The following is a 72,089-nucleotide window of genomic DNA, read 5'->3' on the forward strand; positions in this document are numbered from 1 at the left end:
AAGAACTGCAGATGCTGTAAATCAAAAATGAAAACAGAAATTGCTTGAAAAGCTCAGAGGAAGGGTCACTGCACCTGAAATGTTAACTCTGATTTCTCTCCACAGATGCTGCCAGACCTGCTAAGGTTTTCCAGCAATTTCTGACCTAATGTAATGTTTCATAATCTTTATTCTGTATATAATAAAAATATTAATTCATATGTTTCAGGTTCCTGTTCAAACCAGTCTTATATGAGCAATTCTTGACATTGAATAACTTGTACATATATATATGCACTTCACAATATATCATCATTGATATATTGGCATGTACTTTTTAAGAGTGCCCCCTGTTTCACTAATTATAAAATTCCAGCAATGAGATACAAAACTTCAAGGATTTGCAACTCGGAATAATCACAACAGGCTTTGCTTCCAACTGCATCTACAAATCAAATTTTGTAATTTGTTTATGAAGCCTTCTGATCTCCTTCCAGGTTTTGGTGTAGAATCAGGTTTGGTTTCAGTATTCACATAACATCCTCCTTACATGTCAGAAATTGGTACTTCAGACACAAAAATCTGAACCGAATCTCTGGCGTGAAGCCATGGTCAAATTGATACTGCTCATGTTTTGACTCGTCAATTGCAGAGATTATGTGATTTACACATACACTTCTCACCCTTTCAACAATTTCAAATAAGTAATAGTTTTGGTTTGACTCACCAACTCGACTTGTCACATTCCACTTGTGTGACTTGTGAGGGAGCCTCAGAACACCAATGCTCCAAGCCACACATCATCCTAACTTGGAATGTATCACTGTTCCTTCACTGTCACTGGGCCTAAATCCTGGAACTTCGTTCGTTACAGCTCACTGGGGAGTACACTGCAAGTCACACCTGACTATTCCCAGAGCCATCACAAAAATTGAAAATTTTAAAAAGTATATAGAATTCACCTAACAAGTCAACAGAAAGCAATGACCTATGTGTCTGTATATAAGAATTGCTTTATATGACGAGTACTCTATTCACAGATAAACATTTATGAACTGTCGATATATAACTCTACTAGTTACAACTCTAACCACCTTATAATCTCCACCTGTGCACACAAATACAGACAGATTCAAATAGGAATGAAATGCATATGTGAAGAGAAAGACTAGGAAGATAGGTCAGTGACCCTTGACCAATGGGATTTGCTGAGATAATTCTTGTGCTGATCAGAATGTTGCTTCCTGATCTTCCTTCTCTGGATGTTTTCAGGATGCACAGGATGACTGGTCCATACTTATAAACTCCTTTGACTATTTAATTAAAAATCGCGATTTATAGAAAAAGTCTGATTATCTTGAAGCTTAAAGGGGACAGAGGTAGCTCTTGAGCTTGCAGAGATCTGATGGCCTCTGCCAAAACATTCACACCTCGAAGCTGTTCATCTACCAATCACATAGTTGTTGGTAGGCAGAAGGCCTTTCTCATTGATAACTGGTTACTTGTCCACAGACCAAACAGCTATTTGTCGCTGGCTGAAACAACATTTGTAGTACCCCACCTCCTACTTTACTGCATTTAACCTGTAAACCTTCTCCAACTGTTGCTTGAATAGACAACTGTGTAAACAGAACTTGCTATGAGTGTTCAGTCGATTGTTTTTTCATAAGTGCAGTACTCCTTTAACAATCGTTGGTTCCTTTTCCCATGTCAGTCCATAAACAAAAATTTAGAAAAAATTGTTTTAAAGATTTTACACCTGCCTAACAGCACTATTGGAGTAACTACACCACATGGACTGCAATGGTTCAGAAAAGCATTTCACCAGAACCATCTCAAGGGTATTTACAAATGAGCAATAAATGTTAATCTGGCCAGTAACCCCACATCGCTTCAAAGAATGCATAAAAATGTTCATTCATTTTACCTGAAAAAGCATTCCTTTTGTTTATGCCATTACAACTTTTCTGACAAAACTGTGTTTAACTTTTAACAGGCAGCTTTGGTTGTTCCTGACTACACCATCATCCAAAGCTCAGCACCTCTTTATCCTATAGTGGATTAGAGAGTTATGTGGACTTCTAATAAGCCTAATAAATCAGCTGCTTCATTAGAAGGTCAGAATGAGTGATCGTGCATTTGATGTTGTTTTGCTTAATGAACAGATCAGAGTGAAATTGAGGGTAGTTATTTGAACCAAACTTTCCCAGCAAACTCTGATTTTAAAAAATGGCTATAGCTCTTGGGTTGCTCATTCAGAAATGCACAAGCTTTAATTCAATCCACTTTGAGAGACTGAATGATTATCAGGAAATTGTCATTTCCCTTTTCATAAAACTCTACTTGGACTTGGTTGTGTTGTCCTTGAAAATATCTACCAAGGAACTTAAGTTGCCCCATTTCAACAATTTTGGCAGTGAGAATATTTGCTAATCAATAATTCTAGGACATTCAGTCAACCAGACAATCAATCAGTATGCTCATTGTGAAGTTCTTCTAGAATCCTCTCTCTCAAAGAAGTAAATACTACCACTCTATGATCACATTTTATGCAGCTTGGCTCACAAGTCAACATAGAATCATAAAATCCTTACAACGTGGACACAGGCCATTTGGCCCAACAACCCTCTGAAAATATCTCACCCAGACCCAGTCCCCTATCCTATTACTCTACATTTTCCATGACTAGTGCACCTAAGCTACACATCCCTGACCACTATGAGCAATTTAGCATGGCCAATGCACCTAACTTGCACATTTTTGGACTGTGGGAGGATACTAGAGCACCTGGAGGAAACCCATGCAGACACAGTGAGAATGTGCAAACTCCACACAGAGAGTTGCCTGAGGCTGGAATTGGATGTGGCTGCCTGGCGCCATGAGGCAGCAGTGCTAACCACTGAGCCACCATGCAACCCTCCACTGAGCCATCATGCCACCCTACGAGATGCAAGAATTCTTGAAGGTATCTGTTCCTTTTCAGTACACACATCAAATTCTGTTCATCCAATCAATGTTTGTAGATTGTTTTCAATACTGGGTTATTTTGGTTTTCATCTACAATTACAGTTTCTGCAATTATAGAGTTATCATCTCCAATCTCTATGAAGACTACACCTTCACAGCCAATATCCAAGTCCCCATGCACCGATGACAACATTCTCTTTGAAACTGTAATACTCAACATTGCATCCATATACTGTGAGAGAAGTCTAGATCACTGCAGTATTTTTGATGCTGCCAACATTTTATTGCGGATTTTAGACCGAGGATATCTACAAAGGATTTGGCATCTGTTAATTAGACTGATGTTTCTACTATACTGTAGTTGGTTAAATGAAAATAGGTCAGACTTCAGACATTTTCCATTGTGCAACAAGGCAACACCAGTAGATGGATAACTTAACACTCATGCACTTATTGTCACTGTCACCAACAATAGAAATTCCTATCTTTCAACAACCCAGTGGATCAGGTTACATTGATCTGACTGACCTGGTTTTGGTCCAGGTTTGATTCCTAACTAATAGATGTTGAATTTGGCCAAAAATAAAATACAATGGATGTTGGAAATCTGAAATAGAAATAAATATTATTGAAACACTCAGGCCAGACAGCACCTGGGGAGGGGGGAAATGAGTTAATGTTTCGTGGCCCTGTGGTAGGCCAAATTGAAGGTTATTAATGAAGTGGAATCTCAACTGAATAGGCAAAAGTGAGGACTGCAGATGTTGGAGATTAGAGCCGAGAGTGCGGTGCCGGGAAAGCACAGAAGGTCAGACAGCATCCGAGGAGCAGGAGAGTCGACGTTTAGGCAAAGGCCCTTCATCAAGGCCTTTGTCTGAAATGTCGACTATCCTGCTCCTCGGATGCTGCCTGACCTGTTGTGCTTTTCCAGCACCACTCTCTTGGTCTCAATTGAATTGCCCTGTGCACGGTGAAATGAGAGGGTGGGGGAGTGGTGAGAGGGGAGTGTTTTGGAACTGCCCCATGAGTGAATTCAGCCTCACCACAAATATAGTTTAGCATTGCGCTTCCAGATTTCTCAACGATTCAGACTGAGTATAATGACAACCTGGAGATTCTGCACGTGTTCAGAGTATAATAGGAAAGCTTGCTTCAGAAGGGTGCTGGAGGCTAAAACACAGAAGGGAGACCCAGGAAGGCTACCTCTCAGTTTTCCAGTTCTCCGGTGGAGATATGATAGAGTGGGTAAGGGCCAAAAAGGAAGTCCTCTTCAAGAAGTGAGATACCAGGAGGGGAATTGAAACAAGTATGGCTACTGCAAGGGGTGAAAACTGTGAGCAGTATGTTTGTGGAAACCAGGAGCTGGATTTGGTGTTGGAAAATACTTCATGATCTCATTAGATCAGGAAACGTGAATGCTATTTTCGGGCGGCATCCCTAACATTCTCCTGTACAGCACTCCACTGACCAACACGCCCATTCCTTTCCCTTTAGACAGCTTTTCAATTATTCATCTGAACAAGCAACACTCACCTTGCATAGCCTATTGCCATCTCACACCGGTCCCTCACAGTCACCCTGTCAGATAATCCCAGTTCATCCTTAAAGCACATTTCACTCCTTGTACTTCTAACACACTCTGAGTTGTTGCAGGAGAAAGTGAGGACTACAGATGCTAGAGATCATAGTCGAAGAGTGTGGCACTGGATAGGCACAGCAGTTCAGGCAGCACATGAGGAGCAGGAGAGTCAACGTTTCGGGCATAAGCCCTCCTCGGATGTTGCCTGACCTGCTGTGATTTTCCAGTGCCACACATTTTGACTCTGAGTTGTTGCACTGGAGAAGAGAGCAAATACTTGCAGAAGAAGGCAGAGAACTGGAGTGGGTCTGCCACCTTTAACATTGACAAGACTGGCAGTGACACACACACTTTGAGAATTGGCTGAAATGCTGGCTGATCACACCTAGTGATAGCATTTGATAAGACTCTGCCAGTCAGCAATTAACTCTCACTACTGCGTCCTTCACATCTCTGCATGAAATGTCATAATGTACATTGCACTGGGATTGTAACCTTTCTCCATATTAGCATTAAGTCATGTATTTGATTTTGTGATGGAGATGCATGGGCTGGAGAAATCAGAAGGATCCTCAGGGAAAGCTCAGCACTCAGAGGATTCACTATTATGTGGCTTGTGTGCATCTCCCATCAGTTGGGGAACACATGTCTCAGTGGATAGTGCAGTGGAGAGAGCTAGGCTGTAATATGGTAAGGAGCACATCACAAGTCACCTGAAGCAAGTGCTGAAAACAGCTGTGGAGAGGACCCATCAGAGGTAGAAGAATACTTGAAGCTGGGCTCCGATGACTGTAGAAGCTGAGTGTCTGGGGTCATTCTTGTAGACATAACTCATGGACCAGTGATAGGGAATCAATGAGGCCTTCTGAGCATTTTCTAAGATACCAGCCTTTATTCACACAGGATAAAGAGGTGTCAAACGTTTACAGATCCTGTCATTGATACTTTTTGCTGAGAGTTGATCGATATTTGTTTAGGTTGTGAGAACGGCAGTAACTGTTTTCAGAAAAGATACTTTAAAAGAATTTCCATACACCCCATTATCATTCCAGGGTTAGTTCTGTACATTTTTACTGGATGCTGGCTGTCAACAAGTGAGGGAGTGCTTATCTCCCTAGCAAGTGAGAAAAAGGTGGAGGGGTAGCTCTGTTAATCAATGACAATATTAATACAATGGAGTAGGATAGCCAAAGCTCAAGAAACCAGGATATGGTGCTAGTTTTGGTAATGAAATGATAAATGCAAGAATTAATTTGCAGGAGTGACATAACGTCCATCGACAGCAGCTACATGATAGCATTGTGGGTCATGGAAGAAATAGCAATATTCATAGGCTATTTTAATCTCCACACAAATGAGTAACATCAGTTGGGAAAGGTAGCCTCCATGAGGGATTCAGGGCTTGTTTATGGATAGATTCTTAGGAATACATATTCTGGAGCTAATCAGAAACTATACTGGGCCCAATATTATGCAATCCAATAGGGATAATTAATGATATCACAATGAAGCTATGACATTCCTCACAATCAATGTCCAGAAGCCCATCATAGCGACCATAATATGATGGAATTTTACATGTAGTTTGAAGCAGAGTAGAATCAGTCCAAGACTAGTATTTTAAACTTAAATAAGGATAGCTAGGATATGAGGACATAAAAGTAGAGCTAGCTGAAGTGAATTCAGAAACTGCACTAAGATGTAGGTCAATAAAGGTGAAATGGTAGACATTTAAGGGATAATTCTGAATACACAGACAGATACATTCCAACAAGAAAGAAAATCTAAGGGGAATACCTCCCAACTGTTGTTAACTAAAAATGTTAAAAGATAGTGTCAATCATAATCAGAAAGCCTATATTTGTACAAAGATAGATAATAGATCTGAAGATTGGATGGAATATAAATAACTGAAAAATGTGTTGCTGGAAAAGCACAGCAGGTCAGGCAGTATCCAAGGAGCAGGAGAATCGACGTTTCGGGCATAAGTCCTTCTTCAGAGATTATGCCCGAAACGTCGAATCTCCTGTTCCTTGGATGCTGCCTGACCTGCTGCGCTTTTCCAGCAACACATTTTTCAGCTCTGATCTCCAGCATCTGCAGTCCTCACTTTCTCCCTGGAATATAAATAACACCAAACAGTGACTAGAGATTAGTAAGGAGGGAAAAAATAGAGTATGCAAGAAAGCTAGTAATACCACTGCAAGAATTTCTACAAATATTTTAAAATGCAATTAGTTAACACAGCAAGCTTTGATCCTATAGAAAATGAGCATTGGGAATAACTAATGGTATATCTGGAGATGGCAGACAAATTGAACAGGTATTTTATATGCATCTTCATTTCAGGGGATGCAAGTAACATCTCAGTAATAGCTGTAAATCAGGAAATGGAAGAGAGGGAGTAACTCTGGAATGTAATGGAAACAATAGGTATTTGTCTACCTGGCAAGAAACCCATGTTGGCTTTTTTCTAACTTGCCATATTAAGTGCATTAACTGGCCTGTAATGATTATTCCATGGGACCAGTGTCAATGAGGACAGAAGTGGGCGGCACGGTGGCACAGTGGTTAGCACTGCTGCCTCACAGCGCCTGAGACCCAGGTTCATTTCCCGACTCAGGCGACTGACTGTGTGGAGCTTGCACGTTCTCCCCGTGTCAGCGTGGGTTTCCTCCGGGTGCTCCGGTTTCCTCCCACAGTCCAAAGATGTGCGGGTCAGGTGAATTGGCCATGCTAAATTGCCCATAGTGTTAGGTAAGTGGTAAATGTAGGGGTATGGGTGGGTTTCGCTTCGGCGGGTCGGTGTGGACTTGTTGGGCCGAAGGGCCTGTTTCCACACTGTAAGTCTAATCTAAAAATCTAAATCTAAAGTCTTGTCTGATAAGAGCTTGTCTGTGCATTGCTCAGCAGCACCACTGGGGACATGGTGGCCATTGTAGGTAATACATGCACCCAAGGCCCAGGATTACTCATGGATGCAGGTCACAGGAGAGTATTGAATTGTGGGAAGATGGCAGAAAGGGGTGGGTAGCCTGGTTTTCAGTGAGGCTTTAATCTGAGTGCCTTTGAGCAAAGAGCACATTCCTCCCCATCAATGTCCAGAAGCCCACGTTGGACAGGATTAAGACATCTCATATGGTGAATCCCCTACCTGCTGCGTCCTTAATACCAGATGCAGCACGTTAAAGACCTTAACTGGGTGTAAACTGCCACTTAGAATCTCAATAGTGGTGGAGCTGAAAGTCTGAAAATGAATAACCACCATCGGGCAGAGATGGAAGGGCAGCAGGATCTAACTGCCAACCCCAGCCAACTAAGTGCAGCCTCTCACCACCACGTTCATAACAGGGAGGCTAGAAAATGGCACCCAGTAGATAAGTTCACATTTTTACATTAAATTCAGTGGGAGGGAGTGGCAAATTGTCAAATATCAGTTGCCTCCTCACACTGATGGTTCTTAATCAGAAAAAACCTTCTGGCAGAATTCTTCCACATTAATTCATTTCAAAGACAGACAGCAGAATTGATGGAATGCAAATTTCTCCACCTCCACATGCTGTGTTGACTGTGATTGCAAATATAAATGAACAGTACAATGATGATCTCTCATATAATAAGCAGTAAAATCAGCAGAGACTTAATGTGACCTGACATTGGGCAAAACAGTATCGCTTCTGTCTCTTTGTAAGGGAGAAGAGGAAGAAACAATTATAGTTAATGAAGAGAGAAAATACTAAGTGGATGTAAAGCCAATCAAAGTGAGAAAGCCAAGAGAATGAATCATTGTGGGGAAATGTGAGGAATAGCGCTGAGACAGAACAAGAAAGATGAAAACAATCATATACAAGGAAAGGGAAGGGCAAGGAGAGATAGGAAGAGCATATATTTAAAGGCAGAAGGAGAGAGAATGGAATGGAAGCTCTATGAGTCTCACATACCAAGGAATATAACAATCAGAGGGCAGGAAGTCAAGTGTGTTTGCTTAACTCTTTTTCTTGTGAAATGTGCTGTATTATTTCAGTTAGTTGGAGCTTGTTTCATATTTGTTGAGCTGAGTTTTCTTTGCAGATTAGCTTCCATCCATTCTATTTCCTGATGTACAAAAACAATCTTTGCCTCAATCAAACAACTGAATGTTAGCTGAAGAAAACCTAAATTTTTCTGTTATTTGTTTGTTTGGTTTATTGTTATTCTTAATCTGCTGGGAGATCACTTGTGGCATTGCTCATGGTGAATTAGGTGTTTTGCAACATTAGAACTGCTGCGTCAGTAAACATTATAAGGGATTCTTACATGTCATCAACGGAGAGCCATCATGGGGAGGCAACAGCCTAGTGGTGTTATCATTAGACTTCTAATCTCGAAACTCAGCTAAGGTTCTGGGGATCTGGATTCAAATCCTGCCACTGTAGGGTTTGGAATTTGAATTCAATTTTAAAAATCTGGAATGAAGAATAAGGACCATGAATCCATTGTCAGGGGGGAAAAAAAACCCTCTGGCTTATTAATGGAAGGAAACTGCCATCCTTACATGGTCTTGCCTACATCTGACTCCAGACCCACAGCAACATGGTTGAGTCTTAACTTCCCCCTGGGCATACAGGGATGAACAATAAATTCTGGCCCTGCCAATGACACCCATATCCCATGAATGGGTGAATAAATAAAAGAGAAGTTTTAAGACTTGGGAGCATTGAAAGAAATGCTTGGGTTCTGATAGGGTCTCAGAGTCCACTTGAGCTTTTATAATGTATTAACACTGGGAAAGATATTTTGTTCCCTCGCACCTTAGAGCTTTACCTCAAGTGGCGTTTCCGTGGAACTGCCTTTTCCCCTTTAAGCATCCATCTTCCTTTTCTTTCTGCTTCTACAGGTCTATATCCACAATTCAGGGTTCTGTCACAGCACATGCTGTTACCAAACTTCCAATGGCTCCTCACAGCCCTGCAAGTGAGTGAATGCCAATCCTGGAGGTGCCTTATAAAAGTAGCAGGCCTTCATAAAATTCACTCAGAAGGCCCATTACAGGTAGGTATGGGTTTCTGATCTGGACATATCCTGTCAATTTGTCAGAAGATTGCAGCAATAATCCCATTAGTACCAGCAGGGCAGGAGGAGATAGGAGATATTCGAAATAAAATGCTTTGACAGGACAACACTGTTTCAAATGTAAAACACTGTTGAGTACATTTTGAATATAATGCGTTGATTAACTTACTATTATGTTATGGAATATTCCATTGGATATCATCCTGAATAAATGTGGAGTAGTAGGTTTGCAGCTTTGTAGCAACGGTGGGCAAAACAAGTATCAGTACCAAAAACAGAAACTCGAATCAGTTCCAATGAAGATTCATTGGACTCGAAGCGTTAATCTCTTTCCTCCCACAGATGCTGCCAGATCTGGCAAATTCTGTTTTGGTTTCAGATCTTCAGCATCCATGGTTCTTTGCTTTACATTTTAATCAATATACATTGCTGAGAAATTATTCTCAATTAATTAATGGGAAGATCAAAATCATTGAGTGGAATTTTCCCAATCACAGATCATGTGATTTGTCAAGTGAGATTCATGGTGTCTGGTCTGTTCTGGCTCAGTGAATTTTTTCAGATGCAATCCTTCATTTGTTACCGTACTGATTAAATTAATTATACTCTTTGGCTGTTGGACACCCCTTTCGGGGAATCACGTGGCTGGGAGTATTCGCTTTTTCTGGGCCTTTATGTCTTTCTTGACTCTATCACCCTCTTTCAAACCCAGCTGCACATCACTTCAGACTCTGCAGGCCAGGAACCACCACTCAAACTGTGGTGTTCGAACCTCAGCCCTGAACATACGGCCCATAGTAAAGCAATGCTTGCTCCCTGCTTTATGAACAAGGACATGGAGATGTTGGTGAATGAGATGATGCAGAAAAGAGCGGTTGTTTACACTTGCCTGCTATACAGGAGGCCATGTCATCAGACACAGCTAGCATGGACATAGATTGAATGTGGGTCCAAGGTCAAAAGGATCAGCCAGCAGTGTAGAAAAAAGTGTAATGATGTTCTGTGCTCCACAGGAGTGATCATGTTCTCTCTCTCTCTCCTATTTCATGCTCACAGAGCCAAGTGTATGTATCATGTCCATTCAACAGCTTCCACACCTCTTAATCATCTATAAGTCACTAACCCTCCCTGCTCTCTGTGCTTTCTATTCACTCACAGGGAGCACCTCACCATCTCTCCTGTTCAGGCACAACCAAAGCTTGCTTTTCCAGCCATTTCATCATACCCTTCCTCTGCCTGACAGTAGAAAGAAATTGTGCCCCCAACCCTGGGTTGATGTCTTGAAGGAACCATTACTGAGGCACCTGTAATCTCCAGGCTCTTTGTACTTGACCTGCAGGAATGATGATGCCCCAATCTCCAGCCCACAAGGACATGGATCTCTAGACTCTGGAGGATAATGTGCCTGACTGACTATGGCAGTGCCCTTTTACTGAGTGTTGTCCCCCTCACCTCACTAACGACTGATACCCTTTGACTTTCATGCATAGCCATTTGTTTGAACACATGCTGGAACATGCTGCAGGTCTTACGTTGACACAGCATGTTGCTGCACAGAGACATGTCCATTTCCTATTTGACTGATAGATTGACAGTTCTGAGATCCTCACCATCACAAGCCGCCTACCTCTCCCTCTGCATGATATAGCAATACGAGTCTCACAGAGGCTGTCAAACTTTTATGGCAAAGCTGAAATCAGTGAATGTGTGTTAAGAAAGTAATGCAAAGTGTTCAGAAGTTAGCAGGCTTCAAGTAAGTAGTAAAGTGACCAAGAGCTACTTATGCTAGCTAAGATCCAAAAGATGCATCCTATGCAGGTGCATATGTCTCCTTGTGTGCAAAGCAACCTGGCAAACCCATGCATCTTATAGGTGTCCCTGAGCTCCACAGTCAAGTGTAAAAGAGCTGAAGTGGTGTTTAAGCTCGTGGGACAAGACTTGTGCATTACAAATGTCAATGTTTGCATTGGTGAAGAATTAAGAAGAGCAATAGACTGAAGCATACAAGGATGTTGTTGTGGAGGAACTGGGACAAGCAATCGGAAAGCCGCAACAATCAGCTACCCATTCTGATTTACATTTCAGGAATTCGCGCTGTCTACTTTCTGAATGCAAGGGAGAATTGGAATTGGCATGTAAATAGATAGGTTAGGGTTTTAAATGTTATGTAACTGCATGGGAGTAAGGTATTCACTGCACAATGCTGAGATTCTGAATTCATCATTTATAGCTTGTGGGGAAAATTGGAAAAACTTCTCTCAAGGTCAGGAATCAGACATTTTCAGTCTCACGACAGATTCACAATTTTCCTACCACTACTCACATCACACCAGGAAAAGGAGCACTCCTCCCAAAGCCTTTAGGCTGTGCCACAGACCCTGTTCTCTGAAAACTGACTCGATTCCCTTCCATGGCTATTGCCTGTGGCTAAATCAGATTGCAACCACCTTCATTCATAATTGACCTTCAGATATTCTTTCAATATGTGTCTGCTCAAGCACTAAGGCTGCCTATTTGCACCTCCATAACATCCCCTGAGCACTCCTGCCTCACATTTTCAATTGCTGAAACTCTTCTTATCTGTGTCTTTATTAACTCTAGATGCCTCTTTCAATGTATCTCTGGCTAATGTTCTATTCTCTTCCCTCTGTAAGCATGGCACTATCTAAAACTCTGCCACGCATGTGCTAACTTGCCTCAAGTCCCAGCCTCCAGGGATCAAAATACACAGATGTCCATTTCAATATCCCCAATAATCCTGGGAAAATTCAATCACAGATCCAAACAATTCGAGAGAAAGCTCCCCTGCAAATAGGTAGGACAGAATAGGTGAGGAGCAGTCCTTCCAGACACAGCCTAGTCCTCTCCTGTATTTGCTAGAGATCGGTTCAGTCAGAAGCACTTGTCTAACATAGACATGGAGTCATCGAATCATACAGCATAGAAACAGTTCCTTCGTCCCTTCATTTATGCCGACCAGGTATCTTAAATTGGTCAGTATTTGGCCCATTTCCCTCTAAACTCTTTTTATTCATATACCATCTAAATGCCTTTTAAATGTTGTAATTGTATCAGCCTCCACCACTTCCACTGGCAGCTTGTTCCATACATGCTACATTCTCTGTGTGAAGAAGTTGCCGCTTAGGTCCCTTTTAAATCTTTCCCCTCTCACCTTAAACCTATACCCTCTAGTTCTGGACTCCCCTGCCCCGGGGAGGTCTATTTACCCTATCAACAATTTTACAAGCCAAATCAAGGCAGAACTTAAACACTCAATGGTAAGGTTCTAGGGAGTGTTACTGAACTGAGACCTTGGAGTGCAGGTTCATAGTTGGGAATTGGGAGGCCATTGGTAAGGGACATTGATTAGACGACTTTTGGAATACTACGTGCAATTCTGGGGGGTTCCCTGCTAAAGGAAGGATGTTGTGAAACTTGAAAAGGTTCAGAAAAGACTTACAAGGATGTTACCAGAGTTTGAGGGTTTGAGCTATAGAGAGAAGATGAATAGGGTAGGGTTATTTTCCCTGGAGCTTCAGAGGGTGGGGGGGGTGACCTTAATAGAGATTTATAAAATAACGAGGGGCATGGATAGGGTTATGGCAAGGTGTCGTTTATTGCATGACAGGACTAGGTGCTATTAATATCAACTAGTTATGCACACTCACAGCTATCAGGAGTCAAGTGCATCACATCAGGCTCCCAGAGAATTTTGTGGAAGATTGCCTGATTCTCATGCAGCCATCAGATTGAGTGGAGCCAACAAGAATGCTTACTGACTATAACAATAAGGTGCAATATAAAGGTTTCTCTCATAAATGGCATTTATGTTCCAGTGCTCAATTGCCTGTTGAATTCAGAATTGTCCAAGCCTTTCTTACATACACTAGTTTGCAAGTACATATGATAAAATGCTAGCCACATGGTAGTATTCATAGGCTGTAGTGTTCCAGGCCTCAAGATTTTCTTAGTCTGTTGTTAACTTTGAAAACAGAGGTTTTGCCTTATAGTTTAAGGGCTGGGGATGGACTTACTTATAGTCAGGAGACTTACTAAGAATGACAGGTGCACTCACCAATGAACAGGGAGGCTTTGATGTGGTGAAAGAAGCAAGAAATATGATTGAAAACTATATTTTAGGACTGTACAAAGTGGGTGAGAAATTGGCATGGCAAGTAAAATGAGTTTCAAAATTCCAATTTGATTGATTCTTAAATCATGGAAATTTTGAGCTAATTCTCTGCAGCCTATGGAAACCTCAGTGTCATATGAGGCTTTATCTGGTTTGGGCCTATTGATTAAGCTGGATTCACAACAACAACAAGCGCCTTCATTTTTGGAGAACCATTATGAGTGCTTTAGTCAGTGAATCCTGGAGCTTAGGCAGATGAAGGTACAGCTGCCATTGGCTGCCAATAGTGGGGTAATAAGAAAAGCAAAACAGGAACATACAACCAACTAAAATCAGATGATTGTAGAGCTGGAGAATGGAGATAAGATGTGGCCAAGCCACTGAAGTGATATGAGAATAAACCTGAGAAATTTAGTATTAAGGTTTAATAATAATCATATGTTTACCTTTTTAAATTTTCCCTATTTACATTGCTAAAGAATATTCGCCTCTACTTCTGTATAATTAGGTCTATTACCACGTCGAAAATAACCAATAAAATGCATCTGCAGCTGGCTGAGAGGGACAGTATAAATTGAAAGCATTAATTTTAGGTACAGTGTCCACTTAATCAAAGCTCTGTCAAGGGCCAATGAAGGTTGACACAACTGGCAGCTTGTGGGTTTGAGCAAATGGCAGCACCGGGTTTATATCCCTCACTATTTGGGTGCGTGCTAGACACTGACATTACTGCATGGAATTGCAGATATCAAAAGGAATATATGTTATTCAGCGCAATCCAAAATACGCACAATACATTGTCATTTCTCTGACCTTTACATGTTTCAAGAGGTTTAAAAAGAGATTTGTGATTAGAGTAACATTAACTTGTGGGCATTCAGAGGAGATTTGGCTTTTGATTTGGTTTGCCAGCCTTCCAGTATTGTCCTGGAGCCTCCGGGAATTAAAGATTAATCTCCTGCACAATTGCTGCACGCAACTTGAGAGACACATCATAAGGACATGAACGAATTGTTTCAGCCATTATTTTGAGCACACTGATTTATTGGCTTTTAAACTTTTGGGAATGGTTAACAAAAAAAAGCTGTTTGAGCAGTGAGGGCGTTTGAAGATGGGAGGTCATGAGGTGAACTCTTCGATCACGAGTTGGCAAACTTATTCAGATTTTTCCACTGCAGGTGTATAATAAAAGTATGCTGAGGTTTTAGGAGGACAATGAATGACAATTTCTGCAAACAGCACAAGTATTAGGATTCATACACACACCTCTTCCATTAGGCCCGGACACAGATTAAGCCAAAATTTCATTACGGCCACGAATTATTATGACCCATCTAACTTGCTGAATCTGATAAACAACATTCCTCAGCAGCTTCCAAAACCCCTTGTAACATTGATTTAGCTGATGCTAATCTTTACACTGTTTTTATTAATCTTGGAACATAATCTAAATAATTAAATTAATCCAAAAACAACAAAATGCTGCTGTGCATTTGATATTGAACCATCGCTGATAATGAGATTACTTCTCTGCATGTCTCCCATACCTAAAACCTTTTCCGCTCATCTCAGAGTTATTGTTGAATATTTTGTTAACCCTCAGGATGAAGAAGGACCAATTTTGTTCTGAGTCTAGCAATCCTGGGCTGTGTGCACATCTTGGTGATATGAACCCAAAGTGACCAGTCTTCATCCCAGCTGTATTTCCAAACTCAAGTCATTATATAAAGCACATAGTTCTCATCGTCCCTGCACACCCATCCTGGCTAACTCTCCGTCTTCCATCTGCAAACAGGGGAATTACTGCAAACGTAAGAGAGAGATGATTATCACCAGTCATTGAAGGAGGTCCCCAGGTACTTTAATATCCTACATTTCACCAAAAATAATAAAAGAGACAAATTTATTTTCAATATCTCGGACCTTGCTTCTGGTTTGGGATATTATTGACTTGCAGGGGTAAAAAAATGGGAAGATCCACCATCTGTGAATAAATCTCCAACTGGAAGTCAAGCACAGATTTGGAAAAACGAAATGCAATATAACTTTGGTATTTAGCCCTTCAACTGGGGAAATTCCCAGTGTTATGAGGACAAACAGGGTAGAAAGAGTGAAAAAAAGGAAAGTCATATGAACAGTGTCCAGCGGATAAAGTCTTATTCAAAACATGCACAGGGTTTCTTCAGTGCCTTGGCCAGTAAAAAAAACTCTACCCAGCTGAGTCAAGATTCATTTCTTGAGTATCTGAACTGAGTGGTCATTCATTTTACTGACTATCAATTGATCTAATGAGTTATAGAGTCATAGAGATGTACAGCACAGAAACAGACCCTTTGTTCCAACTCGTCCATGCTGACCAGATATCCCAACCCAATCTAGTGCCACCTGCCAGCACCCGGCCCATATCCCTCCCAACCCTATTCATATACCCATCCAGATGCCTTTTAAATGTTGCAATTGTGCCAGCCTCCACCACTTCCTCTGGTAACTCATTTCATACATATACCACCCTCTGAGTGAAAACATTGCCTCTTTGGTCACTTTTATATCTTCCCCCTCTCACCATAAACCTATGCCCTCTAGTTTTGGACTCCCTCACCCCAGGGAAAAGACTTGTCTATTTATCCTATCCATGCCCCTCATGATTTTATAAAACTCCAAAAGGTCACCAATCAGCCTCCAATGCTCCAGGGAAAACAGTCCCAGCCTGATCAACCTTTCCCTATAGCTCAAATCCTCCAACCTTGGCGACATCCTTGTAAATCTTTTCTGAACCCTTTCAAGTTTCACAACATCTTTCCGATAGGAAGGAGACCAGAATTGCACACAATATCCCAAAAGTGGCCGAACCAATGTACTGCAACATGACCTCCCAATTCCTGTACTCAATACTCTGACCAATAAAGGAAAGTATACCAAACGCCTTCTTCACTATCCTATCTACTTGCAACTTCACTTTCAAGGAGCTATGAACATGCACTCCAAGGTCTCTTTGTTCAGCAACACTCCATAGGACCTTACCATTATGTGTATAAGTCCTCCTAAGATTTGCTTTCCCAAACTGCAGCACCTCATATTTATCTAGATGAAACTCCCATCTGCCACTTTTCAGCCCATTTGCCCAACTGATCAAGATCCCATTGTAATCTAAGGTGATCTTCTTCGCTGTCCACTCCACCTCCAATTTTGGTGTCATCAGCAAAAGTAGTGGACCCAGCACTGATCCTTGTGGCACTCCACTAGTCACAGGCCTCCAATCTGAAAAACAACACTCCACCACCACCTGCTGTCTTCCATCTTTGAGTCAGTTCTGTATCCAAATGGTGAGTTTTCCCTGTATTCCATAAGATCTAACCTTGCTCACCAGTCTCCCATGGGGGACCTTGTCGAATGCCTTACTGAAGTCCATATAGATCACATCTACCATTCTGACCTCATTAATCCTCTTTGTTACTTCTTCAAATAACGCAATCAAGTTTGTGAGACAAGATTTCCTACACATATAGCCATGTTGACTATCCCTAATCAGTCTTTGCCTTTCCAAATACATCTACATGCTGTCCCTCAGGATTCCCCCAAACAATTTGCCCACCACTGACGTCAGAATCACTGGTCTATAGTTCTCTGACTTGTCCTTACCACCTTTCTTAAACAGTCGCATCACGTTAGCCAACCTCCAGTCTTATGGCACCTCGCCTGTGACTATCGATGATACAAATATCTCAGTAAGAGGCCCAGCAATCACTTCTCTAGCTTCCCACAGAGTTCTAGGGTACAGCTGAGGAGGTCCTGGGGATTTATCCACTTTTATGAGCTTCAAGACATCCAGCACTTCCTCCTCTGGACAACATGGACATTTTTCATTAAAAATTCTAAGTGTGGAAATGTTCAGAGGATCATAGATTCCCTACAGTATGAGATCAGGACATTCAGTCCATTGAATCCATACTGTCCCTCCCAAGAACACCCCACCCAGACCCATCCCCCTCCCATGGCGAACCCACCTAGCCTGCACATCCTTACATGCCATGGGTAATTTAGCATGGTCAATCCACCTAACCTGTTCATCTTTGGACTGTGGGAGGAAACCGGAGCACCCAGATGAAACCCACATAGACACGGGGAGAATGTGGAAAATAATACAGACAGTTGCCTGAGGCTCAAATCCAACTCAGGTCCCTGGCACTGTGAGGCAGCTGTGCCAACCATTGAGCCACCTGCCCCCTTAATGTTGTACTCCTAATTTATTTTATTCTTTCACTGGTCAGGTTAACAATTCGACCCCCACCTCCAATTGGCTTTAAGAAGTTGGTGGCAGTCTCTTGAACCACTGTAGCTCCGTGTGCTGTAGCTACACACAGAATACTATTAGCAAAAGAATTGCAGGGTGTTAAATCTATGGAAGGAATACCAATATAATTCCAATTCAGGATGGCATTTAGCTTGGAGAAGAACTTTCAGGTGTTGGTATTCCCTTGTGTAGCTCTCTTTCGGTGGCAGAGGTCATAGGTTTGGAAGGTATTGTTTAAGATACCTTGGTAAGTTGTTGGAGTGGATCACGATGTTATCCACGCTGCTGCCACTGTATTATGCAGGGAGTGAATATTTACAGTAGGGTACCAATTGGATGTATTGATTTATTCTGGATAGTGACAAGCTTCTTGAGTTTTGTTGGATCTGCACTCATTTGGGCACATGAATAGTATTCTATGACAGGGGGCAGCACAGTTGCTCAGTGGTTATAGCACTGCTGCCTCACAGCGCCAGGGACCTGGGTTCGATTTCTGCCTCAGGTGACTGTCTGTGAGGAGTTTGCACGTTCTCCTTGTGTCTGCATGAGTTTCCTTCGTGTGTTCCAGTTTCCTCCCACAATTCAAAGATGTGCAGATCAGGTGAATTGGCCATGATAAATTGTCCATAGTGTTAGGTGCATTAGTCAGGGGTAAACATAGGGTAGGGGAATGGGTGTGGGTGGATTACTCTTCAGAGGGTCAGTGTGGACTTGGTCGGCCAAAGGCCCTGTTTCCACACTGTAGGGGAATCTAATCACAGTCCTCATTTAAGAACATAGGGCCTTGTAAAGATTTTGCAGAGTGTTACTTACTGCAGGTGTCTCAGCCTCTGATTTACTCTTAGTGCCATAGTATTCGGATGGCTAGTCCAGTTCAGTTGCTGACTACTGTTAGCACCCAGATGTTGATAGTGTTTCATTCAGCAATTGCAATGACAAAAGGAAAAGGTTAGATTATTTCTTATTGGAGATCGTCATTACTTGGTGCTTGCCACTTATTAAGCGAACCCTGAGTGTTGTTGATCGATTGGAAAATATCCACCCTGGGGTAATCGACCTTTCCAACCAAAACATTGCTCCTTTTGTGCTCAGTATGATTCCAGCCTAGCGACCATTACTGTGGGGATGGAGGAAGGAGGAGTCCCATGTCTGAAGTAGTTTCTGACTGCTGCTGAACCCAGGCAACAAGTGGAGGGATCGTCTAAACCTGTGTGGAACATCATCCATCCTTCAACTGGGAATGTGTGCTAAGTTAACCCATCCTTGTTGCTTTTAATGACCAGGAAGCAAACTGAAGAATACCAGTTGGCATCTGACAATGAGTCTCAATAGACCTTTAATTTGTTCCGTTAGTGACCTGCTGCCCACAGACAGTATTACAGTCACCTTCCCATCCAACCTCTAGGAAACAAGATGGAGCCCACACTTCGCACAAGCAGTGAGACTATTACACCCATCCAGCTCTTGTTTGCACAAACAGTCAGGCAGCATCCGTTTTGGGCATAAGATCTTCATCAGGATTCCTAATGAAGAGCTTATGCTCGAAACATCAATTCTCCTGCTCCTCAGATGCTGCCTGACAGCTGTGTTTTTCCAGCATCACACTCTGCAACCCTGATCTCCAGCATCTGCAGTCCTCACTTTCTCCTCTTGTGAATTCGATTCTGGGTAATCCAAGGTGGAGGACGGAAAAAATTTCTGGCTGTAAGAGCTGCTCCTTTTTTTTTTCGAGGTATTTTAGGTGTTGCAGGTGATTTCCTCGAATTCCAGGAACAGCAATGACTGTTTTGTATGCTGTTGCATCGTTTTGGAACTTTGGGGAAAAAAAACGTCAAAACAACAGCAGTTTAAAAGGGAGGAGAGCAGACAAAGAAAACACATGGTGAGGACAGTGCAGGAGAGAGAGAGAGAGAGAGAGAGAGAGAGAGAGAGAGAAAGAGAAAGAGAGAGAAAGAACCAGCACAGTTACCGCCTTTGCTGTTTGAATTCATGTATCACTGGCCATCGGAGTGCATCTGGGAAAATTAACAAACAGTGAAATTCACAACTAATCTTGGAGGAACTGTTGGGCGAAGTTCACAGCACAGAATCAGATAAGTTAATCATTGTTTTAAGTCTGTCCAAGAGAAAGGCTGCAGTAGTGAGTACAGTGGATTCTTTCTTGATTATGTTTTTGGAGATAAGTCTCTTGATTAAACTTAAAATATAAGCCATAGCTATTAATTTAACCTGGGGCAGTGTTTGTGGAGGAATAAGATGGTGTTATTTTCTGGGTCTGTAGATTGTAAAGGAGCAAAAATGGCCTTTGCAGTGGTATGTACTTCTTGTCAGATGTGGGAGTTTAAAGAGAGTTTAAGGGTTACTGCGGATTATATCTGCCATAAATGCTGTTGGATGCGAATCTTATCAGATCGAGTGGATCGGTTGGAAAGACAGATAGAAGCGATGAGGAATTTGCAACAGCAACAGTATGTGATGGATGGCAGTTATAGGAAGGGGGGAAAGTCTCCGATACAGTCACATAGATGGGTTAACACCAGGAAGGGTAAGAGAGGTAGGCAGCTAGTGCAGGAGTCTTTTGTGGATATACCCATTTCAAACAGGTATGCTGTTTTGGAAAATGTAGGGTTGATGGATTCTCAGGGGAACGTCGCACGAACAGCCACGTTTCTGGTATTGAGACTGGCTCTAATGCAACGAGGGGTACGTCGGCTTCCAAGAGATCAATTGTGTTCGGGGCTTCTGTAGTCAGAGGTACAGATAGACGTTTCTGTGGCCAGCAGAGAAAAAGCAGAATGATATGTTGTTTCCTTGGTGCCAGGATCAAGGATGTCTCAGAGAGGGTGCAAAATGTTCTCACAGGGGAGAGGCGCCAGCAGGAGGTCATTGTCCACACTGGAACCAACAACATTGGAAGGGAAAAGGTTGAGACTCTGAAGGGAGATTACAGAGAGTTAGGCAGAAATTTAAACAGGAGGTCCTCAAGAGTAGTAATATCAGGATTACTCCCAGTGCTACGAGCTAGTGAGGGCAGGAATAGGAGGATAGAGCAGACGAATCATGGCTGTGGAGTTGGTGTATGGGAGAAGGATTCACATTTTTGAATCATTGGAATCTCTTTTGGGGTAGAAATGACCTGTACAAGAAGGATGGATTGCACCTGAATTGGAAGGGGACTAATATACTGGCAGGGAAATTTGCTAGAACTGCTTGGGAGGATTTAAACTAGAAAAGTGGGGGGTGGGGCCCAGGGAGATAGTGAGGAAAGAGATCGATCTGAGACGGATACAGCTAAGAACAGAAGTGAGTCAAACAGTCAGGGCAGGGAGGGACAAGGTAGGGCTAATAAATTAAACTGCATTTATTTTAATGCAAGGGGCCTAATAGGGAAGGCAGATGAACTCTGGGCATGGTTAGGAACATGGTAGTGGGATATCATAGCAATTACAGAAACATGGCTCAGGGATGGGCAGGACTGGCAGCTTAATGTTCCAGGATACAAATGCTACAGGAAGGATAGAAAGGGAGTCAAGAGATGAGGGGGAGTGGCATTTTTGATAAGGGATAGCATTACAGCTGTGCTGTGGGAGGATATTCCCAGGAATACATCCAGGGAAGTTATTTGGGTGGAACTGAGAAATAAGAAAGGGATGATCACCTTATTGGGATTGTATTATAGAACCCCAATGGTCAGAGGGAAATTGAGAAACAAACTTGTAAGGAGATCTCAGCTATCTGTAAGAATAATAGGGTAGTTATGGTAGGGGATTTTAACTTTCCAAACATTGGACTGGGACTGCCATAGTGTTAAAGGTTTAAATGGAGAGGAATTTGTTAAGTGTGTACAAGACAATTTTCTGATTCAGTATGCGGATGTACCTACTCGAGAAGGTGCAAAACTTAATGAAGGGCTTATGCCTGAAACGTCGAATTTCCTATTCCTTGGATGCTGCCTAACCTGCTGTGCTTTAACCAGCAACACATTTTCAGCTCTGATCTCCAGCATCTGCAGACCTCACTTTTTACCCGAAGGTGCAAAACTTGACCTACTCTTGGGAAATAAGGCAGGGCAGGTGACTGAGGTGTCAGTGGGGGAGCACTTTGGGGCCAGCGACCATAATTCTATTTGTTTTAAAATAGTGATGGAAAAGGATAGACCAGATCTAAAAGTTGAAGTTCTAAATTGGAGAAAGGCCAATTTTGACGGTATTAGGCAAGAACTTTCGAAAGCTGATTGGAGGCAGATGTTCGCAGGTAAAGGGATGGCTGGAAAATGGGAAGCCTTCAGCAATGAGGTAACAAGAATCCAGAGAAAGTATATTCCTGTCAGGGTGAAAGGAAAGGCTGGTAGGTATAGAGAATGCTGGATGACTAAAGAAATTAAGGGTTTGGTTAAGAAAAAGAAGGAAGCATATGTTAGGTATAGACAGCATAGATTGAGTGAATCCTTTGAAGAGTATAAAGAAAGTAGGAGTATACTTAAGACGGAAATCAGGAGGGCAAAACGGGGACATGAGATAGCTTTGGCAAATAGAATTAAGGAGAATCCAAAGGGTTTTTACAAATATATTATGGACAAAAGAGTAACTAGGGAGAGAATAGAACCCCTCAAAGATCAGCAAGGCGGCCTTTGTGTGGAGCCATAGAAAATGGGGGAGATACTAAATGAATATTTTGCATCAGTATTTACTGTGGAAAAGGATATGAAGATATAGATTGTAGGGAAATAAATGGGGACATCTTGCAAAATGTCCAGTTTGCAGAGGAGGAAGTGATGGATGTCTTTAAACGGTTAAAGGTGGATAAATCCTAGGACCTGATCAAGTGTACCCGAGAACTCTGTGGGAAGCTAGAGAAGAGATTACTGGGCCTTTTGCTGAGATATTTGTATCACCGATAGTCACAGGTGAGGTGCTGGAAGACTGGAGGTTGGCAAACGTGGTGCCACTGTTTAAGAAGGGCAGTAAAAACAAGCCAGGGAACTATAGACCAGTGAGCCTGACCTCGGTGGTGGGCAAGTTGTTGGAGGGAATCCTGAGGGACAGGATGTACATGTATTTGGAAAGGCAAGGACTGATTCGGGATAGCGCTGAAAATGTGTTGCTGGAAAAGCGCAGCAGGTCAGGCAGCATCCAAGAAGCAGGAGAATCGATGTTTCGGGCATGAGCCCTTCTTCAGGAATAAGGAGTGTGTGCCAAGCAGGCTAAGATAAAAGGTAGGGAGGAGGGACTTGGGGTAGGGGCATTAGAAATGCGATAGGTGGAAGGAGGTTAAGGTGAGGGTGATAGGCCAGAGTAGGGGTGGGGGCGGAGAGGTCAGGAAGAAGATTGCAGGTTAGGAAGGTGGTGCTGAGTTTGAGGGTTGGGACTGAGACAAGGTGGGGGGAGGGGAAATGAGGAAACTGGAGAAATCTGAGTTCATCCCTTGTGGTTGGAGGGTTCCTAGGTGGAAGATGAGGTACTCTTCCTCCAGCCATCGTGTTGCAATGGTCTGGTGATGGAGGAGTTCAAGGACCTGCATGTCCTTGGTGGAGTGGGAGGGGGAGTTGAAGTGTTGAGCCACAGGGTGGTTGGGTTGGTCCGGGTGTCCCAGAGTGTTCTCTGAAACATTCTGCAAGTAGGCGGCCTGTCTCCGTTGATTCGGTCGCCCGAGATAGAAATGGAAAGGTCTAGGAAGGGGAGGGAGGGATCTGAGACGGTCCAGGTAAATTTGAGGTCGGAGTGGAAGGTGTTGGTAAAGTGGATGAACTGTTCAATCTCCTCCTGGAAGCATGAGGCAGCGTCGATACAGTCATCGATGTAGCGGAGGAAAAGGTGGGGGGGGTGGTGCCAGCCAGTGTAGCTGCGGAAGATGGACTGTTCCACATATTCTACTGATTAGGGATAGTCAACATGGCTTTGTGCGTGGGAAATCATGTCTCACAAACTTGATTGAGGTTTTGAAGAAGTAACAAAGAAGATTGATGAGGGCAGAGCAGTAGATGTGATCTATATGGACTTCAGTAAGGCATTCGATAAGGTTCCCCATGGGAGACTGATTAGCAAGGTTAGATCTCATGGAATACATGGAGAACTAGCCATTTGGATACAGAATTGGCTCAAAGGTAGAAGACAGAGGGTGTAGTGGAGGGTTGTTTTTCAGACTGGAGGCCTGTGACCAGTGGAATGCCACAAGGATCGGTGCTGGGCCCTGTACCTTTTGTCATTTACATAAATGATTTGGATGCGAGCATAAGAGGTACAGTTAGTAAATTTGCAGATGACACCAAAATTGGAGGTGGAGTGGACATCGAAGAGGGTTACCTCAGACTACAACAGGATCTTGTCCAGATAGGCCAATGGGCTGAGAAGTGGCAGATGGAGTTTAATTCAGATAAATGCGAGGTGCTGCATTTTGGGAAAGCAAATCTTAGCAGGATTTATACACTTAATGGTAAGGTCCTAGGGAGTGTTGCTGAACAAAGGGACCATGGAGTGCAGGTTCATAGCTCTTTGAAAGTGGAGAGGCAGGAAGATAGAATACTGAAGAAGGTGTTTGGTATGCTTTCCTTTATTGGTTAAAGTATTGAGTACAGGAGGTAGGAGGTCATGTTGCAGCTGTACAGGACAATGGTTCAGCCACTGTTAGAATATTGTGTTGTGTGCAATTCTGGTCTCCTTCCTATCGAAAAGATGTTGTGAAACTTGAAAGGGTTCAGAAAAGATTTACAAGGATGTTGCTAGGGTTGAAGGATCTGAGCTACAGGAAAGGTTGAACAGGCTGGGGCTGTTTTCCCTGGAGTGTTGGAGGCTGCGGGGAGACCTTATAGAGGGTTACAGAATTATGAGGGGCATGGATAGGACAAATAGACAAAGTCTTTTCCCTGGGGTCAGGGAATCCAGAACTAGAGGGCATAGGTTTAGGGTGAGAGGGGAAAGATATAAAAGAGACCTAAGGGGCAACTTTTTCATGCAGAGGGTGGTACGTGTATGGAATGAGCTGCCAGAGGAAGTGGTGGAGGCTGGTACAATTGCAACATTTAAGAGGCATTTGGATTGGTAAATGAATAGGAAGGGTTTAGAGGGATATGGACTGGGTGCTGGCAGGTGGGACTAGATTGGGTTGGGATATCTGGTCGGCATGGACAGGTTGGACCGAGGGGTCTGTTTCCATGCTGTACATCTCTATGACTCTCTGATTCTAAGCTTGCCATTGTGTAAAAAGTATAGCATTGCAAACAACCAGAGTATGCTCTCAGAGTGGATTAATCACCATTAAAAGTTTCTGCAAATTGTGCGTATTTGCAAGCTTTTGAACATTCTCTACACATTGAGCTGGCACTTTTAATGCAAAACAACTGACAGGTACATTTTGAACAATGTTGAAATAACTAAGTCTTTTAATTGACTACTCTATACCAATGTAACTCATAAATGTTTCAATACATTTTTAAAATGTTATTTCCAATAATTCAAAACCAGCCTACTCACATTGGTACTATTAGTTAAAATCCTAATTGCTGTATATTTTGTATCTCGGATCTGTATAAAATTGTGACTAGATTCTATGTGTGTAACAGATTTGATTCATAATGCTTCAAAATGTCTACTCAGTGTTTCAATTTTTAGCTTCCAGCCCTTTCTGCAGTTTCTTTATTTCTTTTTTTTGGCCAGTCCCAGCCTTAATGAGTAACTCATCATAAGCAGCAATAGGAAATATAATTGAATAATAAACAGAATAACTGAACCATTGAACACTATGAGGTAAAAACAATGACTGCAGATGCTGGAAACCAGATTCTGGATCAGTGGTGCTGGAAGAGCACAGCAGTTCAGGCAGCATCCAACGAGCAGTGAAATCGACGTTTCGGGCACTTCCTGATGAAGAGTTTTAGCCCAAAATGTCGATTTCGCTGCACTTTGGATGCTGCCTGAACCACTGTGCTCTTCCAGCACCACTGATCCAGGACAATGAACACTACAGTCATGTTTGTCAAAACTTCTTTTCAACTTTATTAATCAAATTTATTTAGTTTCACTGTTTAAATGTATTTTTACAGGAAATATTTAAAAATCTTAACTTTAAAATGCTGACAAATTGTGTTGATTGATGGTTTGAGTCTGGTGACATGAAAATGAGTTTAAGTGGAAACTCTGGGATTAAAAATATTTTTTGCAAAAACAAACATTGTTGGAGAAACTCAGCATGTCTGGCAGCTGATTCCAGCTAGTGACCATCACTGCAGGAATGGAGGAAGGAGGAGCCTCATCTCTGAAGTAGTTTCTAGCTGCTGCTGAACCCAGGCAACAAGTGGAGGGATTGTCTCAGCCTGTGTGGAACACCATCCACCCCTCAACTGGGAACGTGTGCCCAAGTTAATCTGTCCCCTACTGCTTTTAATGACCAGGAAGCGGAGTTCATGTTTTGGCTTCAGTGACTTTTCTTCAGAACTGATAGTAGCGAGGAATATATGCTGAAAACAGAGGGTAGCTGGACATGGTAGGAGTAGTGAATAGACAGAAATAGAGCCCAGAGACAGAGAGAGACAGACAGACAGAGAAAGAGAGAGAAGGATGTTAGGGAGACAAGGGGACAGGTGCCATGAAGAAAGAAAACAGATAACAGGGAATGTAAGTGGGTGAAAATGACTTGATTGTGCTGAAAGCAGTTCGTGTCAACACAGGGCCAAGGATATGGTGGTGGGTAAAGGACATAGAAGAAGGCGATCGGGTTCTAAAATTATTGAACTCGATATTGAGTTCAGAAAGCTGCAGGATCCCCAAGCAGAAAATGAGGTGCTGCTCTTCCAGCTTGTGCTGGGACACTACAGCAAGCCTGAGACAGACAGAGATGCTTGTCAGGGAACAGGGTGGTGTGTTGAAATGGCAGGCAACCAGAAACTCAGGGTCATTCTTGCAGAAAGAATGTGGGTGTCTGCAAATTGGTCACTCAGTCTGCGCTTTGTCCCCCCAGTGTAAAGGAGACCACATTGTGAGCAGTGAATACAGTAGACTAGATGGGCTGAAGTGCAGGTAAATCACAGCTTCACCTGGAGGGTGTTTATCTCTGTTATCTCTGTATTATCTGTTCTGATGATGCCACTTTCCATGGTGGGGTGGGGGGGGGCTCATAAGTTTTCACCTTTTTGCTCAACAGATAACTCCCCACTATCATAATTGATGCATTATTTCCTGCCCATCTGCTATCATCCTTTCCCTTCTCTTCTCCACTGGGATAGGATCCCCTTCTTCTTCACCTACCATCCCACTAGCATCTACATCCAATGGGTCATCAGCCATCATTTCAGCTGCCTCCAGCAAGATGCCACCACGAGACACTTATTCTCCTCCCCTCCTCTGTCAGCCTTCCGCAGGGAACATTCCTCTGGAATACTCTCCTTTGCTCCTTCTTCATTCCCAACACCTCCCCAAACCCCCATGCCACCTTCCCATGCAGTCACAGAAGGTGAAAAACATGCCCATTTACTTCCTCCCTCCTCACAATCCAAGACCCTTGACACACCTTTCAGGCGAAGCAGCGATTTACCGGCGCTTCTGTATTCGCTGCTCACAATGTGGTGTCCTCTTTGTTGGAGAGACGAAACAGACTGAGTGATCACTTTGCAGACCACCTACTTTCTGTCCAAAAAAAAGACCACAAGCTTTCAGTTGCCTCCCACTTCAATACACCACCACATTCCCTGGCCAACATCTCTCTCTTGGTTTTGTTGCCATGTTCCAGCAAATATCAACGCTGGCTGGAAACGTAGCACTTCATTTTCTGCTTGGTAACTCTGCAACTTTCTGTATTTAATATTGAGTCCAACAGTTTAGAACCAGAATACCATCTTCTATATCCTTGATCCACACGCATATCTCAGGCCTTGCCATGACATGGGCTGTTTCCAGCACAGTCAATCCATTTTCACCTCTTAATTGTTCCCATTATCTGCTTTGCTTTCTCTCTGGCACATTATTATCCACCCCTTTGTTTCCCGAATCGTCATTCTCTTTCTCTGCCTATCAGCTCACTCCTTCACAACCACCACTCCCCCCAAACCCTCTGTTTTAAGCTACTATCATAAAATCCCTACAATGTGCAAACAGGTCATTTGGCCCATCAAGTCCACACCGACCCTCTGAAGAGTAACCCACCCAGACCCATTCCCCTCCATTTACCCCTGACTTGTGCACCTAACTTACACATCCCTGAACACTAGGGGCAATTTAGTATCACCTAACCTGCACATCTTTGGATTGTGGGAGGAAACTGGAGTACCCGAAGGAAACCCACACGGAGACAGGGTGAATGTACAAACTCCACACAGCCTGTCGCTTGAGACGGGAATCGAACCTGGGTCTCTGGCAGTGTGAGGCAACAGTGCTAACCACTGAGTCACCATACCACCCCAAATGCTTGGGCCAGTTCTGAAGAAGGGACATGGACTCAAAATGTTAACTGTGCTTTCTCTCCACAGCTACTGTCCGATTTGCTGATTTTTACCAACAATTCCAGTTTTTATCTCAGATTTCCAATATCCACAGTTGTTTGTTTTTATTAATATTTTGGACACAATTTGTGGAGAAATGATCAATTATGGAAACATAGAAGGTAGGAGCAATAGTAAACTTCTTGAACCTGCTCAACCATTTAATATGATCATGGCTGATCGTCGAGTTAAATACTCTAATCCTGCACTTCTGCCATATGCCTTAACCTATTTAACAACAATGGCAATATCTACCATCATGCTGAAAACACAATGTTTAGACCTCAACCCACTTTCTATAGCAGTGAATTGCATGGGTTCAACACTCTCCTCATCTCAGCCTTGAAAGGTGTAATCCTTATCCTTAAACTATTAATCCTGGTTATGGATTCCCCATCATCAGAAAGATCCTCCTGCATCTAACCTGTCTAGTCTTGTTGGAATTTTATAGGTTTCTTTGTGACCCCCTCCTCATTTTTCTAAAAAGTGAACACAATCCTAATCAATTCAATCTATCCTCATGCGTCAGTCCTGCCATCAAGGAATCAATTTGGCTGCCCTCCCTCTACAGTAAGAATATCCTTCCTTAGATGATGATATCAAATCCACACCTAGTATTCCAGGAGTGGCCTTATCAATGCTATGTATAATTGCAGCAAGACATCCTTGTTCCTTGAAATAACTGTACTGAGGCCAGTATCCCATCAGTGAATGTATGAGTTCTGATCAGCTTGCTCAGAGCCAGTGCCTGGAGTGAAGAGACTCTGAATCTCCTGTTTGCTGTTTTTTCAGTTTCTGAAGTTTAATCATGTAACGAATGCCCATCTGGTTCTTCAGGGAAGTGAGTCTGCCATCCTTATCTGGTCTGTCTTAAGTTTGATTCCAGACTGACTGCAACAGACTTGACTTCAGAACATCCCCAGCAAGATACTCAGTTCAAGGACAATTGGGGAGGGTTAGGAAATGCTGGACCGAACAGCAATGCCCAGATACTGCCAATGGTTTATCAGAAAGGAGGAGCTGTAGGTGAAGGCACATCACCACTGATTGGTTCATTTCTGAATTGCTCACTGTCCCAAAATATATTGCTGTTACTCCATCTCCACTGGGTAGGAATGTGAACAGCCAACTGAAGCAGGACATGGCAGTACCTTGATTATCCGATAGAGATCCACTGTCCACCTCAATTAACCTGCTGTTACCCATATCTGTTGCACAACTGTTATCTCCAAATCTCCTGTTTGTATCTGTCAGCCAGAGCTCCCTGATTGGCCCAGGTTAATAACCCCAATCAATGATATCCACTTGGCCCTCATTCCTGTATGTGAATCCTCTCGCAATGAAGGCCAACTTACAATTTGCCTTCTTTATTGCCTACTGCACCTGCGCACAATTGTCCCTAACGCAGGCAGTTTACCCCATATCAATGAGCACATTAAGTTTTGTCTCTGGTACTTGTACACTTCAGAGACCATGTTTAAAGGAGTTAAGAGTTATGTGAAAAAGACGCATTAGAAACCAGACATTCGCTGTTGTTTTGTTTTGTTAAAATGGTCTATTTTCAAGGATAAAAGTCAAAGTACATATTCAAACTATATTCTTCTTGTCTTCAGGATGTGGTAAATGTGGCCATTTCAGCAAAAAAAAATCAACAGAAGCTCTGACCCACTCAGCAGAACTCAACTTTGAAGTTCATCATCAGGAGATTATCCAGACTGAAGCCTTAGTGCATGCACTGTCATCAGACCTCAGTAGGTCTAAACAACCTGGTGTGAATACCTGGATCATTTGTGAAGCTCATTTTTCTTGATCAATTCTGCCGAATTATATGCAAATAGAAAATGCTGATGGTACACAATAGTTCGAGTAATATCTGAAGAAAGAAATATTCCTTCCAACAATTCTCATTTTTATTTCAGATTTCCAAATTAATTAATTTATTTATTGATTTTTGTATTTGCTAATATATGCAATCTATGAGGGGCATCTGTATTCATTATTACAGTGTTTGCACATCTATATAACCCTGCATACATAAATTGATAATCTTTTCAAGATTTTACTGCTAAATTCTGAATAAGATAATCAAATAATGGATACTTAAATGCCAGATTATTATTTTAACACTAATGTTATTTACTTGAGATAAACATATTGAGGTTAAAAATGTTTTGATCTCCAACCATTATCACACCCACAAAAATACTGCAAACATCTATTTTGTATGAATTCTTCAGTTAATTATTGGGAGAACTAAAACAAAATTGTAACCCTTAAGGTGAGTAAGTTAAGCGAAACGCAAAAATGCCTGTTCCCCTCCAATGATTGACAAGCAATCTGCATTGAAACACAAAATACACCATCTTTTTTTAAATTTCAGCCTTTGGTATTGGAAAGCTAATTGCTTCATAGTTATGAGCCATTATGAAAGCTTGACTGAGTTCCAAAAGCTTTTTGAATTGCAACATTTAAGATTTGGATGGGTATGTGAATAGGAAAGGCTTGGAGGGATATGGGCTGGGTGCTGGTAGGTGGGACTTGATTGGGTTGGGCTATCTGGTCAGCATGGACGGGTTGGACCGAAGGGTCTGTTTCCATGCTGTACATCTCTATGACTCTGTGACAAAGCTTTTCAGTGGAATGACCGATAGCTTTGCAAGGTTATAAAAGTACACACAGCCTGTGATGTACTTTCAGAGTACCCGGTCATTTCCTTACTCAACTGAGTGACCACTTACACATTTTTATTTCAATCAGGAAGTTATTTTCTGCAATATTAATAGTGGTTTCCGTAAGTAAGAGTTTAACTAGATTGTCACTATTCTATTTTTTCAACTATAAATGAATTCCAATTGCCTCGCATGGCTCCTGATGGAGATCAGAGTCGAAAAGTGTGCACTGGAAAAGCACAGCAGGTCAGGCAGCATCCGAAGAGCACAAGATTTGATATTTCGGGCATAAGCCCCTCATAGAGAATGTGGGGTGGATGCAAGGGGGCTGAGAGATAAATGTTGGGGGGTTGCAGCTGGGGGAGAAGGTTTTTGGATGAATGTCTATGGAGACTCTGGCTGACTGTGTTAGTATTGAGATGGGATGGTAATGGGAGATCTGCAGGTGAATGGGGATTTGGGCCTATAACTGAGAAGTCCCCAGGAATTGTTCCTATTTTCCTACAGATATTCATCCCTCAACCTATATCACTAAATCAGAATATCACAGTGTTGTTAGTGGGAGCTTGGGTGCAAATTGACAACATTTCCTGCATTATAACAGTGGATACCCTTCAAATATACTTCATTGGTTGAGAAGAGGTTTTTGACATCTAGTGACTAATAAAGAGGCTGGATAAAGGTAAAACCAAAAGAAATCATTACTCATGATCAACTTTTAGCTCAAGCTTGCATTTGAAACATTACCATCTTTATATGGTTTATCAGTGCCTTACTTTGCATAATCCTATACTTCTCACACATATTATACTTCTTATGTTAAACATTTCCAGATAGCATTGCCATTGTCATGCCAGCATGGAGTCAAATATGCCAGTCAAGCATAAATAATTTGTGTGAAAACATTAATGTATTTGGGCTGAGATCTGGAGCAAGGTGCCAGAATAAAAGGATGCTGTTATAGCTCATTGAACAAGGTAAATGTGACTTTCCTTTTCAACTCTTTCACCAATTTTTTTTAAGATTAGATTCCTCACAGTGTGGAAACAGGCCCTTCGGCCCAACCAGTTCACTCCCACCCTCCAAAGAGTAACCCACCCAGACCCATTTCCCTCTGACTAATGCACCTAACACTATGGGCAATTTAGCACGGCTAAGTCACCTGATCTGCACATTTTTGGATTATGGGAGGAACCCGGAGCACCCGGAGGAAACCCATGCAGACACAAGGAGAATGTGCAAACTCCACACAAATAGTCACCCGAGGCTGGAATCGAACTTGGGACCCTGGTGCTGTGAGGCAGCAGTGCTAACCACTGAGCCACCGTGCAGCAAAATTTAAGCAAAATTAGAAAATGCTTATGATTTTCTTTGTGGAAGCTGTTACACTCATGATAGCTATATCTGAATGAAGCTCGTAAAAACCGACTGGTGTATATCATGCTGTTCTACCTCCTCTAACATGCTGTGCCGCTAGTTCACGGCTCTGGTGCTATGATAGAAAAGAAAATTGCTTTTAGATTGCTGAAAATACAATATCCCTGTCCATTACCGATCTCCACTCATTGCAAAATTCATTTTGCAACAAGCAAACAGAAGAAATCTGGGCTTAATATGGCTTGATATTGCTTGGGGAAAGGGCTGTAACAAATTGTTAAAGCTTGGGGAATGTCCTTAATCTGAAACTTCTCCTGCAGAATGTAGATATCCAGAGTAGATAAGATGCAGCAGCAAGTAACACTTGGATTGCTATTTTGAAACATTTAAGTTGGAGGAGATTAGCACAATCAGTACCATACACCCACGGCAAAACCTAGTACCAAGCACAAACTAAAACTGTCTGCTTCCTTAATGCATTCCTTGACACGCAGCCATTTACAGGTTTGAATTTGAGCATGATCTCCCCAGGGCAATATTGGCCTATATTTACTTCTGCACAACTGTTTGGTCAAACGAATAACACTTCCTGATCTCTCATAGTTGTGCTCAACAGATGCAAGATAATGAACACTCATATCAATCATTCATAACAGGACTCTGGAGACTCTCAAACTGAATTATTCTCCTATCTTTTCACCCATCAGATGTTGAGGGGCATATAATATATTTCTTGACATCGGCACCAGATGTGTCTTATTTAAAAAGATGGTATATAATTGCACCTAAATCCAGCAGAAGATGCATTGCAGTGTAGGTCTTTTGATTTGCAACAATGAAACCTTGCTTTTAACTTAGTAAAATGTCCCGTAGGAGCATAAACTAACGAGATTGGACATTGAGTAATTTAAGGAGATCTAAACACTAGATTAGTCAATAAGGCACTTTTACATTAGAAAAGGGCCGTCATCAGGTTGTGATATTTAAGCAGGGAATTTGACAATTTAGGTCCACATAATGGCCATAGGTTGTCATGTACTAGATGAACAAAGTATGACATGGATTGTTGAAGGAAAAAAAACATAAATGATGTTCTAATGAGCAGTGAAAAATGAAATAGAACCAGGTTCAGTTCAACTCCAGTTTTGCACACACAGCAGAAACACAAAAACTTGGTCAGAAATTTTAACCCACAATGGGTGTGATGATAGAGGTCATGAACATTTGCACAATAAGTTGGTATGGCAGTTTGTTACCACCATCCTGCAAGATGTGGGATGCAGTTGGTGAGCCCTAATATCCTGTATAGGTAGTCGGTTATCAAAAAATAAAGACCAATTTAAGCCCATAGTCAGACACCAGCTGGAATTTTCCATTCAGCCTCCAGGTTTACTGAATAGTTGGGACTAGGCCAGCTGCATTGTTCTATACAGCTGTGGCCACACGACACCCAGTGGAGCAGTTCGCTGTTCACAATGGTAGCCCAGTTATTAAGTCTAATGTTCATTTAAAACATTAAAAGGGTTGAGAAGTTGCTGTTACCATCTTTGAAAAAGCATTCTCTCGCTTGCTTGCAATGGTAGGCTGCTACTTCTCCTGAGTTGAATAACCTCCAATTGGCTTCATCTCAAGAACATGCCTGCTCTTTGGCCATGAATCAAGCAGTGCAAGGAGATTGTTCCCTATACAATACTCTATACTGTTGTGAAACCCTGAAAATTCCAGCATTGTGGTCAGAAAAGCCAAGAGGAAAATCCTGTGCAAGATGTCTATATAGACATCCATGAGGATGGTATATTGCACAAGCAATCTTGTTACAATTCACAATCTGTTTTGGGGTTTAACTGATGGAAGAATATTCTTCCAGATGTTGGAAGAACTGCCTAGTCCTTTACATATAGTTTGGTGGGGACTTTATTATGCATCTGAATAGCCTGAACAGCGGACAGGACCTCAGACTGATAAGTCACTCAAAACTCCACGGTACTGGACTGGATTACAGGATGGGAAATTATTCACACCAAGCTCAATGGCATACTTAAACTGACAACCTTCTGGGCTCTAGTATATTACCAGTTGAACTATACTGACTTTCTTTGCACTCTATTACAAATTAATAGATACGCTCCATGAACGACATGGTTTATAGAGTCAAACTTGAAATTTCTGGCATGCAATGGAATCACACCCAGCCCTCCTTTACATTTTCATTGCATGAGTATTGCATTGCGAATATCATCCTAAGTAATCTAAACCATAGCACAAATCTTGTGAAGGAATCTGTGTCAAGGAAGACAGCCATAATGAAAGGTTGAAAAGGTTGAAACATTATTTTCCTACCAAGAGCAGCTGAAATATTTAAAAGCATTCATTTTGTTTAAAAAGGTCAAAAACAGTTCACAAAGATTTAGCTACTATTCCTGACAAGTTAAAGCTTAGGTCATCTCAGCAAAAAAAGTCAACATCCACAATTTTACACACAAGCACATCTTATTTTCCAGGAACTTTGTAAGAACTTTTACAGCCAAGAATCAGGCTCAACATTTCAAACACAGGCTAATGGTTCAAGTAAACGTTGCAACCAGCACCATTGCAGACAGTCAGTGTTCATCTTTCTTGAATTCATGGAGCCTATAACTTATTGCATTTTGATAGCTACGTTTCCTTCATTTTAAAAGGAGGTTGTCCCTCAGGGAAAATTAACAGCAAATAATATCAAAGTTTGAGCCGAAGAAGGAAGGACCTAATCGTAATCAGCAGACCACACCTACACATATGATATTCAAACTACATCCCAAAACGCACCAGAAACTAGAAGACAATCAGATTCTCTTGGCTACATGTCAGATTTGCTTTAATGTTTTATGCATATCCTACATAAAACATTTTTACTGTCCTGACTGAAATTTAAAACTGATTTTCTTTCAGAAATAAGGTGGCATAATCTCATTTTTTCTTGAACCTTTAGAAAGTTGTGGTTAACTGTTTTTAACACAACTTTAAATATTGTATTAGCCTACATATAGTTTGAAATTTATGCTATCAAACATAGTCTCCTGCAATATTAACTTGAGAACATGTCTGCAGTCTCTACAATGAGATAATACAGAGTGCCACATTTTCTTGAGCCCGAACTAGTTTCTGGAGTTTATAATTTAGTTTTAATTTATTTTGTAACTTATCCAGGGAACGTGAACAATCTCAACTGTCTCTTTCTTTCAGTAGGAGATATAAAAATAGACTGGAAAGGTAGGTACTTTTTCACTGGAGTATAGAAGGTTGAGAGCTGAACTTACTCAGGTTTACAAAACCATGACGAGTATAAATAAGGTGAATAGCAAAGGTATTTTGCCCAGGGCGTGGAAGTTCAAAACTAGGAGCTTTATTTTAAGGTAAGAGGAGAAAGATTTAAAAAGGACATGAGGGGTAACCTTTTTTATATAGAGAGTGGATCCTGTCTGGAATAAACTTAAAAGACACTTAGATGAGGTTATGAACAGGAAAGGTTTGGAGGGATATGGGCCAAGCACAGACAGGTGGGACTAGCTCAATTTGGGAACATGAATAGAAGGGTCTATTTGACTCTATGAGATAGATCAGTTCTTTAGGACTATTTAAGTATGTTTCAGACCTGTCTTGCCTAACCTATAATTTATGCAATCAAACATAGTCTCCTGTAATATTAACTTGAGAACATGTCTGCATTCTCTACAATGGGATAACACAGAGTGCCACAAATCAGAGATTTGCCCCTAAAAGAGGCAAGGAATACAATACACAAAATAAACTGCAGGAAGATGGCTGAGCAACTTCTCAAGGGCTATTGGAGATGGGCAATAAGTTTTGGCACAGCCAATGATGCCACATCCCCGAATGTATAAAACAAATTGTGCTGACAACACTCAGGTCAATGATTTGGAGGTACAAGTGTTACAAGGCTAATTTAAGTTTTCATTGTATTTTGGCTATAGTTTTGGTTTGAGGAACAAAATAGGAGGCTGTTGCCAGATTTAGCTGATTGTATTGACCAAAAATGCATGAACTTGTGTTAAGCAGATGCAACTGGTGGCTATTCCACAATGCAGGAGAAAAGAGAGAAATTGGGATATAAAGAAGGCATGGATCTGAGGAATCAATGGTGCAGAAGGGAGTATGTAGCAATTTGTAAGATTCTAAAGATGAAGAGGAAGAGATGAAGTCATGGAAGGATGAGGATAAGGATCTTGAGCTTTTCAACTAGTACAATGCAGCTTAGTGAAGATGAGACTGATGGTGAAGTGGAATTTAATTTAAGACAGAACATTGGGGCAACTGAGCTTTGGACAACTTGGAATCAATAGAGATACAATCTTGCTTGGAAGAGAATCCTTATAGTGTGGAAGCAGACCATTCAGCCCCACAAACCCACACTAACCCTATCCCTATAAGCTAATAATTCCTTGGCTAATTGACCTAGCCTACACATCCCTGGACACTATAGGCAATTTAGTATGGCCAATTCACCCAACTTGCACATCTTCACACAGTGAGAAGAAACCCACAAAGACACAGGGAGAATGTGCAAACTCCACATCGATAGTCGCCCAAAGCTGGAATCAAACCTAGGTCCCTGGTGCTGTGAGGCAGCAATTTTAATCATTGAACCATGGTGTAGATATTGGCTTTAGTAGATATTGTGTCCAAATTTAAATCTGTGTAACTGAATAGGTTTTGAGTAGGTTGAAATCTCACCTGTTGTGGCTGGGAGTGACAAAAGCATTGGGATTTGAAAATTGGTTTATATTTCATTAGGTTGCCAAGATTTTACACGATGAGTCCTTCAGCAGCTCATGTAATCTATGCTATCTTCAATTGTCCCACCAAAGCCTGCACTTTGAGTGTGCCAGGGGAAAGAAAACGTATTGACAAGGGGGTCCCATGGGACTATTGTAGCATCTCTTCCAGGTTCTTGCCAAAGTGCTGGCATATTCTTTAATGTGTCATGCCCAGAATTTGACACGACTCGTTAGTTGAGGTCTAATCTTTGAACTGCTTTACTCAGCAATTTGGATACGTTCCAAAGAAACTAGTCACACTCAAGATTGGAGGTTGATTCAGTTACAGTCAGTCATAGCACTCTACCCTGCAAGCTTTAGGTTCTGTAATGTTCTGCTATTGATTTGTTTTGACGCAAATTCTGCCTTGTATCTGAAGAACTGACAGAATGGAGGGGTGGCGTAAATAGAGGAGGAAGTTCACTCTTGATAACAGGATCTTTAATTTCTCAGATAAAATCTTCAATTTACTCAAGTGTTGATCCTGCCAGGGACAGTCTTGCATTGATCAGCAGTACAAAATATGCATGGAAAATGACTTCTACCTCTTCTGTAGACTTAATTAACTGATCCTCAAGATCTGTGAATAATTCAGTGATTGTTTCCCAAACTGTGACTGGCTATGTTCAGATATTAAATAATTCCCTCATAATTTGTGGAGTGAGAGAGGTCATCCAGATTTGTGCCTGCTTGCAGCTAGTTAATTGTTGAAGCTGTGTTTTAATACACCTAGATGAAATTCCTGTCCATTATTTTAATGAACTATTGTAAATCGTTCAGCACTTGCATTTTAATATCATGATCTAATAGTTACCAATGCAGCAAAACTCGAATACACCTTATTAATTACTTCACGATCTTCCTCAAATAACTTTAATCTTGTTTCACAATAGGGCTAATTTTAAATCTTGCTGCTGTTCCATTTAAAATCAAAAACAGACTACAACAAGTTGGAAGTGGCAAAAACACCTTTATATTTGCACCACTTCAGCATGTCTGAAAGTTCATCACAGTCCGTGAAGTACTTTTGAATGTTGTCACTGTTGCAATATAGAAACGTGACAGTCAATCCATTCATAATTAGTTCCCAAAGCAGCAATGAAATAAATGGCCAGATATTCACTTGTTGTTGTTGTTTGAGAGTTAAATCTCTGTGTTTAGAGTGGGACTTGAGTCCACTATCTTTTGATATTCTCAATTATTTCAAGAATGACCGATGAATGATGGCTGACACCAACTTCCTACTGTCTACACACTCACTGTAATTTGGAGAGGGATGTAAAATGGTGACCATGCTTCTGATGGAAATGGGTGAAAGCTCTATTAATATGATCCAGTCAAGGTCCTCTAACATGCCTAGTGCAGTAGGTTGAGTTTTCTACTGGAGGCAGCTAGTAATTAGGTTAGAGTGGTGCTATTAATAATTCCTCCTACAATTTTAATTAAACATAAGAATATCAAACACGCCCCAGGTGGGGCTCTGTAACAAAAAGAATTGGTCAACTAAAAATAGTCCTTTCTACACTGAATCTAACAGTTTACCTAATTCTGCTATAAATCTACATTCACATTTACTACCACCTCACCTCCTCCAAAATCTCCAACTTCTAAATTTCTGAAAGGCTAGAGGTTTCACAGTTCTCCTAGAACATACCTCTTCATGCCTGGAAGATTGGTAAGTCTTTGGCTTTTGAACTGTTGACTTTATTTCTCAGTGTATTATTTCTCCACTGCAGTTCTTTTTATCTCTTAGCTTTCTTTCTCAGATGATGGGATTCCTGATTAATCTAATTGTTGGCACAGTGCCTTATCTGCCGTACCCCTGATCTCCTGAATACCCTTCATCGAGGATACCTTCTCTGCTAATTCAGGTACTTACCCCATCACACTATCTGGAAGGTCTGATTTTCAGAAGATGAGGAAAATAGAAAGGTTGAAAATTTTCAGAAGGAATACCAGAAGATAAAGCAGAGGCACTTGACTTTTCCCCAATGCAGGTGAAAAGTGAAGGATTGGGATAATCAAGATATGAACCTGTCTCTTACAGCAGTCAAGTGAATTTCACAATTCTCCATCATGGAAGACAACTACTCTGGAAGCAAGCACTTTCTTCCTTGCAGTAATTTAGATTTTCAGACCTGATTATTCTTTTGGCTATGTCCTGAATCTGAGAACGTTGGTTTGGCTTTCATGGTGTACCTTCAGATCATCTGCATTTTATTCAGGCAAATATTGACTCTCAATCTCTGATACATCTAATCGTTTTTACTTCAATTTCTTGCATTGCTTGGGTGCCTGCACTCACCCTTTGTGAACATTTTCCCAGTGAAGTAGACATTTTCACACCTGCATTCATGAGGGCAGCTACAAAGTATTGAAATGTCACTCTCCAACTTATGTCAGTTCATCATCTGACAACTGAGCCAAATCTGCTGCATCAATTTGTTTATCAGATTGCTTAGCTATCTCAATAATTTCATTTAGAGATTCATCACTGAGCTTAAGTTGACTGCACCTCATAATCTTGCTCTTGGTACTTGCTTCTTCTGGCAAACTGCTGATTTTTGTCACACAACTGTTTTTCACTGGATAGAAATGGAAAACATTTCCACCACGCATGTAACATTTGTGACTTCTTCCTGTTGACAGTGTGGAATAATTCTCTTATGTTAATGTAGGTTAACTCAATATATTTTCTTTTACTTTGTGGATTCCACAATCTTTTACTGATTGTGCCTTGACCAGTTGGGCAACATTGATTTCTTTCTGGTTTGTTGGAACTAATCGAACTTCTATTATCTTCAGAATGTTGTGGTCAAGACATGTGTATAGGCTCAGAAGTGAGAAGAGATTATTGTGAATTACACAAATGCTTAAAACTATTTTATGTTTTGTGTATTGCAACGTCATTTGGTGCACACCTTTGATTTGAATGCTGTAACTTCTGCTTCTTCAGCTAAGCTATTTGATCTGATAGGACAATGACTCCAGTTCCTGTATCAAAGTTACAATGTATACACTGACGTTCACAACTTCTGTCAAATTTGAATTGGTGGATCATCAATTTCCTCTTGGAGCTCCTCAAGCATCTTTTCTAGTGGAAATATATGACTTAATTCAGGTACCTTTCATATAGAGGGAGGGTTATTCTTTGTATGAGAAAGTGTTGGGCTTTTTTTTAAAAACTCTGAAACTATGTCCTACTCCTCACATTTTCTGGAAGTGATCCATAGCTTTACCGATATAACATTCTTTTAACATAGCTGGGCATTGCAAGTATTTGTGAGGGTTTTTTGTTCCACGACAATGACACTGATGTTCAGCATCCACTGTTTTGCCTGCTCCCTTGTACTGCATGAATTGGATGGGCTTTGTTGTCATCTAATAAAGCAAAAAGGATGCCTCAGACCTAATGAAACAAGAGAACAATTATGGATATATTAAGGGCTGGATGTGAATTGCTCGTATATGCACTGGGGCAAATAATCCACGGAATGTAAGGTTTATGGAGTATGGTTACCTGATATAAAGCTCTCAACAAAAGTGTGGACCATATGGACGTGGGTTGCTTCTTGCTTCTGAGAAAACAACATCTGGTTTTAGCATTTTTGGAAGAAACTTAAAAATGTTTAGTTAATTTATAAGACACATTTCTCACTTTTGTGCCTACACACATGTCTTCATCTCAAAATCCTGAATATAATGGAAGGAGTTCAAATAGTTCCAGGAGAGACTCAATTCAATGGAGTTACCATCTTGTGTAGAACACTGTTGCTTTCCTATGGTGAAGTTGTCCTTCTCCTTTCAGGATGTTCCTGTGAGCCTTCCTAGTTTGAGCCACTAGTACCATTTAAATAGCTTGCTCCAAAGTTAAATCTCTATTTGACTGGAATTAATCTGATAAGGACTCATTAATAATACCTACAAGAGTTCTGTTCCTCCACAATTCTGATTACAAACCGTCCTTATTAAGTTTTCTACTAATCTGTAGAGATGATTGAGAAAATTACCTTTGAATTTTTTGAGATGCTGAACTCTTTTGTAAGTCTTACCCATTCAAACATTTATATTAAATATTAAAAGCAGTTGTAACTTCTCAGAAATACATGTGCTTGCATTAAGTTTTTGTGCTTTATAACATCAGCTCTAAGATCTATTGAATGCTATATTGCATTTAATTAATCAACTTGAAAATTAGTGGTTACCTTTGAAGCAATTGTGAATCTTAAAGCCAGTTCTCTTCAAGATTTCCAATCCAGTGCTCTCTGACATTAAATATTGTTGGCAATACAATTTTTGTGCAATTTCTTCTTATCGTGATCTTTTAATTTTATTACTTCAAAGCTGCTTTAAACTCTCTGGTATCTGAATGTTGTCTGTTCTATTTTCTTTTAAAAGATTAATGATTCTATGAAATATATAAATGCTGATAGACTTAAAGGTTGTAATGTTGCAAGAAATAATTGCTATTTTAATTATCTTGTCTCAAGGTCTCTGTATGGTAGCAATGTTGCACTATGAGTGTTTGTTTGTAACATTTAAATTTGATATTAGAACATAGAACATAGAAAAATACAACACAGTACAGGCCCTATGGCCCTCGATATTGCACCGATCCAAGCCCGCCTAACCTACACTAGTCCACTATCCTCCATATGCCTATCCAATGCCCGTTTAAATGCCCATAAAGAGGGAGAGTCCACCACTGTTACTGGCAGGGCATTCCATGAACTCACGACTTGCTGAGTAAAGAATCTACCCCTAAAATCTGTCGATAACTACCACCCCTTAATTTAAAGCTATGCCCCCTCGTAATACGTGGAAAAAGGTTCTCATGGTCAACCCTATCTAAACCCCTAATCATCTTGTACACCTCTATCAAGTCACCCCTAAACCTTCTTTTCTCCAATGAAAACAGCCCCAAGTGCCTCAGCCTTTCCTCATACAATCTTCCTACCATACCAGGCAACATCCTGGTAAACCTCCTCTGCACCTGTTCCAGTGCTTCCACATCCTTCCTATAGTATGGCGACCAAAACTGCACACAATACTCCAGATGTGGCCACACCAGAGTCTTATACAACTGCAACATGACCTCAGGACTCCGGAACTCAATTCCTCTACCAATAAAAGCCAGTACGCCATATGCCTTCTTCACAGCACTATTTACCTGGGTGGCAACTTTCAGAGATCTATGTACATGGACACCAAGATCCCTCTGCTCATCCACACTACCAAGTATCTGACCATTAGCCCAGTACTCCATCTTCTTGTTACTCTTACCAAAGTGAATCACTTCACACTTACCTACATTGAACTCCATTTACCACCTTTCTGCCCAGCTCTGCAGCTTATCTATATCCCGCTGTAACCTACCACATCCTTCCTCACTGTCAACAACTCCACCGACTTTCGTATCATCCGCAAACTTGTTCACCCAACCTTCTAGCCCTTCCTCCAGGTCATTTATAAAAATGACAAACAGCAATGGTCCCAAAACAGACCCTTGCAGAACACCGCTGGTAACTGCACTCCAAGATGAACCTATACCATCAACTACTACCCTCTGTCTTCTTCCAGCTAGCCAATTCCTAATCCAAACCTCTAACACACCCTCAATGCCATACCTCCATATTTTCTGCAGTCACCTACCATGGGGAACCTTATCAAACGTCTTACTAAAATCCATATACACCACATCTACTGCTTTACCATCATCCACCTCCTTAGTCACCTTCTCAAAGAATTCAATAAGGTTTTTGAGGCACGACTTGCCCTTCACAAAACCATGCTGACTATCCTTGATCACATTGTTCCTATCCAGATGTTCATAAATCCTATCCCTTACAATTCTCTCTAAGACTTTGCCCACAACATTAGTGAGACTCACTGGCCTATAGTTACTAGGGTTATCCCTACTCCCCTTCTTAAACAAGGGAACCACATTTGCTATCCTCCAGTCTTCTGGCACTATTCCTGTAGACAACGAGGACATAAAAATCAAGGCCAATGGCTCTGCAATCTCCTCCCTAGCTTCCCAGAGAATCCTAGGATAAATGCTATCAGGCCCAGGGGAATTATCTATTTTCACCCTTTCCAGATTTTCCAACACCTCTTCCCTACATACCTCAAAGCCATCCATTCTGATTAATTGTGACTCAATATTCACCTTGGCAACAATGTCCTGTTCCTGAGTGAATACTGATGAAAAGTATTCATCCAGTGTCTCCCCAATCTTTTCAGCCTCCACGCGTAACTTCCCACTACTATCCTTGACTGGACCTATTCCTACCCTAGTCATTCTTTTATTCCTGACATACCCATACAAAGCCTTTGGGTTTTCCCTAATCCTACCAAACAAGGAATTTTCATGAACTCTTCTTGCTGCTCTTAGCTCTCTCTTTAGATCCTCCTGGCTACCTTATAACTCTCAATCGCCCCAATTGAACCTTCACGCCTCATCTTTACATAGGCCACCCTCTTCCCTTTAACAAGGAATTCCAATTCCTTATTAAACCACAGCTCCCTCACATGACCCTTTCCTCCCTGCCTGACAGGTATATACTTATCAAGGACACTCAATAGTTGCTCCTTGAACAAGCTCCACATATCGATTGTGTTCTTCCCTTGAAGCTTACTTTTCCAAGTCACGCATCCTAAGACATGCCTCACCGCATCATAATTTCCCTGCCCCCAGCTATAACTCCTGCCCTGCAGTGCACACTTATCCCTCTCCTTCACCAGAGTAAAAGTCACCAAATTGTGGTCACTGTCCCCAAAGTGCTCAGCTACCTCCAATTCTTGCACCTGGCCTGGTTCATTGCCCAGAACCAAATCCAGTATGGCCACACCTCTTGTTGGCCTGTCTACATATTGTGTCAGGAAACCCTCCTGCACACATTGGACAAACACCAACCCATCTAACATACTTGAGTATGGCTTTCCCAGTCAATATCTGGAAAGTTAAAGTCCCCCATAACAGCCACCCTATTACTTTCACTCTTCTCCTGAATCATCCTTGCAATCCTTTCTTCTATGTCTCTAGGACTATTAGGAGGCCTGTAGAAAACTCCTAACATGGTGACCTCACCTTTCCTATTTCTAAGCTCAGCCCAAACTACCTCAGATGGCGAGTCTTCATCCATCGTCCTTTCCACCGCTGTAATACTATCCTTGACAAGCAATGCCACACCTCCCCTCTTTTACCCCCATTTCTGATCCCTGTCCCTGTTCTACCCATGTCTCCGTAATAGCCTCAACATCGAAATCCCAGGTACCAACCCACGCTGCAAGTTCACCTACCTTATTTCGTATACTTCTCACATTGAAGTATACACACTTCAAGCCACCTTCCTGTTTACAGGCACCCTCCTTTGAGATTGATGCCATTTTTGTAACCTCCCTACACTCAAGGTTCTGAACCCTAAAGCTACAGTCTAGGTTCCCATGCTCCTGCAGAGTTAAACCCCCCAAAGAGCACTAGCAAACTTCCCCCCAAGGGGACTGGTGCCTCTCAGGTTCAGTTGTAGACCATCCTGTTTATAGAGGTCCTACCTTCCCCAGAAAGAACCCCAGTTATCCAAATACCGGAATCCCTCCCTCCTACGCCAGCCCTGTAGCCAAGCATTTAACTGTTCTCTCTCCCTATTCCTCGACTCTCTATCACGTGACACGGGTAACAAACCAGAGACAACAACTCTGTTTGTTCTAACTCTGAGCTTCCAACCTAGCTCCCTGAAAGCCTGCCTAACATCCTTATCCCTCTTCCTACCTATGTCGTTGGTGCCAATGTGGACCATGACTTTGGGCTACTCCCCCTCCCCCTTAAGGACCCGGATTATAGTGATGCTGTGTGAAATGCTTCCAACAGAACATTGAATTGAATTGAATTGAATTGAATTGAATTTATTGTCACGTGTTCAGAGACAAAGCTTTGTCTTGTGAGCAATACAGGCAAATCACATAGTTAAGTAGCATAGATAAGTAAATAATTGGTAAACAGCAGCAAAAACAAAAACACAGATACAGGCGAATGTTAAGAGTTTGTGAGTCTATTCAGTATTTTAACAAGTTGCATTATGGCAATACTGTTTCTCTGTACATCCTACTGGGTAGTTTCCCACCTTTTTTTCTGATGTTTTCCAACTTCTGGAAGTCTGTTTCAGAACAATTGCAGAAACCAGCACTGGTTAATGAAGAAGTAACTTGGAAAAAAACACTGTTTAAGAAACATGACAACAACTAAACAGGCTCAGGACTTGTTAATCTTACAACACAAGGGACCCTTAAGTTCTGCATGTGCTTTTCTCTTTACCATCCAGTGTGTACAAGATGCTCCTCCCTCAGGTCTTTAACTGTGTTGGTTCTCCTTCATTTTTTACCTGTTTAACCAAGGTTAATGAAAGTGTGACAGCTATGTGCTAAAAATTAAGAAAATACATTTGTTGAGACTAAGAGGGATTTAAAAAGAAGGGAACTGGTAGTTTCCCCCTTTTTTTCTGATGTTTTCCACCTTGTGGAAGTTTGTGTCCTTCAGCCAAGACGGACAGTTCACTTATCTCCCAGCTATTATGGCCAAAAACACTTTTTACCTGGCCATGACAATACTCTTATCAGACATCTGCCCAAACTGAACACAGCAAGATTTGTCCATCTGATTAGCTTCACCAAGAGAGCTTGTTTAATATTCCTCCTTTCCAATCAATCTATAGATTTTCAAGTCTTATTTCTACCTGTGATACTTGGAAGAATCAATGTTTTAATTTAGACAATCCAAATAAAAATGTAAGCTCCCATTTAGTGACTAAATTCCTGCTGATCAGTTTAGGCACCTTCAACTCTGTCAGAGAGAGCAATGTGATTCTTCAATCTATTGCTATGGCAATGTTCTCTCCTGAGTCATGCAAGCACAAATTTAACTCCAGTGATGGACTGTGTTCTGGCTGTTTGTCAGCACACTAATGATGATAGAGTTTTATACACAAACAACTGATGGGGAGCTGGCCGATAGAGCCAAGAATGATGTTGCAGATATTCCAGCCATTGCACCATTGTGGCTGTTTAATTGTGCTTGGTTTAGCTCGGTGTGAAAGTTGTGAGTTTGAACATTAAATTGGTGCCAAGGTCCTTGGTGTTGTATAAGGTAATGCATCTGAACGAATTAATGTTGAAGCTGCATCAAGCTCCAATCTTTGCATGAGGGAAAAGAAGTCGAACAAGAAGTGCCAAAGACATAGACGTGTTATTTCTGGCCCAATGATAGACATAATTACAATTCTAACTAGGCAATGTAAATTCCATCTCTTGCTATCATGCAATAAACTACATCTTATTGTTAAAACAATTGCCTTTTCACATTAAGATTCAATTGTGATTCATCCTTTATTATTGCTAATTAGACTCAGTAGAGAAAGGAGGATTGGTGGCTGTACTCTACCCAAACCACAAGCTGCTAACAACATGGTGATTAGCGATGGGTATTGGTGTACAGCAAATTTTTTAATTGATCGAGACCTCTAGGACCAGGGGCGTGTGAGTTGATTAAATATTCCAGTTGATTAAGAGGTACACATAATCAATGTATAAACACACACTAAGGTAATGCAGGGGATACACACATCACTGTTATATTTTATTTACAGCATAAACACTTAAATAATAAAACTTATCAGTAGAAAGACTTCTCACTTGTACCTTCAACTGACTACTTGGATATTGTGAAGGGGCAGTAAACTTCATGATGTTTGAGGTATATAGCTTTTTCTGGTTTATCAAGAGTGCAGTTACATTAGGTACTAGTTAAGTAAAGTTTGCTGCATAAGGTTACAATGATGGAAAAAATCCGTTCAACTAAGCAGGGAAAAAAACAGACAGAACAAGTGTGAGTTACCAGTTTGAAAGATTATTGCTGCATAAAAGCTCAGAAAATCAGTCAGCAGCTGCAAGGTTATAATGGATAAACAGTCAGCAAAATTGCAGAAGAAAGCCTTCACCGCAAAGCTGTTAAGAAGTACAAAAAAAAATCAGTGTGGAATAAAAACTAGTAAGGATCATGGGAGCAGTTCTGAACTCTGTGAGTAATGCTCAAAATTCCTATAGGTAACCAAGAGAACCCTTAAAATCAGAATAGAGACGAGACCTTCAATCTGAACATCTCCATGATAACAAGGAGATTGCACAAGGCGTAGCTCCAGTAGACAGAGCAAGGGCAACAACATGAGTTTATACTGAGGCAGCAATATCTCGAAAAGTGCTGAGTATATCAAGGACTACAAAGGTATAATTTAAAGGATTTTGATGACAGTCTAATCGAAGAAGTTTGTTAGAAGAGTTTAAAGATTGTGATATAATCAAGATATTATAATTTGACCTGCAATTTTGTTAAGGCTTGTGGGAAAAGGATATGGATTGTGTTTTCGGCTGTGATAGCTAGGAAAGCATCATTTTTTTTAGCACATAGCTATCACACTTCCATTAATCTTAGTTAAACAGCTAAAAAATGAGGGAGAACCAACACAGTTAAAGACCTTAGGGAGAAGCATCTCATATACACTGAATGGTAAAGAGAAAAGCATACACGGATCTTAAGGGTCCCTTGTGTTGTAAGATTAACAAGTCCTGAGTCTGTTTAGCTGTTGGCATGTTTCTTAAACAGTATATTTTTCCAAGTTGCTTCTTTTTTAACCAGTGCTGCTGTCTGCAATTTACAGAAGGAGAGAAGAGCTTTCTGTATTCTTGCTGTTATCAGTCCATGTTGCTTTCTCTGTCTTTCTGTTCAAAAGCTGTTATTGATACATTGCTGTTTTGTGGATCTTCCTGTCTATCACTGTAACATTTCAAACTGGATAGTTATAGAAAATATTTCCTTTCTCAACATATAAAGTTATCATTCAATTGAGAATAAAACAAGCGATATGAATTTATTGATACCTCAATGAGTTATTGTGCCTCCTTATTAAAAATAGCAATTTCAAAACAGCTAGTTTATAAATTCAGTGTTGGTTACCTGGGCTTGACAGGTGGTCACAACAACCATTTCAAGTCAACAGTGTCCCTTCCAAAAAAAATTTTTGTCCATGAAGGTCTCAGGTATTGAAATCAAATGATGAAATTTGCATGTTGATAGTCTCTTTTCACTACAACCATAACAATACATTAAAGAATTGAGTTATTTAGCACAGGAGGTCTTTTAGCCTATCATGTCTGTGTCCGCCTTTTGAAAGCTAATCTTGCTCTTTCTCCCATTGCTTTGTAATATTTTATTCCATTCAAATCTTTATCCAATTCTGTTTTGAAAGTTACTATTGTGACTGCTTCCACTCCACTTTCAGGCAGTTATTCCACATCACAACATGAAGTTCAATTTCAGAGCAAAGGGAACAAGTATATTCGAGTTGAACCCTATCAATACCTGCATGATTTGATATTAATTTGTTCCTATCTGGTTCCCATTTTGGTGATTGTCAGCCAGTTATGGCTTGGATAAAACAAGCTTGAAATAACTGCACAGAGTCCAGTATCCCATCATCAAGTCACCCTTTATTTATTTGTGTAGAGAACAGTGGCTGCAGCCAACCAGCTCAGAGTCAGTCCCCAGAACAGAGGAGATTCTAAATCCCCTCTTTATATTTTTTTTCCTGTTTTAAAAAAAAACCCAAACTACCGCCTAACTGCAGTAGTGCTTATTTATCCCCTTTTTTTTGCGGTAGTGCTTATTTTTCCCCAGCACCCATGGTATCCCCTCTTTATATTTTTTTTTCTTTTTTTAGTGCCCTTCACAAAAGGCAATGCTGTGTGAACATTCCTTTTTTTCTCTTTTCTTTCTTTTTTTCTTCCATACTACCGCCTAACTGTGGTAGTGCTATCCCCTCTTTATATTGATCAGCCAGAGTCTCCTGATTGGCCCAGTTAACAACCCCAGTCAAGGATCTCAACAAGTTCCATCTGGTTCCAATCACAATAAAGCTATTCTGTACTACTCTGTCCTTTTTTATTTACAGTATGAAGTCACAATAACTGAATGTAAAAACAGTTAGAACTACTTAACAGAACTATGTTACGTGAAACTTAAATTTATTTGAGCTTCAATAAAATAGTTTCCATTCCTTGTTATATTAAGGCCCTGATGTTTGAATCGTGTAATCAAATTTGGATTTCTGGATTTAATCTTCATTCAAATACTGATATTAAACTGTGTGATGAAGACATGTTCTTCAGTTTGTTACTGAGCATTCCTTTATTAAATTGCAATTTCAACTATTGTCAATTGTTATCTTTTAAATCGAGAAGCAGACTCACTAACATTCATCTAGTTTGGATTCATGATCATCCTTTTCTTGGCAAGAGTCATTGCTGAATTGAGAGATCACATCTAGATAACATTTGTCCCATTTCTTCTTTCACAATGAAATTATGAAAGTAACGTCAAGAGCAATGTGGTTAGACATGAACTGAGTGTCTCATTAATAGGGCACATCATTTATCTATACAATGTCATGGCAACCCAATTGGCTTAAATAATTGAACACAAATTGCTTTGCCAGGAGGAAATAAGGAGAGCTCAGTAACTACCTAAGTAATTAAACCTCTTCCTGTGGAAAGCAATCAGTGCTGTTTTCCATTTTATCTCATTGACTGGCCCATAAGCATATCACCATTAACCATCACTGCCTAAAATTTGCTTTTGTGTGATTCTTAATTATAATATATCCTTTGTTTGTGTATTGTTAAGCTAAGCATAAAGAAAGAGAGACTTAAATCAAACTCAGAATGATGTAAAAGGCTCATACAGGGTTACATTCAACAGTATAGTGGGGTTGAATGGGATGAGATAGGAATGGATGTGGAAAAAACTTTAAATATTCTTGGTGGAGAGTAGGGGATGGGATGGTATGGGGGCTGGACAGAAATGGGTTCATCAGAGTGGATGTGTGTACATGTGTATAGAATGTTATGTATAAGGATGAATTTACCAGGGTCGTGGTTGAGTATGTTTAGGGATGAAGGGTAGTGAATTGTTATTTTCCATGAATAAGTGCAAATACAGTGGATTCAGCCTAGTGGAGGACAGTGCATGGGTAGGTTTGTCAGATAGAGATCCTAAATGCCATGGTAAACTGACTGGTGCCAGTCTTTATTGGGCTAAATCTGTCTCAGGCAGTCTTTTAGTACTGGGATGGTGAAAGGGATTCACAATATTACGAGATTAACATTTTCACACTGACCAATCAGCCAATTCCATCAGCAAAGGTTTCCTGGAGTACACTGCTTTTCCTGGATATTGTAACCTCACTTTAGGTGTGCTGGAAGTGGATAATGGTTATAGTCAGCATGCTGGTCAGCCTTTAAGTTTCATGAATGAGTTTAGACTGCTGAGTGTGCAACTCCCTGCTGTTCAACAGATTACCAAAGGCCAATAACGAGGAGTCTTTCAGACCATCTCTCACTACTCTAGATTGGACCACCATCTGCAACGTCCTACACATTATGTCCAGACAGTGACCACCAATGCTGCTGTATCCAATAGTTTTCCAGAAGGAAGTTGGGCTGTGGAATAGCAGAGGATTGGGGGGTGGCAGGCAGTTTGATTAATTAAAGGTCCTTCAATTCGGAAGATTCAGGAGGCTGGCTGGTATTTTGCTGGCAATGGTGTGCTGCTCCCTCAGCCACATTGAGAGGTTGCCAGACTGAGGAGGCGTCAGAGCCTACCCTTGCACTCACCAAACAGGGAGATGCTGAAAGACTGATGCTGGTAGGGCTTCCACTCCACTTCCATGGGCCTACCTGCTCACCTCCTTCAAACATTTATCTACTTCTCTGCATTCATTTCACTCCTCCAAGGAGAATTTCTCCTCCACCTGCTCCACTTCCTGAGGAGTGCTTGAAGAATCTGTTTTGAGACAAAAGATCCCAATTTGAACGAAAAACTCAAAAGAGGACTGGAAGCCATTATCTGGAGAGCATTATATTTTGGCCGCTGCTGATATCCAGTCTAAATGAACGAATGTTGGATGTCATGTGCTTGCGCCGTATTTAATTCAGTCACTGTGTAGCTGGAAAACCCACATCACTGTGTTGTCAATGGAGAGGCAGTCGCAGACCTAACTTACCTCCTGGTCCTCCACCTCTGCACAAGTGGAGAAGGCTGAGCAGCAACCTCTGGTTCACTTCCCCTCTCTGGTGTCCAGTGCTCTGTTCCTTTGCAGCAACAACAAGAGAGGATGCAGGACAATGTTTATATAGACTCTCCGAAAGATGGATGTGAACATTGCAATAAGAGCATCGGTGGTGGTTGGTCAGCAGGGGATACAAGGAGGTTTCTCAATTGAGAGAAATGGGTGCATCCATAAGGTTTGTTGATTTGAAGAGAACGCTAAGGAAGGCAGAGTGAGGGGATTTGTATAGACTTCTATTGCTTACATTTCATTCCCCAATCAGATAGAGTTATAGAGATGTACAGCATGGAAACAGACCCTTCAATCCAACCAGCCCATGCCGACCAGATATCCCAACCCAATCTAGTCCAACCTGCCAGCACCTAGCCCATATCCCTCCAAACCCTTCCTATTCATATACCCATCCAAATGCCTCTTAAATGTTGCAATTGTACCAGCCTCCACCACATCCTCTGGTAGCTCATTCCATACACCTACCATCCTTTGTGTGAAAAAGTTGCCCCTTAGGTCTCTTTTATATCTTTCCCCTCTTACCCTAAACCTATGCCCTCTAGTTCTGGACTCCCCCATCCCAGGGAAAAGACTTTGTCTATTTATCTTATCCATGCCCCTCATAATTTTGTAAACCTCTATAAGATCATCCTCAGCCTCCAACGCTCCAGGGAAAACAACCCCAGACTGTTCAGCCTCTCCCTGTAGCCCAGATCCTCCAACCCTAGCAACATCCTTGGAAATCTTTTCTGAACCCTTTCAAGTTTCACAACATCTTTCCAAAAGGAAGGAGACCAGAATTGCATGCAATATTCCAACAATGGGCTAACCAATGTCCTGTACAGCCGCAACATGACCTCACAACTCCTGTACTCAATACTCTGACCAATAAAGGAAAGCATACCAAATGCCTTCTTCACTAGCCTATCCACCTGCGACTCCACTTTCAAGGAGCTATGAACCTGTACTCCAAGGTCTCTTTGTTCAGCAACACTCCCTAGGACCTTACCATTAAGTGTATAAATCCTGCTAAGATTTGCTTTCCCAAAATGCAGCACTTCGCATTTCTCTAAATTAAACTCCATCTGCCACTTCTCAGCCCATTGGCCCATCTGGTCAAAATCCTGTGCAAACTTATTAACTGTACTTCTTATGCTCGCATCCAAATCATTTATGTAAATGACAAAAAGTAGAAGGCCCAGCACCGATCCTTGTGGCACTCCACTGGTCACAGGCTTCCAGTCTGAAAAACAACCCTCCACCACCACCCTCTTTCAGTTCTGAGCCAGTTCTGTATCCAAATCGATAGTTCTCCCTGTATTCCATGAGATCTAACCTTGCTAATCAGTCTCCCATGGAATCTCCTTATCCAGAGGCAAGGCACCATTACACTAACCTCCACAGCCATTTCCACCATACCTTTTTCTTCCATAAAGTTGTTTCTATCTTCAGCGCACAGGAACAGAATCTCACTGCCAGTCCTTTTGTCCACAGGATGATGTCCCAGGAGGGATCAGAGAAACCTGGTGGTGCCTTTCCACTTTGAGCCTTCATTCATGAAGCTCATGGCATTGTCAGAGTATTTCTGCAAGGCTTCAATTCTGATCCACTGAGGGCCCTTCACATATTGGAGAAAAGACAAACTGACGTGGATCATTATCACACCTACATTACCTAATTGACCAAGAAAGCCAGATATCAAATTTGTACACAATGCAAGGTTTGTGAAGGTTTGTAGCTTAGGTTGAGGTTTAGGGTGTAGGTTTGCTCGCTGAGCTGTAGGTTTGATATCCAGTCGTTTCACTACCTGGCTAGGCAACATCATCAGTAGCGACCTCCGAGTGAAGCGAAGTTGTTGCCTCCTGCTTTCTATTTATATCTTTCTCCTGGATGGGGTTCCTGGGGTTTGTGGTGATGTCATTTCCTGTTCGTTTTCTGAGGGGTTGATAGATGGCATCTAGATCTATGTGCTTGTTTATGGCGTTGTGGTTGGAGTGCCAGGCCTCTAGGAATTCTCTGGCATGTCTTTGCTTAGCCTGTCCCAGGATAGATGTGTTGTCCCATGTACACAGTGACTGAGCTACTGTTGCTAACAAATGCTGTGTTGAAATCTCTGGCTTTCTGGTCTGTTGCTGGTCTCCCTCACTACAAGTTAAAATTCAGTCCTAACTTTTGGTAATGAGATTAATTTGTATCTACAATGCCAGTACAGGAATTTCTCACTATTTGCTGAATTTAACTTGAGATTGCCAATGGAGGAAACCAAGTAGAAACTAAGTTGGACTGTAATGCTCAGACTCTCATGAAGTGGCAGAATGGTAATAGAAGAGGCCATTTGACCCATCATGTTTATGCCTGCTGAAAAGTGAATCACTCAGCCAGATCCAATTTTTCAGCATGTGGCACTTGAGTTACATTTCCAGGCAGTTTTCAAATGAGTTAAGGGTTTCTGAATCTATGACCATTTCAGCTCATGATTCCAGATACCTATCAGCCCATGGAGGAAAACATTCTTCATGTTTTTGAAAATTTTTGATGTTGAATCACTTAATGTTGCTACCCAGTTTATTTATATATAATGATAATCACTCTCGCCTAAAGACTGTGGCATGGGGCAGTATGGTGGCTCAGTGGTTAGCACTACTGCTTCAGAGTGCCAGGGCCCCAGGCTCAATTCCAGTTTCGGGTGACTGTCTGTGTGGAGTTTGTACATTCTCTCCACGTCTGCTTGGGTTTCCTCCCACAATCCAAAGATGTGCAGGTTAGATGAATTGGCCACGCTAAATTGCCCATAGTGTTCAGGGATGTGTAGGTTAGATGCATTGGTCAGGGGTAAATATAGGATAATAGGGTAGGGGACTGGGTCTGGGTGGGTTACTCTTTGGAGGGTCGGTGTATACTTGTTGGACCGAACGGCCAGTTTTCAAATTGTAGGAGAACCTCTGATTCTGTCATCTAACCTGCAAAACTCCCGTCAATGTAAATGCAGCCAGAGTTCAGTGGTTCAAATGCATCCACTCTTCCTCCTCAAGATTTCAACCTGTGTAAGGTTCTGCCCTGAACTAAGTGTTTATTTGCTTCAGATGTACCTTAAATAAGACCAATGTTACTCTGAATGTGTTAAGATTCTGTCAAATGTTGTGGCAATTTCATATTGTGAATCTCCTGCTGCAATAGAATAGAGGCTGGTGCAGAAGCAATATTTTTTCTAATATTTCACTCCTCTGTTGCAAAACTCCTGATCAGGTGGAAGGGAGATTGCAGCTGGATGCACATGAGGTAGCCACTGAAACAACTGTACTCTCAAAACCAATAAATCAGGTTAATATCCACTCGTTAATGGCATGTCATGGAGCAGCATTCAGCAAATACTGCAAAAAATGAAAGATGAATTGACCAACAACCCTTCCCGCTTCAATGCATAACTTGAAAAATCTTACATGAATTATGGGGTATATTTTGCTCATAACCATTGATAGTGTTGATGATTAAAGGAGACTTCATAAAATCATACTGCATGCCTTTTGACCTATTGTGCCTGTGCCAGGTCTTTGAAAGAGCTAATCCTGCTCTTTCCCTAAAGTCTAAAAGTTTTCTCATGTCAATTATCAAAACAATCCCCTTTGATAGTAGATATTAAGTTTGTTCCGTTTACATTTATTCTGCATTGTGAATGAGTTTACTGTCGGCATACATACAAACAAAGAAGGACACCACTTTGACTGGGACAACACACAATTCCTAGGACAGGCAAAACAAAGACAAAGGGATGGCATGATGGCTCAGTGGTTAGCACTGCTGCCTCACAGCACCAGGGACCTGGGTTCAATTCTAGTCTCAGGCAACTGTATGTGTGGAGTGTGCACATTCTCACTATGTCTGCATGGGTTTACTCTGGTTTCCTCCCACAATGCAACCATGTGCAGTTTAGGTGAATTGGCCAAGCTAAATTGCCCATAGTGTTCAATGGTGTTCAGGTTAGGTGCATTAGTCAGGAGTAAATGTGGGGTAATAGGGCACGGGAACGGGTCTGGGGGGATACTCTTCAGAGGGTTGGTGTGGACTTGGGTCGAAGGGCCTGTTTCCACACTGTAGGAATTCTATGCTTCTATGACACGCACGAGAATTCTTCGAGGCATAACCAGAACTCCATCAACGAACACATTGACCTAGATCCCATCTACCTTCCTTTAATTAAAAAGAACTGGAAATGAGATCACCCACCTTAAGAAACCAAGATCTATAAATAGAGAGGAGGGACATACAACCAGCGTTTCACTGGAGATTCTCACTGATGATGTTATCTAGTCATTGTGACGAAACATCTGAAAACAAACCTTCCAGACAACGAGCTAACTTACATACTGATCTATGATATATTTTGACATCACGTTTGAACTGGGCCAAAGTGAAATATCTGTACCCTGTCAAAAATATAAGCAGTCATGACATATCTGCGCTATAACGTTGCTACAACTATCCAGTTCAGAAAAACATTCAACTCGAGTAAATGTCTTGATAGTTGGATAGCTCACATTACATAATGTGCTGGAATTTATTGGAACAGGGCATTTCATGAACAGGTACTAGAGGGTAGGGGAGTTACCAAAGAAGCAGGTTTCAGAAACATTTCAAATAGGAAAGGTTGAGAGAATGATTTGCAATGGAATTCCGGACATTAGGAGCAGGCAGCTTAAAAATCAAGAAAAGCAAGAGTGTGAAAGAGAGCCAAATTAATTGCATAAGGAGAAATAAAAAGAGGGAAAGAACCATTGGAGCAAGAGGACATATAGACAACAGAAATGTTAGGATGAAATTTTTAAAAATCTCAAAAACACTGCCTGAACAGGTCTGATTACTTATTTTGGAATATTTGACAGGAGAAAGGGACAAAGGTAAGGTTGTGGTGAGGGGATGTGGGAAAGAAAGAGATTTAATTTTACACAAAATCATCTTGTAAATGAGAATACAGAAATATGGAATAAAGAAAAACTGGGGTGTGAGAAAGGTGATCAGCTATGAGGATAATATCATCTTCAATTACTTGAACTCTGCCGCTGATTACAATCTCAGTAATTGCCATTCCAATAATGGCCAGCATCATTTCCTTCTTGGCATTGAGGAAGGCTGTACAGGTAGACAACCTGTTATCCAAATCCCGAAATCCGAAAAGCTCCGAAATCCAAAGGTATTTTTCATGGAGTTTTTTTTCTCATAAACAAGGCTGTTTAGTGTGCAAATGTTAACCCAACTCCGCACCCACTCGATGCGTGTCACTCAGATGCGATGTTGGGGATGGGAGTGGCTTCAATGCTGTCTCAGGGCCCGTAGTACTAACAGTGAGTCTGCTGCACTGTGAGTTTTTTTAAATTTCATTGTTAAACTGTCACTTATTCCAAATTTCAAAAAATTCCGAATTCCAAAAACCTGCTGGTCCCAAGTATGTTGGATAAAGGATTGTATACCTATATCCTCTGCAGTTAATTGGTGGAATGTCTCATATGAAGATGAGTTATCTGACCTTGATCTCTCACCAACTCACCCTCACTAACTTTTACAGATGTACCATAGAAAGCTATCTGATACATCACAGCTTGGTAGGGCAACTGGTCTGCCCAGCCCATAAGAAACTACAGAAGGTTGTGAACACAGCCCAGACCATCTCACAAGCCAGCCTTCCATCCATTGACTCCATCTACACTGCTCATTGCCATGGAAAGGCAGACAACATCATCAAAGTCTGCTCCCACCTCGATAATAATCTGTTCCATCAGGCAGAAGATACAAAGCTACACCACAGGTACCAACAGGTTAAAGAATAGCTTCTTCCCCACTGTTATTTGACTTCTGAATTGTGCTCACAAATTTAAAATCTAATGTTAATTTTTCATTTGTGCACCTTCTTTACAGCCATTATTTTGTATTTCTTGCTCTATTCAATCACTCTATGATCGTTGTGTTTCTGTATGTTATGATCTACTGTAGAGTTAGCAAAACAAAACTTTTCACTGTACTTAGGCATATGTGACAATAATTAATCAAATCAAATCTTGCAGCATTGCATCCAGGCCACTGAAAGTGAGACTTCTGGCATTGCCTTCCACAGCTATCTGCTTCAATGGTTATGTGAAAATGGTGTCCTGCCCTTTTGTGAGCATAGAACGAGTCATTATTATCACATTTAATCCCATGGAGCCCAATATCTCCCATTCTGTAATGCTTTCCAAATCATATTCACCTCCTGTATGACTAAGAACCCTGACTCCAACCACAGTTCACTTCTTCTTGAAGGTTGGAGGCGACCTTTAAGCAGTGCAGACCCACTTTGAGAAATTACAGGAAGTTAGGATTTTGTGCCACATTTGATGCACATCACTAATGAACCGCATTGTTAGTGCTATCGTAGTTACATGCAGCAATCCCTTTGTTAGCAGAAAGCTCGAAGTTGGCATGCTGCCAGTATTTCAATAAGCAGGTGTGGTTTTAAACACATATTGCAATTCATCTGCCCGTTTTGGGGGGGGGGGGTTATTCCATTTAGTTCCTTCCCTATTGAGAAAAATACTGATGGGTTGGCTTGCTTTCCTCCAAGTTATTCTCCAAGGAACGTGAATGAGAGTGCTTCCATTTATAGGAAAGGAAAGATGCAAAGCATTGAGTCCAAGCTGTCAACTTGTATTAACAGTAAAAAAAAATGATAGGTTGTTTTTCCTTTTTCCATTTCCTTGGTCTACATTTTAGGCATGATTTACAATTTGCAATTAAATTGCCTCTGTGTGAAGAGACTGAATTGGAGATTACTGTTTACACGCTGGAGAATGGAGGAAGCCAAAATAGAATGAGATTCATTCAAAAAAAAAGTTATGAATTCTATTATAGATGCATCCAAAGCCAAAATATGCTTTAAAAATAAGCCCCCAATGTGCTATGGATTCTTTTATGTCCACTTGAGAGGCTAGGCAAGGTCCTAGTTTAACACTTCAATGCAATATTCTCTAACCAGACTGGGGTATCAGCCGAGAGTTTCATTCGCATATTCTTGGGGTAAGTCTTGAACACTCATAATACTTATTCAGAGATGAACATTCTACCACTGTGCCGAAACTGAACTTTAAAATCTATTGGAAGAATACTTTTGTGTACCTTCTTTCTTATTGGTGAATGGATCCTGCAAAATTACCTGGCAAAATTCTGGCAAAGGAGATCTGAAAATTGAGAATAAATATAGTAAGATCAATGCAGAAATTCATTATACTCTTTCTCATTGTAATGGAGTCTGTCTTTCTAAAGTACATAGCCAACCTACACCTACTCCCACTCTAGCTTCAACAGTATGGAATAATCCTTTAGTACCTATTCCTGACATTCTCCATCTAGTGGAGTTTATGCTTAATAAATATAACATGTGAGTTTTCAACTAATTAGCAGGTACTAGATCACATTGAAATTTATAAAGTTCTGGTGGAAGTTTTTTATTCATTCACAGGACGTGGGCATCACTGGACAGGCCAACATTCATTGCACATCTGTAATTTCCCAGAGGGCAGATAAGAGTTCCTCAAATTGCTGTGGGTCTTGAATCACATATAAGCCAGACCAGGTAAGGATGGCAGTTTCCTTCTTTAAAGAACATTAATGAACCAGATAGAATTTTCCAACAGTGGACAGTGGATTCATGGTCAACAATAGAATCCTAATTCCAGATTTTTATTGAATTCAAATTCCGCCTTATGTTGTGGCAGGATTCAAACTTGGATCCCCAGGACATTATCTGGTTCTCTGGATTATTAGTCCAGCAACAATATCACTAGGCCATTGCCTACGCATGGGGAATGCCGCTTGTCCTGATTGGAACTGAAAGAAGAGAGGGAAGAGAAGGGAAAGGTCAATTCTCCAGCATTGTTTTCAGGTCTACAATGAGTATAACTATTATTTTATCAGCTGGAGTAGTCTTAATGGTTATTTCTCACTGAATTAGATCCACAATATCAAAATATTTAATGTGAGCAAATGTCCAATAGTGTGGCATGATGCTTGTATGTTTGTGTGAAGGAACTGCTACATGTATTTTTTCTAATGTCAGGACATGTATTCTTTGCTGAATCCTGCAGTAGAGCCATAGAGAAGTTTTTAACATTCCGTGTGCACTCGTCTTATACAGAATGTGTGAGTATTCTAAAACATTCATGTGTGGGCATCCTTTTCCATAACATGTCAGCAGTGACAAAGGAAACAAGCTGGATAATATTGGAGTGTTCTCAATAGATCAATATTTCACTGGTGCCTGGAGCTATAAATTAGCACATTGCACACAGTCTTATATGACAGAGCAATCTGGTTGCAACTAGCAATGCCCTTCAACCAGAAGAACAGTAAATCAGCTTTACTTTGTTTTTTACAGGCCAACGTGGGTGACGGCAGAGACACTTTTATTTTGTAATCTGTGGAGAAAAAGCAGAGTTAACATTTCGAATCCAGTGGCTTCTTCATAATCTGTTCTGAAACCTGTTCTGAAGAAGCACCACTGGACCCGAACATTAATTCTATTTTCTCTCCACAGATGCAGCCAGACCTGCTGAGCTTTCCCAGTCTTTTCTGTTTTTGTTTCTGATTTCAAGCATCTACAGTTTTTTGGGATTCTTATTTTATAATCATTGTGCTTTTGACTTTTTTATTTCTTGTCCCTCCATTATACCAACATATATCCATTTCCTGAACTCAGTGTCTCCAGACTGTTGGAAACAATTGATATTCATATAATGTAATAAAGCATCACAAGGTGCTTCACCACAGCGTTATGTTATAAATAATGATACCAAGCTACATAAAAGATATGAGGCCAGAGGAACAAAATCCTGGAATGTCTTAAAGCAGGAGAGCGAGATAGAAAGGCAGAGAGGTAGAGGAAGAATAATCCAAAGTTTGGAACCCATAGACAACTGTAGGCACAATAATCATAAAATCCCTACAGTGTGGAAACAGTCCATTTGGCCGAACAAGTCCACACCAAACCTCCAAAGAGTAACCCACCCTACCTTATTATGCTACATTTCCCTTAATTAATGCACTTAACCTACACATCCCTGAACATTATGGGCAATTTAGTATGGCCAATTCATCTATCCTGCACATCTTTGGACTGTTGAAAGAAACTGGAGCAACTGAAGGAACCCCACATAGACACAGGGAGAATGTGCAAATTCCACACAGACAGTCACCTGAGGCTGCAATCGAACGCAGGTCCGAGACATTGTGAGGCAGCAGTGTGAACCACTGAGCCACCATATCATCAATGATGTATCAACTAAAATCAGGGATGCCAAGAAGCTTGAATAGAGGAGTGTGGATAACATAAAAGGGTTGCAGAGTAAAAGGAAATTTAAGAGATAGAAAGACATAACAAAACTGATCACAATGTCCTATTCTAAACTTGGATCTCACACAGTCATATTCTCTACCTTCCAGATAAAGCTTTTAAAACACAAGTTTGGTGTCACCTAACCCATTACTTGACTTATTGAGTTGAGTTTTCCTAAGTCTGTGAGATTTGGAGGTGAATAGTCTTTGGAAGTAAAGGAATGAGCAGATCATGCCAGCTCCCTGACAGTTACCAGCAAAACAGGGACCTATAAGCAAAATGATCAAGGAAAGAGGTCACTAACCTGTTGACATTGGATCATGATCACTACAAAGGAAATTAGCTCTGGGCTTATATAAAGCCTTTAGGGAGCTGAGGAATATAAGGACTAATAGCTTAATTACTAATGCATGGTTACTATCAGGCCTTCAAGCATGATATGAATACAGGTGAGCATGGTTCCTAAACTCCAACGTGCACTCAGTATGTCTTCTTGAAACAAAGACAGAACCCCCCCCCGGTCCTCATTTTCCACCCTATCAACCTTCGCATTAACCGCATCATCCACCAACATTTCTGCCACCTCCAAATGGACCCCCACCACCAGGGATATATTTCCCTCCCCTTTCCACGTTCCACAAAGACCGTTCCCTCCGTGACTACCTGGTCAGGTCCACGCCCCCCAACAACCCACCTTCCCATCCTGGCACCTTCCCCTGCCACCGCAGGAATAGCGTCCACACCTCCTCCCTCACCTCCAACCAAGGCCCCAAAGGAGCCTTCCACATTCATCAAGGCTTCACCTGCATCGTCCAATGTCATTTATTGTATCTGTTGCTCCCGATGCGGTCTCCTCTACATTGAGGAGACTGGATGCCTCCGCGCAGAGCACTTCAGGGAACATCTCCAGGACACCTGCACCAAATCAACCCCACCGCCCCTTGGCCCGACATTTCAACTCCCCCCACCCCCCAACCACCATTCTGCTGAGGACATGTAGATCCTGGGCCTCCTCCACCACTGTTCCCTCACCACCCGACTCCTGGAGGAAGAACGCCTCATCTTCTGCCTCAGAACACTTCAACCCCAGGGAATCAATGTGGACTTCACCAGTTTCCTCATTTCCCCTCCCCCCACCTTACCCCAGTTCCAACCTTCCAGCTCAGCACTGTCCTCATGACTTGTCCTACCTGCCAATCTCCCTTCCTACCTATCCGCCCCACCCTCCCCTCTGACCTATCACCTCCATCCCCACCCCCATTCACCTATTGTACTCTTTGCTACCTAATACCCAGCCCCACCCCCCATTTATCTCTCCACCTGGAGGCTCCCCGCCTCCATTCCTGATGAAGGGCTTTTGCCCGAAACGTCCATTTTTCTGCTCCTCGGATGCTGCCTGACCTGCTGTGCTTTTCCAGCACCGCTCTGATCTAAACTCTGGTTTCCAGCATCTGCAGTCCTCACTTTTGCCTATGTCTTCTTGATTCCTCAAACTCCCATCCCCAGTTGGAGAATCCGAATGAAACATTGTTCATCTCTTCTCCCCAACCCCACAAATGGCATCGAATGAGAGAAAAAACATGCTTATTTCCCAATTCTGTTGTGAAGTGATATTCGGTTTCTGATTTTAAATGGTTTAATTTGTGTGATCCATTTGGGGGATGGTTAAATGCACGCACATCATGCATGATTTAATAACATCTATTTATTGAACACCTTTATTTAGAGTAAAACTTTCCAAGTAGCTATTCAGGGGTGTTATTAATCAAAAATTGATTGTGAACCAAAGAAGGAGACATTAGGACATGAAACCTGCTTTATTTTTAAAAACCACATAATGAGCCCAAACATTCAAATAAATGAGTGATTCCATGAGCTGAATTTTGTATACAGGGTGGACATAAAATCCCTCAGATGGTCTTCCCCACCCATACTGGACTTGCCTGATATTTTATCTAAGTCTGAGTGTGGTGACATTGGCTGGCCTAGCCAAATAATGGGAAGGGAAGCCCATTCAAAGTGATCAGCCTGTCAGCATTTAACGTAGTGTCAGACAAGAAAGTCTTGCTTTGCAGTGCCTGGTCATTGTTAGGTGTAGCCCTGCCACTCATGAGTGGGGTTTAAGTTAACATCTGCAAAATGTAGTTCTCTTGCTGTTGTGCCACGCTTTTAGCATTTAAATAAAAGTTAATGTCACCTAAGCCAGATGGAGAACTCATCTGGGCAATTTCATAATAAAGCCATATTGTCAAATTGAAACATGCATCTCTGCATTTCAACTTGCATCCCACTCAGACCTCTCATTGATTCACTTACAAAACAACAAGAGTTTAATAACTTCAAAAACAATGCAAACAGCTTTACAGGAAACAAAATGCACAGATGCACAGCAATGCGAAAGAGAAAGAAAATAGACCAAAAATATCCTTCATTTATCCTTTCCAGTACTGTTGGAGCTATTTTAATTTCAAATCTCAAACATTCACAATTTTGATTATCATCCAAGCTCACTGCTCTGCTTAGGTTGAGGAAGCAGTATCATTGCTACACAGATGAACACTTTGAACAAAGCTATGATAGGCATCGCAAGCAAATGTGAGATCGATAATGAGATGTTACAGGTCAATCTATACAATATTCCCATATTATATGTACACATATATTATGCAGACATCAGATTTATACAGCATGATCCAGTTCCCAAATGATAAATTCATTATTGTTCATTCTGAACTTGTCAAATTGCTTCAGTCATCAATATCAGTGACAAAGATAATCTTAAATTGTCCATCCATTGTTTTTTGCTTTTGTTTATGGGTGACAAACATTACAGGTAAGGCCAACATTTAGTACCTTGCCACAGTTGCACTTGTTAGGTGATCATGAACTATAATTTTTGAACTGTTTTAGTTCATTAGTATGGATGCCTACACTATTAAAGAAGAATTTTCAGAATTGTGACTGTGATCTCGCAACCACTCTTCAGACAGCTCAATTCACTCCATGTGACCAAAACTCTGCAGCCCTGCCTCATCAAATGTGAATGGTGATGGACAATTAAACAACTCACTCCACAAATACCTCCCAATCCTCAATGACGGGGGAGCTCCGCATCAACCCAGCATGACATATGCCACTTTTCAGACAGCTCAATTCACTCCATGTGATATCAAAATCTGCTTGCAGTATTGGATACCGCAAAGGCTTTTTATCCAAACAACATTTCGCCAATGGCATTGAAGACATGTTTTCCAGAATTTGCTGCAATCTTACTGAAGCCGTTCTAGTACAGCTACAATACTGACATATACCTGACAATGTGGAAAGTTTCTCGGGCATGTACAGTATGCTAAAAAGCAGGACAAATCAAGCCTGATCAATTATTGCCCCATCAGTGTACTCTCAATCATCAGTAAAGTTATGGAAGTTGTCATTAACAGTGCTATCAAGTATCACTTGCTTTGCAATGTGTTGCTCATGACATACCATGGCTCCTGTGGACTGGAGCTTGATCAAACTTTCCAAGAGTTTTTCCTGATGAAGGGCTTATGCCCGAAACGTCAAATTTCCTGTTCCTTGGATGCTGCCTAACCTGCTGTGCTTTAACCAGCAACACATTTTCAGCTGTGATCTCCAGCATCTGCAGACCTCATTTTTTACCCTAAGATCTTCAGTAGACTTGATGCCAACAGTGGTTTCTGCAGATCATACTGAATAAGAGGTCCAGACTTGTCATCATTACTCTGCTTGGAAAATATTGTTTCAACAGATTTTCTTTTGGAACCATGGAAGGATTTAAAGGGCTATGGGCCAAATCCAGGTAAATGGGACTAGTTTAATTTGGGAAACCTAGTCAGCATGGTCAAGTTGGACTGAAGGGTCTGCTTCTGTACTCTATGGCTCTATGATTCAATGACCCCTTTGCATGGGTTCTGCCAGGATCACACAGCTCCTGACCTCATCAAGGTTTTGTGAAAGCATGGGCAAAACAGCTAAGTTTCAGAGGTGGAGTGACAACGATTACCCCTGACATCAAGGCCTGCATTCAATCCAGTGTGGTATCAAGGAGCCCTAGCAAAGCTGAAGTCAATCAGAATTGGAGGGGAAACACTGCATTAATTAGAGTCATACTTGGTACATAGAAGATGGTTGTGTTTGTTGGAGGTCAATCATTTCAGTTCCAGGACATCTCTGCCAGACTTCCCCAGCCTAGTGTCCTAGGCCCAAACATCTTCAGCTGCTTCATTTATGAGCTCCCCTCCACCATCAGGTCAGAAGTAAGGATGTTTGCAGATGAACACACATTGTTCAGCACCATTCACAACTCTTGACATATTATGGCATACCAGGTCCAAATGCAGCTAAGCCTGCCCAATATTCAGGCTGGCAAGTGGCAAATGATATTTGTGCCACACATTGCCAGGCAATGACCATCTCTAACAAGAGCAAATCTAACTATCACACCTTGACAATCAATGATATTGCCTTCACTGAATCCCACACCTACCAACATTCTGGAGGTTACCATTGCCCAGAAATTGAACTGGACTAGTTGTATAAGTTGCAAAGCCATTGGAGCAAGTCAAAAGCTAGGAATATTGCAGTGACTTACTCACTGCCTTACCTCCCAAACCTTGTCTACCATCCACAAGATACAAGTCAGGAATCCTCTCCACTTGCCTGGATGAATGTAGCTCCATCAACATTCCAGAAGCTTGAAACCATCCAAAATAAAGTAGTCCTCTTGACTGGCATCACAAACATTCACACACTCCACCACTGACAGTCAGTTGCAGAAGTGTGTGCTATCTACAAGATGCACTGCAGAAATTAATCAAAGTTCCTCAGACAGCACTTTCCAAACCCACTTGCATCTAGAAGGATAAGGGCAGCAGATACATGGGAACACCACCATCTGCAAATTCTCCTTCAAGTCACTCACCATCCTGACTTGAAGCTATGCGCTGTTTCTTCAGTGTTGCTGGGTCAAAATCCCGGACCTCCCTCCCCTGTGGCATTGTGGGTCTGCTTACACAAAATGCCCTGCAACAGTTCAAGAAGGCAGTTCAACAGCAGCATCTCAAAGGCAGCTGGTAATGGACGATAAGTGCTGGCACTGCCAGCGACACCCGCATCCCATAAATTAATTTTTTTTAAAAAAAGGTTGCATTAAACTTGTGGGCATGTGAGCCATAATAAAAGAATAGATACTATCATACATACTTTGTGCCACTCACCCTTGAACATTTGCTTGCCTGAGGAATCTATTGGATGGTGTTACCTTGGCATTGCGCCAACCAATTAAATGCCCATCCTCCGTCGGCAGCAGCACTTTCGGCATCCATGAACTGTATGGTGCTCTCTGTTGTACTGAAATGCTGCTATGATTTTCTCCCCTTTCCTTATGTTTGTCTCCATTGAGAATCCGCTTAAATAATTGCAGCAGACCTCAAATTTTCTGCTCAGAAGGTGCTGATAGGAGAATTGAATGAATGAGTAAGTGAGTGTGAAGCCAGTTTGGACAGTAGAGCACTATTCCCACTGACAATGCACACAGTTGATCATATCTGCCCTCTCGACACAGAGCAAATGAGATCTAAGACCTATAGGGCACTCATGGGAGTGAAATTAATGAAAGTGTGGCAGACTTGTTAAATGGAATAATCACTTCCTGATGCAGAAACATCCCATAGCATAGTGCTCCAAGATGTTTCACAGAAGCAGTCAGATGAAAAATAATGAATATCAACTCAAAAGAAGGCACATTTGCACAGGTGACTAAAACTGGGAAAATAAATGTTTTTTTAAGGAAAGTCTTGATGGAGGAAAGTAGAGAGACAAGGAGATTTCAGAAAGGCAGCCTGAAGTATTGACAGCTAAAGGCATCAAATTATGCCTGCTTGTGAATAAACCCTAAAATGTAAAAAAAACAATTGCTGAATCGGATCACATTTCTTTTGAAAGATTCAGACCTGTTACAATACATTCCATGTCGGCTTTAAATTTAAGGACACTGTTCTATTTTTACAATTCCAAGCATGATACAGGCTCAACACTGTAAAGCCATTCAGATTGAATTATTCCAGATAACAATTTTGAATAGAATAAAAAGAGAGAAAGCATCTAATAATCGGCTTTCATTAATCTCAGCTCTCATGTTCGTGCTGCTCAAAGAAAATTGACTACATAATTCTGAAAGACCCTACCCATCAAGAATAGCTCTCACATTTAGATTTCAGCGACAAGATATGAAACAGACCGCAACCACTGCTCAGAAGTTGTCACTAGATCGATCCTGAGATGTCAGTAGAAGACAATAAGACATTGAAAATGCAACTGGGATGCTGATGCATAGTTTAAAGACTGCTTTGGACCCTACATTAAAAATGGAAGAAGACACTGCTTTAAACCATGGAATCTGTAAGATGATATTTGCAGTTTTACAAGCAAATTACTCAGGCACATTGTGTGTTGTACATACAATCTTGCCTTATTAGAGTAATGAGGGAGAAGAAGGGCTTATGCCCGAAACATCGTTTGTCCTGCTCCTTTGATGCTGCCCGACCTACTGCGCTTTTCCAGCAACAATTTTTAAGCTAATGAGGGAGAAGACCAACCTGCTAATATTTTGGTCTAATTCAGGGCAATTCTGCTGAGAGACAGTCTTTTGAATAGCTTTTAAAATGGGCACTAATTATTGTGAGTTGAGGAAAGCTCAGCATATTAACAACTTTCTGATTGGGCTGCCAGCAGTTTAACATAGATCCTGTGGGGGCAAACGAAAACCAAAGATGATAGACATTCCAGCAGCTGCAACATTCTCTTCCTATTCTCTAGCTCTGGAGAATTGTCTTTTCCAACTTTCTGTTGGAAGACCAGGGATGAGAACATACATTCAGAGTTACTGAAAGGAACAGCAAATAAAGTCCATGGGAAAAGAAAGACATGCAAGACCAACCAAGCAATCAGTAAACTCAAGGATGATCATCATTATGTAAATAAGACTGTTGTATTATCACAGAAAGGGAAAGGACTGTGGCACCAACCCATATAACATTGTGAATTTGACTTGGCAATACAGAATTGTGATCCTCTGAGTATTTTGTCTGTGTGTGTGTGTGTGTGTGTGTGTGTGTGTGTGTGTGTGTGTGTGTGTGTGTGTGTGTGTGTGTGTGTGTGTGTGTGTGTGTGTTAAAAGGGGTAAATTTACATTGCATAAATTAGAAAAAGGAGTAGTGTTATAATAATTTCTTAAAGAAAGAGGTGGTTTGATACTAAACTTATACAGTTATAGATTAGCAATTCATCATGTCTACTTTTGCCTTGGTTAAAGGCAGTTTGATTACAATAAATAAGTGTTTTCTTGTTAATGGAGAAAATCTGACGTGCATATTGTTTTGACCTGAATTTGACAATTTGATGGAATTGGGTAAACCAGCAGTTTAATCAAATTGTCACATTTGTGATGACTTGGGGAATGGTGTAGTTTGATTTACAGCACACAATCCCCAGTGAGTCATGACAATAATTGCAGATCCATAGATAATAATAGCAACTTCTACTTATGTAGTGGCTTTAACATTAAAAAATAAGTTGCAAAGGTGCTTCAGATAAATAACATGCAAAAGCTGAATTGCAAAAGGAGGTATTCAAAGCTTAAGCAAAGGAATGGGTTTACAGCATTTTTTTAAAGAGGTGGATTACTAAAATGATTTAGGAGTGGAATTCCAGAACTTGGGATGAAAGTGGGTCATAATGGAATTGCTGCTAAGGCTGTGAAGGTGATATGGTCTGAAGTGGAGATGGCACTTCCATTCATCAGCTGGTTGATTCTGAATATTTCCCTCCTTTTTTTTAAAATGCAACCATAGCCTTTCCTCACTATTTACATTCTTGAGCCTTAGAACCTGCCATGCACCTTTTACTTTTCTGACTCCTACCTTCTGCATATCAACCCACCATGCTGTATTATACTGCTGATAGAACAGCTTTTCTCTGCTCTATCCATGCATTCCCTGTAATTTACTTCCAAAGCAACCTTGCCTTACTATATCCTCCTTACTTTTTCAAGTCACCTTGTTAGTATGCTCAGCTAGCCATACATTCAACTCCCACAGTCTGTCCCCAACCTCTGTCTCTGCCTTGGAATTCACTTTGAGATGTCGATGGAAACATAAATGTAATGTGGGTGAATTCCAACAGAGTTCTCCTGCCCACCTGCTTTACAAATTTAATAATGGTGATATTACAGTTAAAATCATCTGCTAATGCCATCTAAAAAAGTGGAACTACTGTCTTATGTTAAAAAAAAACTGAGTAAATGTTCATGTGAAAGAAAACTGTGTCTATATTTTGTCTGAGTAGTAAAATTTAGCCAAAATTATGTGAATATTTGTTACAATTAAGGCTTAAATCCTTTTCTTTTGCGTATTTTCACTGTTGTTAGCAATCCTGCCTTTATAGATTCGATTCCTGATATGTTCACCAGAGATCCTAATCCCTTAAAACACCATAGATAATTTCTACATTGGTGTACACACTAGTGATTACCTTACAGTGATCTGAATTAATTTCATTTGTCTTTATTAAAAATTCCCATTTAATGAATTCAATCCCTTTGTTACAACATATATCTCTTTCCATTTTCTCCTTTGCTTTTCTGTTTTGATATGCAAAGCACTCATGTATCCCTTAGGATCACAGAACTGATACATGGCAGAAAGAGACCATTCAGTCCATCAGTACCTCTCTGAATAAATAATTCACCTCGTGCCATTCTCCTGTCTTTTCTCCTAAACCCTGTATATTTGTTCTTTACAGCTTTTGGCCTAACTCCCTTCCATATGAATCAATTAAACCTGCCTCTAACACATTCTTAGGTAATGCATTCCAGTCCACAATACCTTGCTTCTTTTCCCAATTACTTTTAATCTGTGTTCTCTCCTTATTGAATTCCTTGATGAATGGGGAAAATTTCCCTCCATGTCTAGATCTCTCATGGATTTGAATACCTCGACTAAATCTCATCTTAGTCTTATTTTCTTTCAAGAAAGAGTCGTAAGTTCTCCTGAATATCTTTATAACTGAAGTTCCTCATCTTTAGAATTATTTATGTAAACCTTTTCTTCACCTTCTCGAATTTCTTCACTAGTTCCTTGCTAAAGTGCAATGGTCAGATGTGACCAATACTACCACCATGGCTGAACCCAATAACTATGTCACAAGATTTCATACTTTTAAACAAAGTGAAAATATATAGTATCTCAAAAAGGACTAAAGGAAGTAAGCAATGTTAGACTAACATTAATTTACCAATGTGCATAGTATGAATTCACTTTATAGTGTGAATTTATTTCTGCACACCACAATTTCTTTATACATTACAACAATCTTCAACTTGCATGCACTTCTCTGGGAACCCAAATATGGTACAGTCCTCTGGAATTCACTTTAATTCTTCTCATTGTTCCAGCTTTCCAGTCAGACTTGATTGAAAGATGGACAAAAATGTTGATTTTCAGAGATAATGTGGGAGTAACTGCCTTTGATATCAAGGCAACATTTCACTGAGAAAGGCATCAAGGAGCACTGGTAAAATTGAAGTCAATGGGATTCAGCAGGAAAACTCTCCACTTACTGGAGTCATACCTTTCACAAAGAAGCGTGTTTTGCAGTTGTTGGAATCTTAGCTCTCATACCTCACTGTAAGAGTTCTCATACACCATCTCAAACCTTCACTAGGTTGACTATTGGTGGACAGTGGTAACAGTTTGTATTAATTTCAGGATGCCTTATAGCAACTCACCTAAGCTCCTTTGCAGCATCTTTAAACATATGGAATGTACCTTGTAGAAGAATAAAGGCATCTCTAAAATTGCCACCAGTGCTTTGTATGAGTGACAGTCAGAACAGGAAGATAGGGAAGATTAATGTGTGGCTTGAGGCATTATGCAGAAGGGAAGTTTTCAACTTTCTGCGATGTTCAGATCAGTTCTGGGGCAGGAAGCCCCTATTAAAAAGGGACAACTTGGACCTCAAAAGGAACTGAGTCCAAATGAGAACACAGAAGATTTGTAATGTGGTTGGGAACATTTAACTGCAGTTGGGAGGAGCTGGGTATTAGCACACAGAAGTAAAGAGGTCTAAGATGCTTAAAGAAGTGAAAGATGCCATATAGTATTGAAGAAGGAAGTAGCACTATCTTAGATAGAGCAGAGTAAGAAAGATTATGAGGAATACTAAGATAATCATGCACACAGCAAACTCACCACCAGAAAATCCCCTCTAAGCCACACACCAAACTGACATGGAAGTATATTGTTGTCCCTTCACTGTTCACAAAGGATAAGCAAAAATTTTAGATTAGATTACTTACAGTGTGGAAACAGGCCCTTTGGCCCAACAAGCCCACACCGACCCGCCAAAGCACAACCCATCCATACCACTACATTTACCCCTTACCTAACACTACGGGCAATTTAGCATGGCTAATTCACCTGACCTGCACATTTTTGGACTGTGGGAGGAAACCCACGCAGACACGGGGAGAACGTGCAAACTCAACACAGTCGCCTGAGGCGAGAATTGAACCTGGATCTCTGGCGCTGTGAAGCAGCACTGCTAACCACTGTGCAACCGTGCCTCCCGTAAATGGTGGCAGTTTTGTGTCTGTTTAAAGAATTGCACTGAATGCTGTTCTTGATTCGTTTACTGCAAATGTTTCTTGGGAAACAGTCATAATACACACACAAGTCTGGGTCATGTGCAAATGTTCTCATACCTTATAACCTAAATATATTCGGGGTGATGATGTGCACTATTTCTCGAGCACCGAGATCACAATTCATGATCTGAGTGCCTAGTTACAGTGCTGCCAGGTAGTACGTATTTACATCATGTGCTAGCGGACAGCAAGGAAAGAGCCACTGAAGAGTAGGGTGTGCTAAAAGCACTCAGTGTCTCCTGCCTTCTCTTCTTAAAGGCAGTCTGTTTCTGTTTCTAAGGAAGTATAATGAATGATGTGTAGTATATGACTCTTATTTCTGCAATTGCATACAAAAAACATGGAACACCAGAGCAAAGAGTAGACTTCCTTTTTAGGGATCTAGTCAATGGTACAACTAGACAATGGGGAAATGATTCTGTGTCACAGTGGCAAGAAGTCCTCAAGAAAAACCTCCAAGAAGCAGATAACAGGGAAGTCAATGAGTACTCTATGACCTTAAGGAAAACACTGCA

This window comes from Hemiscyllium ocellatum, chromosome 15 (genome assembly GCF_020745735.1).
Source record: "Hemiscyllium ocellatum isolate sHemOce1 chromosome 15, sHemOce1.pat.X.cur, whole genome shotgun sequence".
In the NCBI taxonomy this organism is placed as follows: Eukaryota; Metazoa; Chordata; class Chondrichthyes; order Orectolobiformes; family Hemiscylliidae; genus Hemiscyllium; species Hemiscyllium ocellatum.